Source organism: Neopsephotus bourkii, unplaced genomic scaffold (genome assembly GCF_033783945.1).
Source record: "Neopsephotus bourkii isolate Nb327-2 ecotype Australia unplaced genomic scaffold, CSIRO-AGI_Nbou_v1 NB_1589, whole genome shotgun sequence".
Classification (NCBI taxonomy): Eukaryota; Metazoa; Chordata; class Aves; order Psittaciformes; family Psittacidae; genus Neopsephotus; species Neopsephotus bourkii.
This window is the reverse complement of record NW_026902065.1, coordinates 7,669,928-7,733,090: the sequence shown is the minus strand read 5'-3', so window position 1 is coordinate 7,733,090 and position 63,163 is coordinate 7,669,928. Positions and strand designations below refer to the sequence as shown.

General features: G+C 39.4%; 1 protein-coding gene across 1 annotated transcript; it reads right to left on the bottom strand.

Moving 5' to 3' along the window:
• Window positions 1–5,092: 5,092 nt before the first annotated feature.
• PKP2 (plakophilin 2) lies at window positions 5,093–48,766 on the bottom strand. The gene is given in 14 exon segments (XM_061372015.1): window positions 5,093–7,650; window positions 9,216–9,303; window positions 10,295–10,484; window positions 11,386–11,539; window positions 12,072–12,245; window positions 13,046–13,207; window positions 14,635–14,752; window positions 22,616–22,793; window positions 27,920–28,127; window positions 30,599–30,737; window positions 38,091–38,785; window positions 40,733–40,845; window positions 48,315–48,631; window positions 48,633–48,766. Coding segments are annotated over 14 exon segments (2,724 nt in total). The 5' UTR covers window positions 48,752–48,766; the 3' UTR covers window positions 5,093–7,581.
• Between the last annotated feature and the right edge of the window lie 14,397 nt (window positions 48,767–63,163).

The window sequence follows — 63,163 nt, the reverse complement described above, 5'->3', positions numbered from 1 at the left end:
CACATACAAATAGGGAAGGGAGTTGAATATAACCCTGCCAGGTTTGCAGTGAAGGTCTCCTGAGATCACTCAGTGGATAAAGAACTGGCTGGATGTCCACACACAAAAAGTTGTGGTCAATGGCTCAATGTCCGGCTGGAGACCAGTAACGAGTGGTGTCCCTCAGGGATCGCTGTTAGGACTGGTCTTGTTTAACATCTTCGTCGCTGACATGGACAGTGGGATTGAGTGTGCCCTCAGCAAGTTTGCTGATGACACCAAGCTGTGTGGTTCAGCTGATACTCTGGAGGGAAGGAATGCCATCCAGAGGGACCTTGACACGCTTGTGAGGTGGGCTGATGCCAACCTCATGAGGTTTAACCATGCCAAGTGCAAGGTCCTACCCCTGGGTCGGAGCAATCCCAGAAACAGCTACAGGTTGGGCAGAGAAGAGATTCAGAGCAGCCCTGCAGAGAAGGACTTGGGGGTGCTGGTCGATGAGAAAATGAACATGAGCCGGCTTCAGTGTGCGCTTGCAGCCCAGAAAGCCAACCATATCCTGGGCTGCATCAAAAGGAGTGTGGCCAGCAGGTCGAAGGAGGTGATCCTGCCCCTTTATTCTGCTCTCGTGAGACCTCACTTGGAGTATTGTGTGCAGTTCTGGTGTCCTCAACATAAAAAGGACATGGAACTGTTGGAACAAGTCCAGAGGAGGGCCATGAGAATGATCAGGGGACTGGAGCACCTCCTGTATGAAGATAGGCTGAGAAAGTTGGGGCTGTTCAGCCTGGAGAAGAGAAGGCTGCGTGGAGACCTCATAGCAGCCTTCCAGTATCTGAAGGGGGGCTATAGGGATGCTGGGGATGGACTCTTCATTAGGGACTGTAGTGATAGGACAAGGGGTAATGGGTTAAAACTTAAACAGGGGAAGTTTGGATATAAGGAAGAAATTCTTTACTGTTAGGGTGGTGAGGCACTGGAATGGTTTGCTCAGGGAGGTTGTGAATGCTCTATCCCTGGCAGTGTTCAAGACCAGGTTGGACAAATCCTTGTGTGACATGGTTTAGTGTGAGGTGTCCCTGCCCATGGCAGGGGGGCTGGAACTTGGTGGTTGTCTTTTCCAACCCTAACTATTCTATGATTCTGAGTCCTCTTTGCCGGATGCACTGGAAGACCATCTAGGTGGTCTTGCTTTCCGCCATGCATATTTCAGAGCTTCTGAAATTTCTCCTTTCTTTTCCACACGGCTTGCTTGGCCTTTTTGCCTTCCATAGTGTACCCAGGTCATACATTTTTTTTTGCCTGGGTAGTGTTTGCTGCTTGGCCCTGTTCAGTTACACTTCTCACTGGAGGTCTGTCATCCCTTACTCCTTACCAGAGAGAAGCCAGCTCCTTTCTCTCCTCCCTGTGTTCTGGCTTTCCTGCCCCCTCCTCAATGAACTGCTCTGGCACTCATACCTCTTTCAAATGGCTCTGCTCCAGTCTTTCACACCAGAAGACAAATTTTCCTCCATCTCCTTGTGCCATTTAATCTGTGAGAAAACTTTTGCAATAACACTTGCAGGAACATTACTGCAATCCAAAGCACCAGTTTTTCACTTCCAGTTTTTATGTATTTTCAGGTTGAGTAGCAGCATCCTTAAAAAAAAAAAACTAAAAACCCTACAACGTTTCTTGCAAATACTACTTTGTATATGTTCCTTTTTATCAGCATAGATATTATCAGGCCAGGCTTTCTCATCAGAGCCTCTCTTTATTTAAAAAACTCTAAGCTTTGTCCATATGCTTTTAAATCAACAAATATTATCCTATTAATAAATTCTTATTTCATGGCTATATGTATCATATGTTTAGAGCAGTTTTTTCCTAGCATCAGGAAAGAAGAAATTTCTTAAGAATCATTATTCCAGTTTTTTTAAAAGAGACTAAAATTCATGTAATCCCAGCTTTCATTTTAAAGAGGAGCTGCATAACACTCCTAAACCAACGTGCTAACAGAGAGAGCAGACAGTTTGCACGGCCACCCTGTCCCTCCTCAAGGCTAAAGGTTGTCTTTGAAAGCCTCCATTGTTCCATTGTTCTCTGCAGCACCCTATCTGTTACTGTGTTGTAACTGCAAATGCAAAGGTAACTACAGCACAAGTGCACCGAACAATCCACCCCGATGATGCAACATTTTTACTACAAAGGGGAAGTTTTATGATGAAAAAGCGTATTTCTCTTCTGTATTGTTTCCCCATTTTTAGCCAACAGCTTTCTTTTATACAGTCTGTTTTAATCTGTTACAGATCATTCATCCTGTATTCCACATCCAATGTTCTCCAGCCTTGGATGGAGTTGTGTGGGGCTTAGACTTGTGCACATTTTTTTAAATTGGGCTTTGCCCAATGTCCAGTGTTTTGAATTAAACTCAAGTGTGCTCATGTATCCTGAGGCACAGTGTGCTTTCCAAGCAGAGTTCAACACTGACACTACAACACTGATGATTTATTTTGTTGATATTCCAAGCCAAACATAGCTATTCTGGCTGGGGCCCATTATTTTATGACCTTCATGGGCTTCAGAAAGTTTCTGAACTTTCTGAAAGATATTTACCCTCTCAGGCAGCAGCTAGAAAAGCCCCTTTCGCTCTTAATTGTTTTTTGTGTTTGCCCAGTGGCTCAGGCTTGGCTATTCCAGTTCCTAGTGAACACAAAGTAAGGCATATTTGTGTAGGTCAAACAATGCCCTTAAATCTTTCCAGAGCTGAGACAGACCTGAAGTCTCTAATTTAAGTTACAGGGGCTCTTAGATGTCTAAATACTGGTGTATTTCTGAGCCCCAGAAAGCAAAAGCAGGCTGGAGACTTTTGAGGCCAACACCCTTCAAAGTGTGAGGGATGGCATCTTGGTTCATAGTTCTATAGCTGGTTAGAGCTTAGAGACTGCAAAAATGAAGGCATAGGTAAGAGAGGGTCTTGTGCAATTTTGGGAGGAATATGTGTTCAGCATGGAAAAAAAGAGCCTAATGACAAGCACTGTATTTGCAGCTCGTGCCCCTACTCCCTTTCACGGTCATGGTGATGCCTGCTCTGTGACCATGGGCATGCTCAGAAGACCCTGATACCTTGTGGGGATTTGGCTCAAAATATTGGCTCTAAACTGTAGCTGCTAAAGACATGTAAGGCAAATGCCTGCTTCCTTTTTTTTTTATTTTCTTTCTTTTTTTCTTTGTATGTATATGTGGATATTTAGGCTGGTCTGAAATGTCATTAAGAATTACAGGATACAAATAATGGGAATGGGAGTTTAGGTTGAATAACAGAAAAATTCATAGCAAATGTCAAGTTCCTAAACTTGAATTCTTTTCAGTCACACTGGACACCGCGCTGGAAGAAAGGATGCAAGCAAACTTTAATTTCTGATCCTGAGCTGACAATACCTCTAATATGTATGTTAAATGTTTTTGGCTCTTAAATGACATAAAATGGGTTTATTTCCTCATCATATGCAAACCTATTAAAATATGTAAAGTATGGCTGTAAAGAATTGCAAAATCCTGATCTATGTATGCTATCTGCAATAAAACCCTTTATGTCTTTCATATGTTTGTACAAATCTTCCTGCTGCATTTTCAATAGGTAGATGCCATACAACATCTAAAACAATATGCTAGGTGTAAACTCACATAGTTATATTAACAACCTGATTCTTCAAGCCTTGTCCTTGATGAATTGTGATGTTAAGCTCAAATGTGCATTTTCTCCAGTCTGATTTCTGCTGCTCTATCCAGATCTTTGTCTCATATTAGATGATGGTTTAAGGTCATATTATCTTCCTCGTGGGCTGGGTCTAGAGTATGAGTCATGAATGTAAACTGAGGTTTTAATCAGTGACAATTAAAGTAAAAGAATGGAAGAGCATCTGCTGGAGTTGAAAGAACTTGGGAAATACCAGTCTCGCAACTTTGCAAAGCTTGTGCGTGATTCACATTGTGACTGTGCTCCTTGGGCTATCTCATTAACCACCTCCCAAGAGGGGTGTGAGTGATACTGTTGGTCTTTTTGGTCCTGGACCCTAAAGACAAGAACACATAATGCTTCTGGCAAGATGGAGCCTAAGGGCTAAACATGGTAACAAGCAGACTGGCAGCCTGAGATACCCTCAGCTTTAATGAGTTGCCTTTTGAGGACCTACTGCCAGGCTAAGCAGTAACTAGTGAAAGGTCTGGATTCTTGTATTGTGGCTCATGATGGTGCCACTTCCTGTCACCTGCAGTTTTATATAGGCGCAGAAGGGAGGGTTGAACCTTTTTTAATGGACAGCATGTTCCTACTCAAAAGACAAACCCTACAAAAAAGCCAAGTAACCCAAACTCCATGTCAGTGCACAGTATAATGCAATATTTTACACAGATTAATTCTATTTAGCAAGGGAGTGAGAAGAAAAAGCACTAATATTTAGGAGCAATGACAGCAGAAGAAGGGCAGGAGATGAAATGAGGAAAGGAATGACTAATTCTCTGGCAATGAATTAATGTCTATGTTTACTGTTATCTACTACAACATTATCCATACTAATTAATAGTTTCTACTAAAACAGTTCAGTGAAAGCTAGTTGTACTGGGCTGTGGTTAGAACATTATCTGAAGACAAGAAGACCTGGGGTCAGTTCCTCGTTCAGCCAAAAACTTTCTGGACTCTATTGACTGTGTTTGAAGTCAAATCTCCTCTCTGTAAGTAAGAAGGTTATATTTCCCAAGTACAAGACTATGGTGCGGATGATTATGTTTGAAATCTCCAGTGGTAATATGGCCCATGGTAAAGTTTACTGGCAAACAGCAGTTTAAGAGAAGTGAAAGCTAAAGATCCGAGGTGCTTTGGTAGGTCAGTGACACTAGACAAAGAAAGCTTTAACAGATCTTGTAAATAAAAACAAGTTATTTACAGGAGGAGTCTGATGCCACAAGAGCATTACACAGCTTGCCTCCAGTAACACCCTCCTCTTTTAGAGAATTATAAGTCTCTCTATCTAGATTTAATTTTAAAATGAATTTGCCCTTTTAAAGGAAGGGCTCAGACTTGAAAATACATTTACTGCATCTCATGAATAACAACAAAGACCAAAGACAGATATTCTGCATTAGAGAAAACACTTTATTATTTCTCTGACTAACATTCTTTGCTTTCTTTGGAGTACTGCGAAATGTTTTTGATTACATACAAGTAGGAGATCAGTCATAATAAGGTGTGTCACTGTTCCTCATCTCTGTTTATGGCTTTCAGTTGTTGCCAGGTCTAATATACTCCTTTGTGACTTGATTTTAAAGGAACAGTATCATAGAATCATAGAATAATTTAGGTTGGAAAAGACCTTTAATATCATGGAATCAATAGAAACAGCCCCAAAAAAGTTTGCATCCCCTTCTTAGGGACACCATACAGGGCGATAGACATATTAAGTAGGACATTTAAAAATACCCAGCATTGGTGTTTTGTTTCACAGAATGAAACCATTTCTAAAAGTCCCTTTTCTGATCTTTAGTCTGCAGTTCTTCATTCCCATGCTACTCCATATTCAGGGTTACTTTTCATATATTAGTTTTGCCTACTGCTAGCTTTTGAGCAGTAAAAGTAGACTTGTCCAGGTTTTCTGGTGCTTATTCATTCACGGCATATGCAGTGTTACTTAGGTTAACAAGTTAGAAGAAAAAAAATTAGATTTTAATTGTCTGTTTTCTATTACATTTTAAAAAATTACAAAAACAATTTCCTCCACATGCGGTGCTGTAAGTTCCCTTCCTCTGTGTTGTTTTTGGACCTGGAGTATTTTGAAAACGACCTCCTAAAAAAAATTTAGTATTTTTAAAACCTCTTACTGGAATGCATTTGATTTGAGTTATTCAAAGCAAATGTGTAGGACTAACAGGCCTATGAAAATGATCTGTGATGGGAAAACAGGATTGTTTGCTTACCTCCCCAGGACATGTTCTGTTCTGTAGGCACGTGTGGGACTTCCTAGGAACCCTGTGAGAACTATGTGCATCTACCAGCAGAATTTAGCTCCCTGATATTCAAAATATGTTTGGACAGTGCAATGTCACAATTTGCAGTTGGTAAGTTTCTGAGCTAGACCTTTGGCCAGGAGTGTCAAAGTGAAGTGATGATCTCCCCAGTGAGGTCCCTACTTTAAGGATTATGCACCCCTTTCTAGATAAGAACAGCTGCAAAAGGTCCTGTGCCAGCAGTTCAACATGGGGGTACAGGACAGGCTCCATTCATGTGAGGAGGCTTGTAAATACATATGCCAAAGTGTTGTTGCCATGAATGTAGCTTATTTCCCTGATTTCAGAAGAGAAATGCCAGATCATGTCAGATGATAATCTAATCCACAGAGGTTTATATATTTATATATAAATTTCCTATTGGTACAACAGACAATTAAATTACTCATTTGTTAATATGAAACTTGCTTATGGAAGGTATCAAATGGTGTTTTTTAGTGCTTTTTTTCCCTCTCTGAGGGAAACAGACTTTAGGTGCTTTGGAATTTTTCTCCTCCTGTTACGTATTCCCACATGTGCAAACACAGTCCTTCAGTTATCACACTGCACATAATTGCTGTCGGGAGGATGATGAGTTCAAGTGAGAGAATGTGAAGCAGGATCAGATTAATTTCTTAAGCAGCATGAAGCCTAACCTCTTGTATGTGTGTATATATTACCTCAAAAATAAAGGCAAGAATTTACTTCCTTTACTGTATACAGATTATCAACAGAATTGTTTTGAAAATACAATTTTCTTAAAATAAGCACTTAACCACTGGCAAATAATGCTGCCACTAACTCGCCGAGAATGACAGTTCAAAGTTCAGCCCAAAGTGTCTGAAACAGCATTTGAAACACAGTGGTTCTAATCAAAAAACCCCTTCCTGGACACTGTTATTAAATCCAAGAGCCATGGTAAGGAGGATAAGAGAAGCAAGGAATAAGACCTATTTAAAATCAGTTTTGTTGCTGTTGCTAATGGAATCTCAAACGAAAGAGACGTAAGAACCAGTGAGCTCTTGAATACGAGCAATACAAAAATAATCATTTTAACTTCATAGGTGCTTTTATAATGCAAGCAGTGAAACAGCTCCTTGTGTATACTCACAGAATCTGGAGATTCTTATTCAGCAAGTGGGAAGAAACAAAAGAGTGAAAAACTGTTATCTCCTGAGCATTGCACTTGATGCTTATCTACTGTAGAAAACTATATGTATAAAACAGTCTGAAAAGAATTTGCTGTTAATCAGCATTTCAAACCTCTGTGTATACATGCCTGTTAGACTAAAGACAAAGGTCTGAAGCTCTGACTGAATGGTGATAAACCTGGATGAAATGTCACCTCAGGCATTCTGAAGAATCCATCTTTGGTTATACTTATATTGATATATACAGTGATAACAAGGTTATTAGGATTAAAAACACAAAACAGCTACCCTCTGGTCACTCCAGTCTTATATAAAATCAGCCTCTTTTTTTTCTCCGAGATACTTCCTGGTTCGTGGTGGCAACACTGTGAAGATAGTCATGTTAACTGATGTATGATCTCACTTGTCTTCAGTGGTGTTATGCTCTGATTCAATCTTTTAGTGAGTTGTAGGCTTTTGTGGTCCGGGTATTGATGAAATCTGCCTTCTTAAAGTCAGCCTTTGGAATGAAAGAAACAGAATAATTCATTATCTTCAGTACCAATTCTGCAAGGGAAGGTGGGTTCAGCTGCCTAAAAGCTATATATGGAGCCATGGTGGGGGGGTCTAGGCAGAGTCCTTTGCAATCAGCAGAGACAGAACAGGAATCTCTCAGGAGGGATTCCATTCAGTCTAAGATAGGAGAGACGATGAATCACTGGATTTGCTTAACTCTCTCCACTGACTGTACCAGGAGCCTATTCTTCTCCGTCAGTTCTACAGACTCGTAACTCTTAGGTGACTAATGTCAGCTGAGATTAACGTTATCTGAAGAAAGACTACAGGGCAATGCCAAAATGACTCAGTATTTTATCAGTCTCGTTTGATCAAGTGATTTCTGTTGCTTATTAGACTGACTTTTCAAAAACATCTAGCCATTTGGTTGGCCTGCGGTTTTTAGTGCCATACCTGGTATCTCTAAAGGGACCCAATTTGCACAAGAACAGCAAGTAATCAGTGTTTTTTGAAACTCAGATCTGACAAATGTGTCTTACAGGCATACCCACTGTATGCACCTGTGACTTCAAAAAATTGGTGTCATTAGGGATATTGCTGTACATTAAAGTCAGAAATATAGTTGCAAACAAGCAGAGACAACAAAATCAAGTTAGAGATTATATAGGTAGAGCACCCGTTTTCCTGAATGCAGCTTTCTGGCTTGTGGGGCAGTGTACTTGCTGTGTGATGCAAGACTCTTAAAGGATACTACACTAAGTAACTTTTTCTGAGCAATTTTTAACAAAAAATCTACAAGAAGAAATAAGCTGAGTAATAAATGCTAAAGCCTAGAGTTTTTAAAAATTTAATAAGTTTAGGTAATAGGGAATTTTAGGTGTCAGAAATACTGAACAGCAAGAGAACAAGGAATGAAAACAATTTGAAATGCAGGGTTGAAGGTAGGTAGGTTGAAATTAACCCAGCTGTGTGTTGAAAAAAGCAGTCTTAGAACTTCAACAGGAAAGACACAAACTGGTTTGTTGGATGATTCATGTCGGTCATTTTTTGTTTGATTTTGACTGTGGCAGTGAACATTTGCCAACACCTTTGCCAGGCGGTAGCTTTTTATTTGAATATAACTAACACCTGGGCTCCCAGGCCATACAAACAACAAGACTGCTCTGGTTTTACAGCAGGAAGCTGCCTCGCCCTTCTTTTGGTTTTCTGGCACCTTAGCCCTGTGTGTCAGGTTGGTCCAGTCAGCGGTGGATGGACACCTACTGCGCATCACTTCTCACCATCGGACACTTCTGGCAGGCAGAAGCAACATTTTTCAGAAACTTTGCCAGTGGATACAAAACCACAGAAGGAAAGAATATGAACAAAGATGAGTAAAAATCAAGGGCATGCATTACTTGTGCAGCATTATGTACAAGTAACAGGAACACCAAATTCAGAGACCACATGAAACCCTGTCATAGGCTGTTTCTTAACAGTGCAGAAGTGCTAAGGGCCCCAGAGGACAAATGAGAGGGTTCTAGGTCCGAAAGAACAGATTACATATCTTTGTTCCAACCCAGATCTTACCTTTTTGTAAGCGCTGTGAAGATCAGTATGTGACCACAAGGAGTAGAGGAGGACTGAAGCAGCCCTACTAGCCTTGCTGAACACGTTACTGCAATTTTGCAAAAAGAATGATAAAATATCTGAAATTCCCATGTCATAATCACAGTGCATATTCAGACTTCAGCAAATGTAACCTTGTAGCATTTTTCTGCCTCTTTCCTCCTACGTGCTGGTTTACTGCTTTTCAGGCATTCTAGCACGTTTCATGCTGTCCTGACTACTGAAGAAAAAAGGAAACATGACTCCCTACTTGACTAATTCTTCAACATTTGGGAGAAATTAACTACTTTATAGCCTTCATCTTAGAGCAGCTATCATACTAGAAATTTTCAGTTGAGGAAAATACTCCTCAGCATAACAACCATTTGAAAGGATCTTTCTATCAGGTAAAATCTCGGGTTAGTTAGATGGGATTTAAAGTATTTAGGACTTCGTGAGGGCTTCCTTTGCTGAGATGAATTTCCTCTACCCTTTTGTAAAAAGGGAGGAAGGCAAACAGAATAATTATTCATATTCATAAATACATTAATACATCTGAGTAAATATTGGTTGCATGTATTGACATGTTGAAGAATAATTACAGGAATTTCAAATCTATTCTCTAAAATGCCACTTTATAAACATCTTTTAAAGTACAGTTCAGTAGGTTCTGTAAAATGTATCCCTGCACTTTACTGATAAAGATTATCAGGACTATGTTACAAGGAACATGAAAGATAGAAATTTTCTGGGGACAGATAAGATCTGCTGGTCAGTCACTGTATATATCAGAATATAGATAATGTTGTGCAGTTATCTTCCGAAGAGTTATTTAAAATGCTGTAACATGGCAAATTTAGCTGTGGACGGAACAGTTGCTATAAGAGGTTTTTTCCGTATTTCCAAACACGTGCAATTTTACTCACATCACAGTCACTTGCTTAAGCTGTCCTGTACCTTGTGATGCAGTGTTTTTATCCTCCAAGTGGCAGAGGATGCAGTTTCTTTTTTTCTCCCAGGGAAAGCAGAACGGAGAGGAGAAGGTGTCTCAACCATCTTACCTGTCATTCATGCTGATGGTAATAATCTTCGGTAGGCCGTCAGCACTCAGGAGAAGCCGTGCATTGTGTGAACTGCTCTGTGTCAGATTGTACAAGGTGTAGCAGATGGATGCCGTGGTTTCACAGACAATATCAGACCCCGGGACTGTCTCAGGAAGTATCGAGACCAAATCAGGCAAAACTTCTTTAGCTGTAAGTTAGAACAGAAACAAAATTCATACTTTTACTGGTGGATTCACCACTTGTAATTTTTAACACCATATGGATTATCCCTTTGAAATCAACCCAACAACATGTTACAGTATTTGCATTAACAGGGAATGTTCTCCAAGGATTAAACATTGCCCAGGAGACTGTTCTGCAGAATTCTGGAGGCTAATGTCCCCATTAGCCAGCTGTGTGCCTGTAATTTCCACATCTCCTCCCCTTTGGTGGGAACAAAGTAAAACAAATAATGTGCCTTGATTTTATCCCATAAGCAGAAAAAAATTCAAATATACATTAAATTTAGATGAGACTACTCAGAATAGAAATGGCTTCTGATGTGAAAATAATAATAATATTTTGGAAATAAGGTCCCCTAAAAAGCCTGAGCTATCTTTCCTGTACCACCTTCTAGCTTCCATTCTCAAAAAACTTCTGTATAAAACCTTTGTAAACTTCAAGATTACAAAGCTTTCTGTCTAAAAGAAGAAAATACAATGTTTGCTTGAAGAATTATAGATGCTGTATGATTCCTTGCAAAGGATTACATAGCTGTGACAATACAGAACTCAGGACTCACTCTCTTTTACCTATTTTAAGCAGAAGAAAAACTCCCTCTCCAAATCTGTATAGATTTTACTTCCATTATGTATTTTTGAAAGTAATATCAATGAAAGTCTCTGACGAGGAACACTAGTGAAAACTTGAGGTTAGAGTCTTTCTTAGTCAGAACTGTTATTTTCAGCCCTGTGTAGTGACTTCAAGTGTCTGCCCTAAAAAACTACTAAACTCATGCATCAGCTTTTTGCACATTTCTTTTTTTAGAAAAGGAAACTTTAAGGCAAAGAGAGCTGAGGAAGCCCAAGAGACAATGAGTCTTTGCTCACCTATATCACTTTGAAGAGAGGTGTTGCGGGACAAGTTCCTGAGCAGTGAGACTGCTGTCTTCTTTACTGTCGGGTGGCTTACATGCAGCATAGTTCGAATACTTGGAAGGCCATTCGCCTTCTGAACAACAGTTCGGGCCACTGAAAACGGCATCTGTTATACAGCATGCAGCAATAGTGTGTCATTACCGTGAATGCATAGCCTCATAAAAACCCTACATCAATTCAAGCAGGTGATATAAAAGAAGTTTCAAGCCCTCTTTCTCCCATGTCCTCTTTGGCCAGTTCACCAGACAAAAGTCATTAGTTTCCTCACCACAAAAGTGATCTATGGTTGTGTCAAAGCTTTCTTCTCCCCATGGGACTGATTATATTCCATGAAATCACTTTTGTGGTGCCTTTAACATGTATCTACTCATCCCTTGTTGTGCAATGAATTAGCAAATTCCACATATGGAGGAGTACACAGGGTGAGAAGCATCAGTATTTGCCAAGCAAGAAATAGCTTCACTGCTGGTTATGACTTTCCCTTCAATATTCTTTGATTTCCTTGATCATGTCTGCTAGCTTGTGACTCATCAGTGGCCATTTGAGCTCAGTGCAGTGAGCATGTTGCACTGCAGCCCTGAACAATATACATTCACATTAAGAATTAGAAAACAAGAAGAAGAAAAAAGCTGACTTACTGGTCCAGTGCCAGCTGTGAGGTTCTGAAGAGCTCCCAAGGATGCTTCCTGGGTATAGTTTCTGGTACTTTTTGCTATTAAGGAGAGATATATCCTAATCAGTGTGGAATGCCAGAGTGATTCAACACCTCTGGGATTGCTCTTTTCCTCAGGTAGCGGTGTGTCCTGCTGCTTCTAAACATGCAAACAGATCAAGCCTTTAGAAACACTGACATTATATGACTTACTGCATCACAAACTAAACTAGCCATTTTGTACCTCTCTATGAGCAGGTTATACACAGATTTTCACATTGTGAGCTCAGATGACAACATGTAAAATTTCAATATTTAACTATACTGGCCTCTCCATCCAGAAAGAGGAGATAGGTGCAGGGGAAGCTGCTTCTCATCTCTCGGCAACTGACCCTAGGGGCTGAGACCAAGGAGAAACAGAAATGGCCAGCTACAATTGTACTGTGGATGGAACAGAAGAAGGCAAAATACACTCCAGCAAAACCAATAGGTGGGGAAAGGTCATAAATCCTTTTATTTCACTTCTACCTTCCGTTAGTACCTGCTTTCCTCCAACAATGCCCTGTCACCAGAATATTTGTACCACATGGCATCAAAAGAAGAGGTCCTGAAGTAGCCCAAATGCTAGCAACTCACGGAAGTGGCAAGTCACCTTGTGCTGGTTTTACTGGTGAAACTGTCACAACACCCACTTTTTGGCGGGGCACTTGCACAATTTCCGTGCACAGTACAGGTACCACTTAGAACCATCAGAGGTGATGAAACTGAGTGGCAGTATTCCTCATCTAATGAAACAATGAATTACTATGGGTGTTATTATAAATTTGCATTTTGGGGGCAAATAAGTGTCACATTACTAGATAACATCAATAACAGATTGCTAAGCAGATTACATCTTTATTCTCCAGAAGCTGCTACAGCTGATTGACAAGATGAGATGTAACTAAACATATGCTTTACCTCTTTTACTTTTCTGCTTCGTGTTCCAAAACAGCCCGGTGTTTTATCACTGCTAGAAGTATTTCTTCTTTGCATATATATGCTCTGGGCATAGCTCTCAGGGAGCTCTGTCTCTAGCTGGTAGGAAAGATTGTGAAGAGTGCACACACAGTTCTCTGTGGCCTAAAACAACAAAAGAATAGAAATCTTGAAAGCTTTGGCATATGATGAAGGGACATGCATAGGCTCGAGAAGAGCTTTCATTTTTGAACCTTCAGCAACAAACTTCAGCTTCTAATGTCTTGCAGAAGACATTCTTTGTGCCAGTGATCCACAAGACTGCATTTACACTCATGAATTAAACATGCCCTAGGATGTTCCTGAGCACAGAAGCCAATTGGCACACATGGCTTGTATTCAGAGCAGGGTGCATGCCTGTTGGAAATGGTCCTGGGACATTATAATTCCTGAATTGTGCCTGGGAATTGTTTGGGCGAGTGCTATTTGGCACAGAGCAGAAGTGTGCCGAGGACTGTTTAAGAGCTTAACAGTAAAGGTAATCACGTACACAACACACCGTAGCATCAGCAAAAGGGAAATTTTGTATCTTTCCTAAAGAATAAGCTAGAATGCTTTTTTTTAATTATAGGTGCCTTTCTCGGCACAGCTAAGGTTGGGTCTACAATTTCTGAGTGATGAGTCTAGTGGCAAATAGCTTTATTACCAGTCCCTCCTTATTTGAAAGTAAAAGGAATGAGTAGTTTTAAGACAAAATGCAGCAGGGATTTACTGGCACAAATGTAATGTGCTGTATTCTCCCTGAAGCTAATGGCACTGAATACAGGGAGATGGAGAAGCTCAAGTAACTAATCCTAGAATAGAGCTATAAATGTGCAGTAATTGCCACTACACAGCACAAGTCATAGCAGGAACACTAGAAGTGCCTCACTTGCTGAGGCTAAGCTTCTTGTGAGTGACGGCTGATCTTCTCACCCAACTTCACCCAGCTTTAAGACAGGCACCTTGTTTAAGCAACGTTCTGGGTTTATCTGCAGGCAATGATGGGAGGACGAAAATGAAAGCAACTGGCTTCTGGAGGTGTCTATGTCCTTGTAGTTACTAGCTTACGCAGCAAGTATAACTATACCTTAGAAAAATGAATCCCATTCAAAATGATTCAAACTCCTTAATTACACTGCCAACCAAAGCGATTTATGTTCTTCATTTCCTAAGGGGTATATAGCACTAAGTATATACAGGAGAGTAACCAGATTAATTTTTTAAGCTTCTAGCTTAGCTACCTCCCTGAGACAGCTAAACTGATAGTACTGATTCTCTAGGTGTTTTCTCTGAAAGCTGTGATTTTATGTAACTTTTAAAAAGAAAGAGAAGTTTCTAGCTCTCTCTGGTGTTTCTGAAAATGTTTTCCCAATGCTAAGGTATGTTATTTTTTTAGATTGCAGGATATAAATACTTCAGAAAGCTTCTTCCTGGACTTACATCTTAGGTAGCAGTTCTAAAAGCTCTGGAAATAAGTTTGGCAATTACATCACAACTGTTTCTGAACACTGGTTTTCCCCTAGGACAAGACCTTTCATCTCAAAGAATACCTTGTCATTAGGCTCGTGGTCTGCAATAGCTCCTTGAATATAATACACAAGAGAATCAATTAAGCCGTCACATTCTCTCATCTTTTTCCTTCCTTCTGGGCCAGCAGAGCTCATATTTCTGTACAGAAAGGAATACGTTGATAAGCAAAGATTCAGTCAAAGACTTTTCTCCTCTGACAATCTTTCCTAGCTAAATTTTAAAGATACTAAAGTTAACGTTGACTGCTTCCTTTCTTCAGAGCTGTCACGAGAATCTGAGCCTTGGCTAGGTAAAACTTTCACTTTAGTGCATTCCCAGACAAAACCAAATACTCCAGAAAAACAAACTGTTGTGTTTGGATGGATAATGGAAGACCTGAGTCACATCTTTATCTCAGAGTTGAATTAATCCTTTTTAAACAGTAAACCAAACTGGATTTTTTTAATGTGTGTGTGTATTTTATTCAATTTTTAATTATATTTTTAATATTTAAGACAGTAGCTATGTCAAAATATCAGAGGAATGTTACCTGTAAAAATACCCGTAACACACAAATGTTCTTTATCATTTACCTACATCAAATCAGCTTGCCATCCAAGATGCCCCATCAAGAGACAACACATTCTGAGAGCTCTAGCAACATTTTGAAATTAACATATCAAGACAATTGAAGTCAGTTATGGGGCTAAATTTACATGTGTTTGTGGAAATGCTCCGAGGAGTGCTAGTGGGCAAGAAGGGAAGGCAATCAGCTGAGCCAGTAGGTCAGAGCAGCAGCCTGGCCCCACTGCTGGGTGAGAGGCTGAGGAGGTGAATCACAATGTGCCTGCCATCACTGCTAGGCCAGCAGTGTGAGATAAGGAAGAGTTAAAAATACACTGTGCTCAGCTGATTCCCAGCTTCCCAGAGAAGCTGCTGGCATCTAAGCAGAAAAATGCTGAAGCCACTAGAAGCTGCTCAGTCAGAGAGGGAAATGCCAGATGCCTTCTGCAGATGCCTTCTGCTGTTCTACCACAGTGGCTCAGACATAGCTCTGCATGCTTCCTGCTTCCTTCAGACCCAAAGGAAGCCACTACTTGCCTGGCTTTCAAGTAACATTTCCTGTGCTTTGCGGTAACCCAGGTATGACTTGAAAATGAATTATGAAAATGATTTTAAAACTCTTGAAAAGCCAAACACATACTTGCTCCTTCAATTTTGGCTCTAAATAAGCTACTGATTACCAAGAAGGTAACAACACTTACAATTTTGGGGTGTAATTATTTTTACAACTGAACAAACTCTGAATTATGGAATGCTGGAATTATAAACCTAGGCCTCATTATTTCAGACTCCCACAGCTTTCCTGGCCAAAAGGCTGCATGCAGTATCACATTCCAGCTTCTTTATTTGAAGTAACATTAAATATAACCCAATCTTAGCATCCATCACAAACAGAGAGGGACATGTTCCTTTAGGTAGTTTCAGGGTGTTTATTTTGCATGCTTACTTTACCCACTAGAAATTGTAATGGTTTAAAATTTTATTAATGACCAAGCCTGTAAGTAACAGCATTAAACTTTCCTGTGGCTTGTGATTGTAAAATGGGTGTAGTGGTTTACATACTGGCAACGTGTTTCTGTTTTTATTTTCCCCTGGGAAGTGCACATTCAAATTAAATACTAATTCATCGTAACTGTAGTTTTACTTTAGGTCGTGCTCTTCACAATATCTCTATTTATGAGTTCTTTTATTCTTCCATGGAATTATGTATCACAGAATCAATATTCAGATTCCTCAATACGGTCTGCTATAATCACATTGGAATTTAATTTTACCTTTTCTGTGTCACATTCGAGGCATGTCACACTTTCATATGTTTATGGTTCTGGTGACAGAAATGTACATGCTACAGCCCTTCTAGTCCATAGCAAAAATAGCTTCTAAAGCACAAGGACTAAAAATACTATTAAAAGATAAGTGTGGAATTTCTCTTGCCAAAGACACTTCAGCTGATCCAGTATTTCATTCTGTCACAGTACATTATTCTAAAAAATCCCTGAATTTATGACAACTACGATCATACTGAGTGGCTGTGCAAGGACAGGCCATCGCCTGGCCTTGCTGTCTTGCATGAATTTGGTGGGGCACCTGAGGACTATCACAGAAATTTTTTTGGGTTTTTTTTTAAGGTGGTGTGTTTTTTTTTTTTTTTTTTTTCTTCTTTTTTTTTTTTTTGTAGCAGTGGCAACATTTTGCTTAGAAACTTGCAAAACTGACTACTAAATCTTGGCTTCCTAAGATCTGAGGCTCTTGACAATTGGAATGCCCCCCTCTGAGCTCAGGAGTTGGACTCTTGTAGTGAAGCTCCTGGAGGCCTTTAAAATCTCAGTGCTTGGGCAATGGCCATGGTTGAGCTGGCTCAGTAATGTGGGTTGTGGCAAATCTCATGGTGAGACTTCATGGCTACCTAGGAAACATCAAGCCTGCTGTGCAAGTTTGTTTTGCTTGTATTCCATCAGAAGTACACTGGGAAAAGTAGATAAGCTGGAGTCAAAATCAAGATTTTTATCACAGAAGAATTCTTTTGCTACCCAATTTCTGATACCTCTACCCTGTATTGGTACTAAATGGTTGGGAGAATGCAGCATGGGAAGACCACAGCCTTAGGGAGTTTGCTGCTTATAGAGATGTTCTCCTTTGAATGACTCAGAACTTAAAATTTGGTGTCATCTAACTATTACAAATCTCAGATTTCCAGCATGCTTATATATAGTAATCTTGGTGATGTGCCAAACTATATCACTTGCTAATATGGATGCACCGTATCTATCTACATGCATCATTTATCTCATCCCATGTTTGCTGCTTCTGTTCTTGCTTGTGCACATGCACAGTGTAAATGTATCTGTAACTAAAACAGCTGTTTGTCCATGTTCCTGTGACATTTGTGGAGGATCATCTAATTTCCTATTGGGAAATGTTGTTTTGATCCAGAGATGTGAGGTAAATACAAAGAAATGTAACACTGTAAAATCACGTGTGATTTTGAAAGAAACAATGCTAATGTATGTTCAGTTAGACTGCAAATGGCACCAAATGAAAGGGGTACTCCCTTTAAGCCAGCACTGGGTTACATACTAGCTGACTACTTTGGGAAAGGTTTTTGCAATGTTGTGAATGATCCATGTGACTAATAGGAAGGGGGCTCTTGCCCCTGAGACTCACTCTGCTAAAACTAGTAATTTGAACTTAATTATGTGGTAACAATTTCTTGAAGTAGTTTGGGAAATCCTGTTCCCTTCATACCTCACATAGTTCAAAAATGTGACAAGGAGGGAAAGGTATTTGGGATCTATTTAGTAACTACAGGCTCCAGGCTGAAAGCTGCTTGCTGGAAATAAAATTCCTTTCAGGAACTGCGGGAGCAGATAAACTGAAGAGGAGGCAAGAAAAGATAAGAATAGATGGAAATAAACTTAAAGGAATGGCAGTGCTACTCAAGAGGCCTTGGTTCAAAGACTTCTTATCATCAGTCATTTGTTTTATGTTCTTAGTAGTTTCCATTATGAAACTGAGCTGCCATTACGCTTTTCATATGCTCTCACCAACATATGATGGCTTTACTTCTCTCCAGAACAAATGGGAGTTTATGTTTATGCAGCCTTCTGGTCTGAGATGCAATACTATTGCTTACTTCAATTAAATCTTTTCACTGTCCTTGTGGGTCACTGTGTAATTCACAAAGACCTTAGAAGGGAACTGGGACAGACAAAGCATGGCAATAATGATGAAAAGGAAGTGTTACTACTATTTTACCAGCTGGGGAACCAGGAACAGAGGTATCTCTAGAGATAGGTGTCTACAGAGTTTTGAAGAATTAGGATACATAGGGCCACAGGATGCTCCGGTTACAGAGCAGTTAAAAGGAGCACTCTAATGAAACACAGCAGTTGTGATTACTAGCTCCAACACTTAAATGCAATACTTTGCAGGAGGAAATGTGACCACTAAACATAAATTTTGAAAAGTTCGTTATTGCAGAACTTTGGATACAGGTATTTACAGGTAAAAATGAAACAAGATCATCATCAGTTTTCAAGGTACAGACAGGCTTCTACAATGACTTCCCTTTAATCAAAGGAAGAGTCATGTCAGAAATTCACTTATGTACAAAAACGATATTCAAACCCATATATTCTGCATACTGTTGGCATCTTACCCTTTCAGACTCAGAGAAGGCATATGGAGGAGGAAGCTAAGTATCTTCAAGATTTCTACCCATTTTTATTGGAACTGGAGACAGAACTGTTATGTGTAGGTCTTTCAAGACAAGAAAAAGTGCCTTTGCCTTTAAAATCCAACAAGACTTGTCTGCAAAAGCCTGCAACACTTTTCTAGATACTTTAATACAGCAACTTTACTTGTTTGTCTTGTTTTCAAGCAATAAGTGAAGTCTTTTGATTTGGCTTACTCTTCCTGTTCAGGATGCAGTGCTTTTTATCACATTTCAGGACTGAAGAACACCATTACTTATTCTAACGGCTAATGCAGAATATGTGGTGTAAACAGCTTCTTTTTTATTATGTTATGTTTTGTGACCTCCAATTTCTGTAAATCCATCTCAGAAGCAAAGCTTTAAGACAAATTACAGACCTAGAGAACGGGATTAACAAATCCTTATAACATCAGCCTTTCTTATCAGTGACTGCGTACACAGGCTGCTGAGATTCAGGACTCCACAATACTTCTGGCAGTAACTGGTTAGCATAACGGGGAGTGTTCTGGTCATTCCCTCATTCCAGTGTTAGTATCTGCAATATTATCTGCCAGATGTGGATTCTCTTCTCCTCCTGAAATTCTGTAAGGAGGATGAAGAGAGCTTTAATTTATTAGTTGGTAGCTGTGTGGCACAGAGCAGATGCCTATGCCAGACGATAGTGTTAGATTTGAACAGTGGGTGTCCTTTTCAGTCAAATAGGTGTATGTAAATTTTTGAAAAGAAGTTTTGGCATTTTCCTATAAGTAAGTAATGTACTATGCATAATGTATTGCACTTCAAAGCACTATTTTTACCCTGTAATAGAAGCTGCAGGCTATAACTATATCAACATGCACAACAAACATGTTAGTATTACAAAAGGGAAGACTAATTACAGATTTATATTCTGGCAAAAATATATACCCTTTAAACGTCTTCATTAGTAACATCATTCCCCCAGTGCATAGTACTTTTTACTTTGTAGTGTAGCACACGTTGCTTTGTAGTGTGCTATTCTTTTAGTTTTCCACTTTTCTTTGTGCAGAGATTTTTTAATTATTTTTTTAATTAATACTTATGGAAGGAATACTTCTACTGACCTAATTTGGGAGGCATGTTAATTTCAAATAAAGAGACACAAACTGATTCATCTTAAAAAACTCAGATATTTGGTCTGTACAAATATGTTAAGCCTCACTAAAAACTATTCTCTGCTAGAAAGGATGTTGGCAATCCTGCAGATCAACCCTACCTGTGTATTTTCAAGCCCTTCTTGTTCTAATTATAATTTTCAGGGTCCAAGCTCTTAAAAATAATTACTAGAATATGGACATCATATTTTTAAAATAGGTAATGTAACCTTCAGCATCTAGGTAACTCACTTTCTGTACAGAGTAAGGTACATCCAGAATCTTTAATTTAAAACAACTTGGCTACTGTTACACCTTATTTGTCACATATAAAGTCATGTCAAGTTGCTCCATTAAGCTCAGAAAAAAATCATACCATGCTAAAACTGAGAATAATGCTGTGCCCTCTTTGGCTGACTCATAGAGAAGAGATGGTTCCAGATTTCAATTGTAGTGGGGGATCAAGTAATGCCACTGCAGAACGGCACACTTAACAGCCAGACTCGTTTCTTTACAAATGCAGCATGAACTAACTAATATGAAATAAGACAACCCACTTCATTTCATAGACAACGCCACTAGTGTTAGCTAGAGAGATTTTATTATGGGTAGTTAATGTTTCTCAATATTTACTTTTGACCCATCAGAGTAAATAATATTTCATTATTACTTAGAGATGAAGTTAACTAGTAGTTAGTGGGCTGATATGAGTTCCTGCAGAAAAAGGTGCTTCATTGCTGGGTATTGTTGGGCAGCTAGCAATTCATTTGTCTTCTGAAACCACATGACTCAGATTCAGAGCTGTTTACAGAGTCAAAATTCACTCAGTACAAATACAACTACACTGCTATAGGACATGTTAACGAAGCAAGTATGTGTAAGGCAACACTGGGCATCTTCCCAGCCTCTATATTTCAAACTTAATTCCTTATACTTTACTAAGAAGAGCTTAAAACTCAGGCTATGCCTTTGCACTTATGTATTACTCATTAATTATTTCAAACTATGTCCATTCATGCATTTTTTTAATGTGAAAACAAGACATGCATCTCTCACACATATTTGATTTTACTTAAGGTGCAATGACTTTGAACTCACAAAGGGCCACATTTTTATGTGTTATTAAAATAACACTGTTATTTTTAAAGGTGTTTTTATTAAAGATGCAATTTTTATACTTCAGCCAATTAGGGGTGTGTTTACTAAGGCCTTTGGTATTTCTTTATAGTAGCTGCTCTGTTCATGAGGCTATTAGCTGACTGCAAAAGTAAATACACATCTGTAATTCTTTTATTCCATCCATGGCTGCAAACTGTCCTCAATTCACTTGAATTTGTGCAAAAAGTTGGGCAGGACTTACTACGGAAATTGAAAATGCCTTTTTCCTAATTTAGGTAAAGTAATTTTCTAATCAGTTTAGCTATAGATTATGATACATCAAAGTAGGTATCTTTGGCAGCAGCTGAAAACTGCACTTCTATGTGCTTGTAGGTACCATGTCCCCTTTCCAAGTAATAAATCCAGACGAGAAGCAATTATGGTTTTCAACACAATCATAAATCTGTTAAGCCAATCAGAAGTATAGACACATACACAAGCTATGATTAAGAGTCTTAATTATTTTGAACTTGTAGAGTAGGCATATTTTTATGTGACTCCAATGGATAGTTGCGTCTTATGTTTCATAAATTCTAGAAATCAAAAGTAGGAACTGTTTATGAAAGTTATTAACAAAGGGGTTATAAGTGAGAATTATATGGGTCAAAGAACTTCACATCCTATGAAAGTGTCAATGTTGTATTTGTATCAGCAGATCATACAACTATAGATCTAGGCTTTAAATGTCACCATGCTATATTAGAGCACTGGTCTCCCCAACAAGCACACAAGACAGTTCATTGGGGTGCTGAAGGAAATATTTTTGTCCCATTAATTAATAAAATTCAAAAAGTAAACCAGTAATTATTTCATCTTTATAACATCCTTTTTAGTTTCTGTTTTTATGTATGTTTTCTAATGCACATAATATATTAGCACAGCAGTAACTGTATAAAACCTATAAATAAATAACTGTACATATACTGAGGGAGTGTTCACAAAAGCTTTTTATTGACAGGGGTGTATGATGAAAAAGGTTTGGACACCATGGCACTAGAGTCTTAAAATAACTTTCAAAGGCTCACATAGTCCTGAAGTTTCTGCTAGCTTTTCTCCAGTGCTACTTTATAATACCACTCCTACAACCGTTTATAAAAGCTTTGGTTTTGCTACTATCATTATCATTCAGGGGCTAGTACTATGCATCATACTAACAACTGTTATTCTGTGAAGGATCTCTTTGAATTCAATGCAACTATGCTCCAACCAGGCCTCTGATTACTATCGTCTGTTATGGGTCTTTTTAGTCTGTGGAGTACCCATCAAATTAACACATCAGAGCCTTATAAGGAAAGCTGTTTTCATTGCATTGAGCAGTAATTCTTCTGGGTCTGATACATGCGAGGCATTTCAAAATATGATCTTTGTGCAGACTTTTCTCTTGGAGCCATCAAAGTTCAAAGCAAGAAAGAAAGTATGCAGGCCTGTTTTATCATCACTATTGTTTTGAGTACCTGTAGACTGAGTGCTTACCTCAAGCATCCTGTGGCATTGTAGAAGATATCAGGGTCAGGTAAAACACTTGATTTTGGGTAATCTCTATCCGGCCAGCCCGAGTAAGGGATGAGAACAGCTTCTGTCAGTGTCTGAAGGGCTTCTCTAATCAACAGGTGCTTCAGCTGGTCATTGGAGGACAAATTCCACAACAAACCTGCAATATCCAAAATAAAATCAGAGTGGCAAAAAGACTCCCCCACAGTTTGAAAGACCTAATCTCAAACTCCTTGAAGTTAATGATTGAAGGACCTTGCCTGGCATTTCATATCCTGAAGAAGAGCAGAAGAAGGTGATAAGACTTTACCAGCCCTGATCTGAGGACAATGAAATGGGACAGAAAAAGGTGCACAATTATCTGTGTAATTAAAGCCAGATCTTTATATAGTCAGTCTAATGCCATCCCAAGCTGCGCAGTTGCCCATGGCTCTGCATGTTCATTGCCCATCTGTAGCAATCATCTGTTACTGAAATAACAAAAGTTAAACAGGGCTAACAACACTGTCACCAGTGATCATTCTCCACACTTCCAGGGAGGAATTCATCCTTTCTGAACACCTGGCAGAACTAGTTGCACTTCTAAGTACCAAGGAAAAACCAATGAGAGGGAGAATAAACTCGCATGCAAAGGGGATAGATGAGAGGGAGAATAAGCTCACATGCAAAGGGGATAGATGGGAGGTACAAAGAATGAGTTTATAGGTCTTTGGAAAACTGCTGGAAGACAGGAGATGAGAAGTTTCTCTAACACTTGGTAGCAAAATTCCTTATAGGGGGGAAAGATTTTGAAACAGTGGTTGGTCATTGCTGTCCAGACATTTGTCACTAAACAAATCATTAAGTAATAGTACACACCTTGCCTACTCACAATCTCCAAACACGAAAACAACTGATTAACTCTGATTATGTTCTATTCCAACAGATGGAAATTCCTTTTAAAGTACTCTTCCCCTGGAAAAAGACACGTATTCTTTTCACTACAAAGGCATTCATTGTTTTCCCCAACTTGCTGCTCTCAGTTTCACAGTCATCCTCCTCTGAACACTGGCAGAGTATTAGTGAACGTTCCTTTCATCAGTTCACAACAAAAAAATATTTCTTTTATATCTCCTTACACTTTGAGTTTAATTTCAGCTATTGTAAGCAATAGTAAAATGAAAACAAAAGCCAGCCAGAAGCTACCCATTCCTTCTTCTGGGATTGGCTCTTCAACCTCTGAATCAGGGGATAAAAGTATGTATTTTCCTGAAGGATAAATAAAGCTTACAGGAAATCACACATGCAGTCCAAAGGGCACTGCTAAGAGAAGCAGGTTAAGGCAGAATGGCGCAAAAGCAAGGGCACAAGGACAGAACATTATAGGAACAAGTGCCTTTTGAATTATCAACAGATATCTAGAACTGTCAGAAAAAATGAGATGTTGCTCACACTGTAAATTTCACACCAAAAATCGTTCCTTAACCCACAGGCACTGCCTCACTAGGCTCAGAAGGATTCTCTCCGTGGCATTCTGGGTGTGGATGAATTTGTTCACATTAGAAAATGTCTTTAGGAGCGGGCTCTTTCTTTGCAGCTATGCTATAATGTATTCATAGGGGTGTAGTTTTCCCTTAGATCGTTATTTGGGAAAATGGGTGTGGTGTCCTTTTAAATGTATATTCCTTTTGATGACACGTCAGTTTGTGCTGTAATCTTCCCTGCAGGAAAAAATTTCTTTCATTTCTTAGGTTTATGCTGCACGATAACAAGATCAAGAGGTTAGGTGCTCCTGGAGGCTCACCTGGCTTATCTTCAAAAGCTAATATTTTTTTGGTTTTGGTTGGGATTTTTTTTTTTTTTTTTTTTTTTTGCTACAGCCATTTTACTTTCCATTCCTAAGTATACTCTCCAAATACTACAGGATGCCATTCCTGTCTCGGCTCCTGCATAGTCTCCAAGTGACATCCTTTCCTGCTGTTTGGCAGTAAACTCATTTCTTTCCTAAGGGATTTGTAAGGAGTTTGTTTCTATGTCAAACAAAGAGCACAGCCTGTGGTTCCTTGACTATTAATGATTTTATGAAGCTAGCGAATTCAGCCAATGTGATCTTGAGATCTCATCCTCACTAAGAAGAGGTGAGATGAGCATGTAAATGGCAGAGAGAAACTGGGCAGCTATTTCTGCACAAAACTATTAGGTAAACTGGTCCATGGCAGCTTTCAAACCATCATCATATGCACAAAGCCATTTTGGTTGGGGTACTGGTTTTGTGCTTAGTGTGTGCTCTCCTAGGGTGCACAGACTGTGAGGCAGGACATGGCACTTGTTATCTCCATATACTTTTATTGTTTTCAGTCTTTTCATAGGATGATACAAAGCACTGTATGACTATGCTCAGACTGTTTTCCGCATCCTAGGTCTTGCAGAAAATAGAGGCCATCAAATTATTCTTTTTGAATGTATGATATGATATGGTTTAATATTAGGCAAGTGTTTGGATCAACACTACTGGTACTAATAAGCCTTAAAGATAAACTTCTAAGGCTGAGATGTACTTACACGAAAAAGTATTAGATCAGATTTCTGACAGGTAATGAAGTTACAATATGAGAAAGCTGTCTCAGAGTTTTAACTTCCTTCTCCCCACCACTTCCTTATCTTTGTGTATTTTGGTCAGGTGAAGTCTTTGGTACCATGCTTCCTACATTCCAGTACAAAGAACTTCCCTCTGCTGAGCTTAGACATCTTTTTAAGGAGCATCACATGCTTTCAATCCTTGGCCATGAGTCTTTCACCAGAGTTCAGTGTGGTATTATCAGGTATCACGACTATTCTAATCTCTTATGGGGGAAGATGTTCAGCTAATTATCATATTACACATTTGTAGGTCTCTAATTTCCATTCAAAGCAGGCAAGCAATAAGTATGATGTTGAAAGTCAGATGGGCTTTTCAGGTGGAAGTGCAAAGGTTCTGCATTAACCTTTTCTTGGAACTGTTACAACACTGCAGTGCGACTGCATGCATAGCTGTGGTATTTCAGTTGTCCTCGTAGGAAGCCGAAGGCAATGAAAGAGGAGAAACAAAACTTGTAGGTGAGCCATCAGTCAGATAGGAAAACTGTTGCTCAGCAGGGATTATCCATTTTCATAGAAAGGTACTCAAGAGGTTTGCAGTGTGCTTGGAAAAGCTTTGTGTTGCAGCCCGTCTTGGGCTCCACAGTCAATTGGTACAAATGACTGTGTAGCAATTCCAGTGTTCCCTAGATATCACTGTATACGCCAAGATCATCTGGAAGCACTGAACTTAGTAACGATATGCTGAACAGTGACCGTCTGCCTCCTGTCTGCAGCTCACTCCTTGCCTGCCTTTGAAGGTTGGCAAGTGGCCTGGGAAAGAATGAGGCTGGAAGGAAAGTTAATATTCTCTTGAAATGTATTCATTCAGGCTGCCCTTTGCCCTCTAGGTTACCTGCAACTTGCTAGGGAGCTGGAAGATTTCCTCAAGTGTCAACAAAAGTATGTCCTGGTGCCATATTCACCATGCGACCCTCCTGACTCACCATCAAGTGTTCTTCCTCCTCACTGCACATTTGGTCTTGAACAAAGCAAGAAATACTTTTCCCTTGGTGTAATTTTAAGGCCCTCCTTTGCAACTGATAAGCATGAAAGTATATAAAAATATTTTGCTCTGTGTAAAGTGCAACATTCTGCTCGATATTGCTTAAATATTTTGTCTTGCCTGTTTCATAAGTAAATCTGCATGTTCAATGACAGAAGTAATTGTAGAAAGAAGGAGGTCCTTCATCCTTTTTCACACTGGTGAAGGGGAAGACAGTAATATTCACAGTATCCATATGAGTTATTCTGACAAACAGTCAAAGCTTTTGTCAGAAATAATGAAATTGCTATCAAGACAACAGCATTAGCTTTCTGGCCCCTGTACCACCAATTTCACTACCTCCCTCACTGGTGTGTAACAGCACAGAGACAACACACTATTGAATAAGTTACTAAGTGACCCAATTTTGCATCTGATGAATCTGAAAAGCTTTAAAACATTTTAATGTTGCAAAGCAGTTCAACTGATCCAAACTAGCCAACAATACAAAGCTTTGTTCTCCAGCTTAGGGAGCACAGTATTTCAAATACTTGAAAGAATGCAGAATTACAGAAGGTCTCAACATGCCTTTGCTTCAAGGCAAGGCTGCTTGACACCTTCTGTATCTTTTCAAACACAGTTATCTTAATAGCTCATGTTTCTGGTATCTTTAAAGATCACTTGAAATAAATCCCCATTAATTTATTCACAGTGTTTTCTTCCATTTATGTCTGCTCTTCCTCTGCATGCTAATTAGAATGAATGTGGGTCACAAGCAGCTGAATTCCTAGAGACACATCATGGTCAAGCAGGGGTGCAGGGATGAATTGGTGGGAATTTCTTCACTGGCTGCTGCAAAGCTAACCAGGCAGTAGTCACACATCACTTTGTCAATAGGGGTGGATATTTCCTCTCACCATTCCTTCTGCTACATTGATGTAAACAAGAGGTGCAATATGGTATTTCTGATCCAAAGGGCTCCTTTTAAATTGCAATGGGCTCTACTGATTTTTAACAGTTCTTCCCCTGTTAGTGCATGGGAAATAGAAGGATGAGAATGTTAGCCCTGCAAAAACTGAATCCAGAATGCATGTCGGTCCACTGATGGTGCTATTTTGATCTTTACAGCCAAGTGGATGTCCTGCAGAAATCCTCTCCCCTGCATGCAGAAAGAAAGCATGCAAAGCTTTCTGCTTACCACTAAACTGAGAAGACAGGCTCAGGTGTAAATAGCTAGGCAGGAAGGAGCTCAGAGTAAAAATTTGAGTCAGTAGAGTTTGTGGGGAGTTGGGCAACCACATTCTATCCACAGCACCTGACAGTTCTGGGGGAGTGTCTTTGTCAAGGAGCCCCCAGTATGCACTGGCAGCATAGTGTTAAAAAGTGAGGACTGAGCTGCTGCCTGAGAAGCGGCATTAATTATGGTCCCATTATTGGGACTGCTCCAATCACTGCTCACTAAAAAGGTTTTACAGAATTTGCTATTTGGGCCTCACTTTCTTTTATGGGATATCTAGGACTTTGAGCTTCTTGCAAAGAGACAGACTGACGTCATTTCTGAAGAAGCTTTAAGAGGGGAAGTTGCAGTTCCTAGTCTCTTCTTACTGTCTTAAAGACTCGTCCTTGAAATTTCACCCTAAGAGAAAAGCTTAGAATAGGTGACAATGTTCTTGTATTTGGTCACTTGACTGCACAGAAAACATTACCTGTTATTTGCTTTTTAGTCTCTACATCCCTGGTGTTTCGGAGTAGGCGCAGCAAGAGTGGGATCCCTTTCTGCTCTGACACTTCCAGTTTGTTGTCATTGTCCTCAAACACCAAGTTTCTCAATGCACCACATGCTGCCCGCTGAACGTCCTCATTCTGAACATCAAGAAGCTGTAAAAGCTTGGGGATACCACCAAGTGAGAAAACCTGTGAGGAAAACAAAATACAGAAGGGAATAGTTAGATACTGTAAATTACAAACTCCACCTTCCTCCCAGCAAACCTTTAAATAGTCATAGGGACTTTTCTTCATTTGCTCCTGTTTGGAAGACTAGAAGCACAGATCGTTAATCATTTGGACATGACTGAACTTCTGGGCCTTCATATGAGTCATAGTTAAAATCCACAACTAAGGGAGGCATCATATTTTTATAGTTAATGTAAGAGAATGAAACTAAATCTCTTCCAGCTTTGCTAAAGATTTGTACTCTCTGACAAGGCATTTAATTGCTCTGTATTTTAACTTCCATGTTGGTGAAATGGATATTTGAGATTTAACTCTGGAACATTTATAAAGTGCTTTAAGATTTCTGGATGTGAAATGTTCCTGATGTGCCAAGTTTGGTTTGAGTTCTTTTTCTCTCAGCAGCTAGCCTGATGGAAAGACAGCATTTTAATCCTGTAAACTTCAGTGCATTTATCAAAAGTGTATTAAATAAATAACAATTGTACATAATGCTTCTTATCTGTATCATATTGAGAAAAAACTAATAAACTAGTAAACTTAAAAACACAGACCATTAAATATTCTAAACTAGTCAGCTACTGAGCCACCTACATTTAACAAACACTACTTTTCAGTGACTAATTCTTTAGAAAATGAGGTTTTGGCCCCAAATGCATAAAGAATTAAGAAGGTGTTATTTTCAGCAGCTGTGCGGAAACAAATAGTTTCCAAGTTCTACATGTTGTGGCAAATGATGAATCCATATGAGCTGTGATGTGGCATAAGCAAGCCTTGGCTCATTTAGGACTGAGTTTACTATGGAAAATACATTACATTCATGTACAAATGATGACGGTTTCTCCCAGCATCTCAGAATGCCATATGCTTTTGTGGACAAAATCATCCCTGTGTAGAAACAACAGCATGTGAAAGACTTAGGAGTCTGATACGACTGTTTTGAATAGTCCAGAGTTTAATGATAAAAAGAATTCAATACAGCTGACAGGTGCTGGCAACATGAAGAAATGAAATGGAACAAAGCCTTTTGCCCTTCATGCCCTGGCAAGCCACACTGCCTACCTTTGCTCTGATACACTTGTACAAAAGGCACAGTTTTTTGCTGCTGTACTGCTGACCTGATTTCCCCTGCATTCATTCAGCTATCATCTAGATGTTAGCAGAATGAAATACAGAAATATGTCTCTTGAGGTAAGCGGAGCATAGAGCATGCTGAAGGCACATCGACCTATTTTATTACAGTAGATAAGCCCTTTTGACACCAATACCATAGATGGTTGGTTTTTTTAAACATTTATGCAGCCTTTCTATTGGTAATTTTAAGGGATTTATAGCTCTTGTAAAAGAAGTGGTGCTATTTTGACCTAATGTGCAGAGGAGAACTTACAAAAGCTATTGAACCATCATTCTAAATTTTCATTGGTAGACAAAATTGACTAAAATACTGTAAGACCACAAGTTCACAGAAAAAGAAAAGCCACTAGACCCAAGGACTATCAAGTATTGTGAACAACACATCAGGAGACAAAGAAAAGAAACGCAGGATGAAAGGCTAAAAAGGAGAAAAAAGACTATGCCAATGTGAACAAGTTTGCTGGGCATCAAACAGAAAAACTCAGCTAGGATATGTGGGATAGACAGGAAAACAATTTGAACTCTTACTTATCCACTTGTTTTTCTAGGAAGCTGCCTGGAAGAAGTTTGAATAATAAGGCACCTTAAATAAATAAGCACCTTCAAACATTTGATTCTGAAGCTCTGTCCTCAGATCAGGTTGACTGATAATTGTATTGGTGTTTTTTACAAAACAGACTTTGATCTACCACGAAGCAAGCGAAAAGGACAGTGATGTCTGGCTGTCACTGAACTGGACTGCACCGAACTGGTTGAAATAAACAACCACCTTACAAATTAACGTACAGAACTGTTCAGCAAGAGAACCATAACAGTGTTTGAAATTATGTTTAAAAAAATGAAGAAGATAATAATTTTAATATACCCCTTAAAAAACTTAACAAACACTTAACAAATTCAAAGACTTAACAAATTTGGTTAATCCAAACAATGTATTAATACAGTCGTGCAGTCCCAGTAAACCCTGAACCTTGGGTAAGTTTGCACTGTACTCCCAGAGTTTTATTTTCTGAGAGCTGGTAAATAAAGATCTGTAGTTACATATAGTTTGGGTGAATCCTTACCCTACACTTCAATCACAAAATGCTGAAGACCAAATTTTTGCTAGTATAAACCAGTGCCATTCCACAAATTTTAAAGAATCTGCAGCAAAAAGCATCATCATATTTTAGGGAAAGTATTCATCATTATCTTACAAGGTTTCTTAGACTGTCCTTTTTCATGTTGGCACACAGTGGCCACACAGTATAGAAAGTTATTTGCTCTACCTGACTGCAACCAGCATAAAAATAATTACTTACTTTCCTTCTGGCATCTGCTTTCTGGAAGCATTCATGCTGTATGAAAGTAACTGCAGCAAGAATCCTAGGTGTGGACTGTGTATTTTCACTCTTCAGTATGCTCACTGCACGCTCCAGAGTCATCTCCCCTTCTGGGCTCCTTGAAAGCATAGACAGAGGATATATAGTGAAGCAAGACTGCAGAAAAATCACCATTTAACCTGTGAAATTTCTTGTAATGCCAGGATTTTCAAAAGTTTCAAGTAACTTTAGAATTAAACTTGGCTAGGGATGTTAAGGATAACGAGACGGAATTCTACAGGTACATAGCGAATAAAAGACAGACAAGGGACAACGTAGGCTGCCTCTGGAAGCTATCAGGAGAACTGGCTACCCTGGATTTGGAGAAGGCTGAGGTTCTGAATGACTTCTTTGCCTCGGTCTTCACTGGCAAAGGCTCTGCCCACACCACCCAAGTCTTGGAAGGCAGATGCAGGGACTGTGAGAATGAAGACCTTGGGCCCACTGTAGGAGAGGAACTAGTTCGAGACCATCTTAAGAACCTAAACATACACAAGTCCATGGGTCCTGATGAAATCCATCCACAGGTCCTGAAGGAGCTGGCAAATGAAGTTGCTAAGCCACTGGCCATCATATTTGAAAAATCATGGCAGACAGGTGAAGTTCCCGACAACTGGAAAAACGGAAATATAACCCCCATTTTTAAGAAGGGGAAAATGGATGACCCAGGGAACTACAGACCAGTCAGTCTCACCTCTGTGCCTGGCAAAATCTTGGAGCAGATTCTCCTGGAAGGCATGCTAAGGCACATGAAAAACAACAAGGTGCTTGGTGACAACCAACATGGCTTCACTAAGGGGAAATCCTGCCTGACCAATTTGGTGGCCTTCTATGATGGGGCTACCTGGACTTGTGCAAAACGTTCGACACTGTCTCACATGACATCCTTGTCTCTAAATTGGAGAGACATCAATTTGATAGGTGGACCACTCAGTGATTAAAGAACTGGCTGGATGTCCACACACAAAGAGTTGTAGTCAATGGCTCGATGTCCCGCTGGAGACCAGTAACAAGTGGTGTCCCTCAGGGATCGCTGTTGGGACTGGTCTTGTTTAACATCTTCGTCGCTGACATGGACAGTGGGATTGAGTGCACCCTCTGCAAGTTTGCCGATGACACCAAGCTGTGTGGTTCAGTTGATACGCTGGAGGCAAGGAATGCCATCCAGAGGGACCTTGACACGCTTGTGAGGTGGGCTGATGCCAACCTCATGAAGTTTAACCATGCCAAGTGCAAGGTCCTACACCTGGGTCAGAGCAATCCCAGGCACAGCTACAGGTTGGGCAGAGAAGAGATTCAGAGCAGCCCTGCAGAGAAGGACTTGGGGGTGTTGGTTGATGAGAAAATGAACATGAGCTGGCTTCAGTGTACACTTGCAGCCCAGAAAGCCAACCGTATCCTGGGCTGCATCAAAAGGAGTGTGACCAGCAGGTTGAAGGAGGTGATCCTGCCCCTCTACTCTGCTCTCGTGAGACCTCACTTGGAGTATTGTGTGCAGTTCTCGTGTCCTCAACACAAAAGGACATGGAACTGTTGGAACAAGTCCAGAGGAGGGCCACGAGGATGATCAGGGGACTGGAGCACCTCCTGTATGAAGGTAGACTGAGAAAGTTGGGGCTGTTCAGCCTGGAGAAGAGAAGGCTGCATGGAGACCTCATAGCAGCCTTCCAGTATCTGAAGGGGGGCTATAGACATCCTGGGGATGGACTCTTCATTAGGGACTGTAGTGATAGGACAAGGGGTAATAGGTTAAAACTTAAACAGGGGAAGTTTAGATTGGATATAAGGAAGAAATTCTTTACTATTAGGGTGGACAGGCACTGGAATGGTTTGCTCAGGGAGGTTGTGAATGCTGTATCCCTGGCAGTGTTCAAGTCCAGGTTGGACAAATCCTTGGGTGACATGGTTTAGTGTGAGGTGTCCCTGCCCATGGCAGGGGGGTTGGAACTAGATGATCTTAAGGTCCTTTCCAACCCTAACTATTCTATCATTCCATGATTCTTTATCTTTCTTTATCTTTTCTTAGAATTTTTTTCCCCTTTCAGTAGCAGAAAATACTATAAAAGCTTTAAGAGATACTAATATTGTGGGTGAAAAGAAAGTCCTAAATGGTAATGTTGCAACCATGAGAAGTTCTGCACAAAGCAAGTCATGCTTCAAATTATAAAACCAAAATGGAAACTTCAGAGGATGAAGGATTAAGATCCAGCAAAGGCCATAACAAATTAGAGTGCCTTTTACCCATCATGAAGATACCTGGTTTACTCAGTAGTGTGATTACTGCTTTTTTATATTTGTTTATATGCCTATGTTCAGTTTCTCAGTTCCCAGACTACATACATGCAGGGCTCAGTACCTGCTTTTTTCAAGCTTAACAAGTTGCTGTGGTTTGAAACAGATGGGCAAAACCATTTTTTCAGGTGGGACAAAATAAAAAACCACTCTTTAAATCAAGTATGCACATTGCCTGTGATAGGATTGAAAATACATATGGCTATTTCCCTTCAAAATTCCAGCATGTTTGTTAGAATGATGATTGTATTAGACAGCCATATAAAAAATTGGGGAGAAAGGTCAGCAGACCCATTTTTTCCCAATAAATGGAACATAATTCATGGCACAATCAGGTGCATTAGCTCTGGAACAGGTCGTTAAGCTCCCCAGCCTTTTTATTTACTTTTGGTTTTAAACACTCTCCATCTAGACAACAACAACAACAAAAAAAAAAAAAAATAGGGGGAGGGGAAGTGACCAAACCCATGAGTATTCTATTTTTTTTTTTTAACCAAAAAATTTTGTTGCAACAGGGATGAGGAGGCAGACTGTGAACAGCATTGTAACAAGTAGTTATTGGCAATTACTCCTTATTTCAGAGCTACCAGAATGAGACTGGTTCACTTGACAATCCTCTCAGTAAGCACATCTAAAATGAGAAATTTTAGCACAATTACCTTTCATGTTAAAATAGGTGCATGGGAAATAAAATGGTTTAAACTGATTTTTTTTTTTAGGTTTTTTTTACCTTCTTTTAATTAAGCAAAAAGATTAAATAATAAATGTTTAGAAACATGGTTTGATACTGAGAAGAAAAACGGATATTTTTTTTTTATTTTTTCCTGCCAGCTACACTGTAAATCAACATCTGCTGCTTGCTTTTGCTAAGACAAAAGACAGACAGTATGACTGCAAGGACAGCAAAGAGGTGAAGAACAATTCTGATGCACCTGTTTCAAATGAAATTATACTCCTGAGGTTTCTACCTGCTTTTGTATTTCCCTCTGGTATAAATCATGTTATTTCTTGTCTTCTCCCTCCTCTGAGTTAGTGTTTTGAGCAAATACACTACATCTATAGGTGTTGAGGCATGCTTGTACAAGATAAAGATGAAATGAGGAGGGAGTGGGTTGAGGAACTCAATGGAGTGTTTAAATAAAAGTGAAATCAGACAGAGTGATGGTTAGTATCTCTAGTCTCCTGGGCTTTGGTATGGCAATGCTTACAGCTTCCAGATTTTCAGAGTTTACTTCAGCCCAGGTTTAAAACAAGCAGTTACTAAGTCACTCTGAGTTGCAAGTCGGATGTACTGATCAAAAACTTATTTAAAGATCTTGAACAATGAGTGATGGAAAAAAGCCAGATCATGTTTCTTCTTTTTACTCTCTTTAAAATGGGAGAGAAAAACAGGCTTTTCAAGATCGGGTCATGTTTGTCAAATCAACAAGGGTTTTATGACCATGTTATATATGTGCACATGTGTGCACGCCTACCTGCCTGTTAGTCACTGAAATAAATTTGGAGCCCTTTGACCAAATTCAGTTGCCTTCTACAGAGTGGCAGGTATTCCCAATGTATTAATTTTTTAATCATTTCAGTGACTAACAGCAAAGAAGGACTCTCCCCATGCACTTCCCGAGATCAAGATTGCTGTATAAGCTGATCCCTCGTGGGACACTGGAGAATCTATGTGGGAACTCAGCCTCAGGATGCCAAAGATGTCCCTGAGCAGTAAAGGTCCATCAGCAGTCACTAGCACATGTAGAGCCAAAGCCCAAATTTCTGACTGTGTATTGAGACCATTCACCAGAGTTAGTTAGCTGTTCATGGCTGCTGCTTCTTCATGTGCAGAAGTCAAAATCTCTCTTTAATGTTCTGCACTGTCATACTATGATTGCTTTTTGTCAGATAAAAACAACATTTAGTGTTTTATCTTACAGTAATAAAGGATATAATATAATCCTTGATCTTCAGTGGTGTGGTTGCAGCACTGTAACTCCTGTCAAAATAGAATCTGATGCAATTGTTCCATCCTACCCTCAAAACATTTGCAGGCAATCTTAATAGCTACATAGGTGATTAGCATGCGTAGCGATAACAAACAGATGGGCATTTAGGCAATGGTGGTTAAACAGAACAATGACCTGACAAGTTCTGACTTCACCTTAATTGCCAGACTATAACATATTTGGGATATAAACATTGTTTTGTCTAATAATTGTGCGACAGCACTTTTAAAGGTCAGGTTCTGTAAGCACTTTTTTTTTCCAGACAGCTTCAGGTTGAATCTCTCTTTCCTAAGCCCTTGGTATGAGAATGCTTTTAACTGCTTCACTTTACCAGAAGATACTGAGATAGCATCTCTATATTCTGACTGTTCTACTTTGATTAGATAGCACGAGCTAATTTTTCTACAGAAAGTTTGAAAATGCTTTTATATATATTCCAAATACTATACACAGGTAGTCCACTGCTTCTCTTTTACCTTAAACAACTATTCTACATCTTCTTAACTAGCCTTGGAGACACCTAAATTGTGATCTGCATGAAAAAGGACAACTTTCTGGAAAAATCAACTTATTCAGGAAACCAAGGCTTATCTTTTCCCCTCTTTCCATTATTAAGGGAGCAACAGGTAAGTGAGCAATACCTCAGATAATGCAACCTTAAAATCAAAGAGAATGGGAAATAACAAGAAACTTAAAAGTCTTTACTAACTTCTTAAACTGAGAAGTCTTGTCAGAAGAGATTATTGTACTAGTGCTGAAATGAGGGACTTCAGTGAAATACTTCTGATTTGACAGCAGTGTATGCCACAAAGTAAAATGATGTCTCTTATGTTTTAAATAATTATATATTAAACTGTGCAGTAGCTAGATGTGGATGAATCAGAACGTACTACACCCAAAACAGGACTTCTGCATTCAGCCCTTCCAGTGGTGAGAATGACGAATTAAATGTGTATTTCAGATGTTTGAAAACAGTAATGATGTATGTGGGTACCATACACGTTATTACATAAGCATGTGAAACAGCTACTGTTTTCAGTCAACTAAAATGGCTACAGTTTCTTCCTCATCATTTAATAATCTAGTGGTGCAATTCTCCTTTAGAATTGTATCTTACATGAGTTTTTTTACCAGCCTCTTCACTACCATAAGCTATTATATTTTACAAAGAATTTATTTAAACTTCAGGTAGAACAAAGAGTCCTTGCTTCCCTCAAAACCTAGCTATGAAACTAAAGTAGAACCTAGGGCATTTGAAAATCTAAACAAATTATGTACAAGTAAATTAAGCAGAAGAACTGGGATAAAAGAAATCTGTAAACATCTGCAATACGAACTTTAGAGGCTTTCACAGCACTTCAAATCGTTTTCCTCTGTAATTTCCAGCAAAAGCTGAACTTAAAAACCAGCACTTAAGTTATTATGTTGTTAAAAATTTCCATTAGGTCACAAATCTTCCACCTGAGCTCAGCATGGTCTCAAGCAAGTCACTTGCACAATGGCTGAAGATAGATGTTTACATTTGCAGGCAGGAAAAACACTTTGGTTGATGTTTGTGCATGCAGGCATCCAGACTCCAGTGTCTGCACCTGCAAAAGAACCAAAATTGCTCCTACGCAGAATTACATATCAAAATTGCTGGTTGTGGCTCTGAAATGCACTCAGGAATGTGGTTGAAGTAGATTATTCAGTCAATGGGATATATGCCTGTCTGTAAATTGTCTTACTGAGAAACAAAGTCCTTTTTTCAACAGTACTACTTCCAAATCTTCTGCTGTTGTGAGCTCTCAGCTATTTTTTTCTGGACTCATTTGCTGTGAAGACTGAAAACTTAAGAGTCACATCACAAATATCAGGTATCTTAACTCCTCTATGACCCTGAGGTTAATGTTTCAATTCAGATGAGATGTGGCCAAAAGACTATATGTTTATAAATCTAGTCATAACACAAAACATGCAGCTCATGGCAGAAAATAGCTGATCTTTTGACAGCAGCAATATCAGATGATGCCTCATCTCACACGGTAGCAAAGTTAGCAAAAGGAGAAAGGTCGCCTTCAGAAAAATGAACTTAACAGCTACACAGTTATGGAAAAAGAAAGATTTCTTAATAACACGGTTGCAAATTACACCATTATTTACTTACATGAGAAACCCTGGGATCCTATTTGGATTATGAAAACACTGGAAACCACAGTAAACAGCTCAAGTAACCATCTACTGCTTCCTAAGTGGTTTATTTTGTCCATTGAACCTGGAGAGCTCTGGGAATATTCTAAATTATTCTAAAATTAAAAAACTAGTTCACTCCTGAGGGGAACTTCAGCACTGATAAATCTTCTCTTTTGAAAATGAAATTGATTGTAGACAGCCTGAAATCATCTCTGGAAGGGAATTTCAGGGGGAAAAAAGGTAATTTTGGAAGAAAAAAAAAGAAAAACAAGAAAGAAAAGAGAAAACAAAAGGAAGAAAAATTTTTGTAAAGTTTTAAACAATTTTCTTGAAATCTGGGGATAGCTTTGGGAATTTCTGCCATGGAGCTACCTGGGCTTCAAATTCAGATATTGTCCTCAGACGATGTAGAATCTCATGATAATAAGCAGCTCTGGGGTCCTGGTATTCAGAGCAGTTTACACTTGTTCTAGGGAATGATGGTGCTACAGAGTTAAGAGAAATTTCTGCCTGTGTTTTAACTGAAGTTAATCAAAACTAAAAAGTTTCCTTGAAACCATGAAGAAGTTTTTAACTGGAAATTGTCAATCTGCCTAAAGCTGCTTCACTGGTGGTTTTCTGACCTATTCTTGTGAGAACTAGTGCCAATACATTAGTGCAATTGTGATTTAGGCTGTAAATTACTCAGTGAATACTTCGTGTCTCCTTGTAAAATTGTTTAACTCTTGTCAAAAGGTAAACTCCAGCAAACCAGAGTAGGAGGCATGGACCCTGCAGTGTATGCTAATATTTTTTCCTCCCTTTCCCCTGTTGCACTGGAAGTTGATTTTTAAAAGCAAATCTTTCTGCATCAACATTTCATACACCGTTTTTGGCTGCTGAACCACAAACTGTCAGTTTACTTTCTCTTTTTAAACAAATACATTCCTTTCGGCTGTGACACCCCAAAACCAAAGCAGATACTGCATTGTGCTTACCCCAGCTGAGAGCCATTGATGGTGACTTGTTCACTCTGCAGGAAACCATTTCTCCCAGCTGCTGCCACAGCAGCTGTCAATGGCATCCTCTTCCCATCTGTTTCTGCAGCAACGCTGGCTATTGAAGCTGGCTGGGAAGCTTCCCTCCTGGTCTGTGTGCTTCTGAAAGTAGTTTGGTACCAGTTGGACCTTAAAGATTGCCTATTCTGAGATCCAAAACGCGAAGCAACTGGTGATCTCACTTGTCCCATTGCACTGCCTGAGGTCAGGTAGTTCTCTTTCTCCAAAAGGTTGGACATACTGCGACTGTTGCCTGCTTGATGGTACAGAGGTACAGTGGGGCTGGGGTAAACACCATCAAGGACTGCATCACTAACAGCCCCCATGTGGGAATGTCTCTTAAAAGAGCGTCCCCTGCTCACTGAATCACGAAGAGTGTAACCAACAATCTCAGACCGAGCATATCTTGGTGGAACAGTTCCGTTGGGTCTCCTGTTATCTCCATGCCTCATGGAGAATCCAGTTGAAATTCCTCCATCGTAGTGATAATCATTGGACACATATGCCAGTCTTTCAGGACTTTGCTGTGGTGAAACCTCTAGCCTCTTCAGCGGCTGCCTTTGAGCTCTCTCTTCCACTGTCTTGTAAGTAAAACTTGTCCCACAACCATTTGTGTAAGAGGATGGTGAGGCAACCTGTTCAAAGGTGCATAAAAGAACACAACAGGAGTCACAGTAAGATCACAGAATTAGGATTAATAGCAAAGAAACCAAACCAAAAAAGTAAACATGAAAATTCTGAGCTCTGCTGTCAGTACTAGAAAACAAAAAGTGGACTTCACCAAAATTGTGTACTGGGATTATGCAACACTTCTTTGTATCTGCCTAATGAAAGCAGGAAATAGTACAGTCTAAACATTAGCATACAAAGTCTAAGCATCTAAGCTTCTGTCATTGTAGGTGTTTAAGTCAATTATGCCTAGTAGTGAACAGTCTACTTATTAATATTTTAGTTTGAATTTGAAACTCCTTGGGCATTAACACCCACATCTGCTATTAAAAAAAAATCATCATGGCCCATTTTTTGTTTAAATCGGTAAGCACAGTGGCATCCAGCGATAAATCAAAGCCCCCTGTTTTCCATTCCCATGTTGTATTAAAGTTTTGTAATTCTAAAGGCAATTTTTAAAGTAAACTGAGAAGCTTACACGAGTTATTAATTGAAGAGTCATGCTTAACAGATAGCTGTCAGGCTGAAATCTTTCAGTTTAACTGTTGAGGAGTTACTGAGGGTGATATTCAACTCACAAAATGAATAAAGGTTGCTGAAACTAGAAGGCTGAGGCAAGCATCATTGGATATACCTGTTTGCTCTACAAAAGATATGCAAGGATATTTTGCATATCCTGGCTTTCACACAGGACAAATAGTCTTCCTCTTTCTCACATTTCTCCCCCCTGTTCCCTCCCTCCCCCCCCCCCCCCCTTAAAACTAGTGTTTTCTTGTGGTTCCTATGTCTCATCTAGTTTCCCTCATTTCTCTCTTCTAACAAAAAAAGGATTTCATGTCAAATATTACAGACTGGTGAGAACAGAGGCTAGAAGGACACAGAAGGAAATATACTGAAGGAAATGGCTCTAACTCTTCCCATAGGGAGATGCTTCATAAACTGGCCAGAAGCTTTAATGCCAATAAACCATTCTTGAGTAATCTGAAATCAAGAAAGAATTTCCCCTGTAATAAAGTTTTTTTACTAAATAAATATTTATGTTCTCAAGCTGAATTGCTTTCAGTTTACTAATGATCATGCAGCAGCGTAGCTACTGAACTATGTGCTGATTTCCAAGCCATACAGTTGCTCCCTAAAAAGGTTCATACCAGTTATAAGCTGTGTCACAAACCCTGCAGGAAGCCAATTATTTATCTTAGCATTCAGGCAATGAACCCAAGAAAAGCTGGTCAAAATAACAAGTGCATTTATGATTAGACTGTTTAGAAACACCATTGTATTGCAAGGACTGTACCGCTGAAGTTCTTGTAATGATAAAATATTTTACAACAGGATTATTTTAAATGATAAGGAACACTCTACCTGTCCTCATGAAAATAAAGCACTCTGTTTTCCCATGGTTTTGGATGTTTAATTCCCTAAGCTCGTTCACCACATTCCAAGCTCCTGCCCATGTAATTAGTTACCCTGCAGGATTGCTGGACTTCCTTTAGCAACCTCCGACTGTTTGGCCTCCAACAGCAGCCTCACCAGCTTCAAGCCACCAAAGTGCTGACTGACCTGCTGCTTGGTGGGATGGATAAAGATATGACTTGTCATAGCCTTTGCCTTAGTGGGGCATTAGCATGGTTTTTCGTTTTCTTCCCCAGTGCCAATTCTCACAAAACCAACAGGACTGCAACAATCCCATCTGTAAGACTGAGTTAAGTTAAATCACTGGGCTCAGAAATCACTGGAAAGGGGGAAAACATTAATAGATATCAGTTGTAAAAACCTCATTTTCAGGCTTTAAAAAGCTAACAAACAAGCAAGAAAACCTTGAAACATCATCTACATGCTATTATTTGTGGTAACAAACCCCACTATGTACGTGCTATTATATTTATTTCTATTCATTGCCTTGTTTTCCTCACCTGGTTTGACTGATAATAAGAGAAACCATAAGGAGTTCTTGGTGCAAAATCATTTTCAGTAATCCCCATGTTATAGACACGCTCTGGAACACTGGATGCACGGTGCAAACTTCCTGTAACCAAAACCTAATATTAGTCAGATTTTAACAAAACATGATAATGTTAAAAAAGACAATTTTCAGTAATTGGGAAATGTCACAGCTTGCACTGCCATTAATATGTATAAGCTGAAAATCAAGAAAGATGTTTGCATTTGGTGTGTCACATGCAAAACATGGCTGAACAAAGCTTTCTGGGGATACAAGTCATTTTTTCAATTTTGTATTTATTTTACTTAGGATGTATTTTTAACTATTAGAATTCTTGTTGTTCATGCAGCTATTTAATGAAAACTATTTTAACAAAGCAAGATATTTTAAATATCGCTGATAATGACAGATTGTTAAGTACTGATAAATGGTATGACTGAGCAGCTACTGAGAACATTTATTTTCCATGATAACCACTTTGAATACATATGAATGGTTTACATTAAAGGCTGATTGTAACATGCACAGTACACAAGAAATTAAAATATTGCAGCTGTAGATTATAGACTGTAGATGTGAAACATGGGTTGATGTGTATACCTCTTAATATGCACCCTAGAGGTGCAATTTTCACAATGTACCACTGCAAACAAATATCATACACTAGTATACACTTTATTTCATAGCTGTCTACCTCAACTGATCATGTTTCTTCTCCCTTACATGCTACTGCAACAACAATATATTGAAGCAAGTAATGCTTCACTACTCTTCTCAGAGCTTCACCGAAGAGCACAAAAAGTGCATGAATAAATTCTGTGCCACATGGAGGCAGGTGGCACATAATGCTGTAAAGTAGCATTGTTTAATGAAACTTCAAATCTGCACCTGAAAAATTCACTGGTCCTACAACTGATGTGGAAGATCCGTGGTGTATCTGCTCTGATTCTTTTTTTTCCCATGATTCAGCATTGAAAATAGAAGTGTTCTGTGATTATTTCTTTCATTAATACTGCATTCTTCTTTACTTAAAAAACAAACAAAACCATGAAAGAAGTGCTTTTATTTTCTTTTAAAGCAACAGACACTGCTGAAATACTTATTCATGAGATTCCTGTTCACTATGAGAATCTGCATATAGGAATATAAATAACAGGCTTAAAAAGGTGAAACAGAAGTTGAAGGCAAGATATACGCCAAATCAAAATTGTAAATGGGGACAGTGTATGCTGTAGAAGCTTATGCTCAAAAGATAACAGTGGTCAATCAAGAAGTTAATTGGCCGTGAATTTCAAAGTAGCAGATATTATCTAAGATACTATGGAAAAAAAGAACAAATCATTAACTCCGTCAAATTACTGAAGTCCCCACTTCAAAAAAATAGCAGGAGTCATATGTCCTTGCAAATCCAGGTGTCAGAAACATGCAGACAAGTGTCTGCTGGGATTTTTAAAAGCAACTGGTGTGCGTATGCCAAACAGCTGCGGCTTTTGGTTAATGTTCGGAATTAGACTCTGAGCTTCATTAAGTGTACATGGGTATTCCTAGGAACTTCAGTACACCTGTGTCTTTGATCCTTACTGACCACAGTTAGTAGAGGGCTTGACAAGGATGAAAATAAAGAAGAGACTCATGTAAGAAGAATAATTTATGAATGATTCTTACTAGCACAGAGCTACTTGGGTAAGACCAAATTTGTGTATAATATGGTATAATACAATACCACATAATAGCAGACTACAGTAATCTGAGGCCTAATTCAATCATACTTTGCAGTTATTTTGCTTATTTAATCATACTTTCAAATTCTGTCATTTTTGCCATATAAGACAGATTTAAACACGTATTAAGTGATTTGTTAAGACACATTCACAGCAACTTTGCGTCATCTGACTGGAATGATGCAGCTTGGTCAAACACATGATTTAGATTGCAATAATTCCTTCATGACATTACAAGGTTACCATAGCCCAAGGGTTACCCAAGTACATAAGAAAGCAGGAAAAGAAAACCATTGTTTTTTACTGCAAAACATCCCTGCCAGCATACACTGACATCCAAAATCTACAAATTCATATAAATCTCTCATTTGTATGATATAATCCCCACATCAGTGTATTATTTCAGGTGCCCAATATGACTTCATCTTAGGCTGTCGCTTGTGCCTGCTTTTTGAAGATTAACTTTGTTCATTTGTACATATTTAAGAACTTCCAAAAAATAAGTCTTTAGATAGAAATACATGTACATTTCTGTTTCTTCATAGTTAGCATTTTTTGTCTAGATTACCTGATGAGAAAATACTCTCAGTTATTTATCTACTTAGAGAATAAAGATCCTTTGAGCAAGTAATTTGTACATGCTTTTGACAACTCTAAACTCCCTGTCTTTACTAAACAAACTTAAAAATGACAAGGCCATCCATGAACTAGTTGAAGATAAGCCACATATCTAACAGTTTCCTCTTTTCAAAAGCAAAATACAGTCAATCAGTAAAGTTGTAACATGCAGTTATCTTCAAGTAGTCCTCTTTTTTTAACCTTCAATCTCCCTGTGAAAAAGGCAGAAAGCATTTTTGTATTTCAGAGAAAAACTGTACATGTTGGTTTACGGAATTTCATTTGAGTTTACAGTATCTCTTGCTTGTTTTTACCACGTCAGTGAGTTATTTTGCCAGCATTTTACCTGTAGATTTATTAGGCAGATATAAACTGTTAATCTTTTTACTGTGTGCTGTTCACTTGTGCCAAAAATCAGCGTGTTAAAGGAAAAAGGGATAACTGAAATGATGCATCTTTCCATTAGATATGAAGTACAGAATAGGTGAACGGATCAAAACTTGCCTCTGCCAGTAAGGCTTCCTTCAGCTTATTTCCACCATACTGCAAAACCATACATTTCTTTCCCACCATTCAGGTTTGCTCAATATAGCTAGAAACTTATGGCTGTGCTTATACACTCAGTGCACTGATTTAAACAAAAAAAAAAAAAGCAAAAGAAAAACCATGAACAATTAAATATATATACATATATGTATATATATATAATGGTTTCATTTACTGTTAGGATTACTATTTTCTAACTGTAAGACTCAGTGCTTTAAGTCTCATGAAAACTTTCTCTTCAGAAAACATGTGCGTGATTCAGTTACTCATCGATAGGGAACAAATGCAGAGGCCATAGGATATCACACTTGATTTCCAGCAGCCAGTCAAGAAAAGGATGGGTTTCCTGCAGGCCCTGTGTCATGTCTGTCAACCCATTAGGATATTTTGGAAAATGCAGGCATCTAGGACAGCAGCAGACACCCAAGTGTGGGCAATTGAGTGGAATCATTAATCATAGTCTCCCCTCTGCCCTGTCAGTATGACCTAAAGCAGCCCAGGAACATTTTGATTGTGGTCAGTGGAAGAGGAATACTAAACCCTTCACTCTTCTAAATGCCTACAAGAAAAGCTGTACAAAAATAACTTTGACATCACAATAGTTATGACAAAATTTTCAGACCTGAAAAAATATGCTATAAGGAGGGAGATTGTACAAACGACTGAGCAAAACTCTCATATGTCTTCACAGGTCAAACACCTCCAAAGACCTTGCAAGTTCCTCCTCATAAATCACTGCCCATGGCTGCAGACAGATCAATCTTCTGTTTGCTTGGCTTTCAAAAACAAGAGGCATCTCTAAGATATGTGATATATGAAAAAAGATAATTATCCTCCATTAAGGAATTAGGTATATCAAATTCCCCTTAAATCATGCACGGTGTTAACTATCAGTTGTGAGTCTTTTCCGGTGCTTTTGTATTTGAATGGTTACCATGAAAGACAAATTTTGGCTTTAAATCCCTCACCACAGGCATCAATGTAGCAGTAGCTTGTACGTAGAAGTCTGTTAAGGACTGTGATATTTTCATGCATCCTGAGTGCCCTCCTGCTGAGTACCCGTTGACCATTCTTGCTCAGGGGAAGTGGGTGTTTGTATCCTCAGCCAAGACTCCTCAGTGTTCCTAGACCATCATCTTTTAATCCTTTTTTGTACTCCACCACTCACAATGGACTGAGATGGTAACATTAAAGAATAGCATATAAAAAACTTCACTGAATCACTTCATCTAGACAGCAGAGAGCCTTCTTTTTGATCATGCTCCTTCATCACTCTGCCAGCACATGCCTGGTCCCAAAGAAGCTTTTCCAACAGTTTCACTTTGTGCTGGTCAGTACGTTTACACTAGTGCTCAAATTTAAGAAAGGATTTCTGCTGACTCAGGAAGCAGAGGTGAGGAATTTAATTAAACCAAAAAAGAGTGGAAGTCACCAACAAGGAATTTTTCTGCTTCCTTTTTCCACAGAGTTATAAACAGATAATCGCTACAAAGTAATTTTGCAAAATAGAAGGTTAAAGATTGAATACTCCCCCAAACTCCTAAAAGCAAGCTATTTTAATAAAAAAAGCTACTAAGTATTTTAGAAATGAAGAAACATAAAAAAATAAATAAGGCTCTGTAACCATCTTGCATCTGATCCTGTTGATTTGGAAATCACAGAAGTTTTAATTCTGTTTTTCCTAAACACACTGTTTATAAGTCTGTGTTAGAGAAAGAATCTTTAGACAGACAGCAGTTTATCAGGCCGCTTGGTTTTGTATGGTATATTACTCAATTCTGCCTTCATTTTTTACAATGAAATTGATAAGGATGTATAGAAAAGTAGGATTTGTAATCAAAATCAAATGAACAAGATCAGAGACAAATGGACTGATATATACAGCATAAGGTTTAACAGACTCCTAAAATGTGCATAAAATAATCAGTAGTATTGCGTCATATATATGCAAGCTGAAAAACACTAGTCATTAGAGTAATATGATTCTGAATGCCGTTTTTCTTTGATAAGGCTGAACTATCTTCCATACCATTTCCATCCTTAAATAGAATTCCAAAACTTGACACAGCTGCTGTAGTTGTTCAAAATTTTTTAGGGCAGCATAATCTTTAATTTATAAAGGTTCAGCAACTGCTGAACTGGAAAAGTTACAGCTGTTGTTAAACTACTGTTTGAAAACCTATTAACAACATTGGACTAAGTCTTGGAAAGAGTTGAAGCAGTACATAACTTCATTTGGCAGCAGGTACAATCCTCAAGTCATCTGAGCATGAGCCGAATTTCTTTATAAAAAAGAATAAATACACCCTCAAAAAAGGGGGGGGGGGGGGGAGGGCGTGAAACAGCAAACATGAGGGTAGGAGGCGAAAAGATGTTTTTCCATTTAAAGGTAATGCTGAAGGCTAAGCAGACACCTTTAATTTGAAACTCCAAGGAGATTTTATGCTGCCTGACAAAGTACTTCCTGCAGATTCAAAGCTCCCAGTACAGTCAGTGAAAAATGGGTGTGCACAGATGATACTGAGTAAGACCTTTACTACAACTGATTTTTCATACCCAGTGGTTATGTGCTTGGCTAAATTTAGGCATGTATGTGAATATGCTGGTTAGGTATGTGCTTAAGTACCTTGATGAATAGAGTCTGAAATACTCCTACAGATAGGACAGTTATATCACAAGGGCCTGCTTCTGCTCCTTCTAAATCTGTATCATCTTTCCTGCACTGCAAACAACATGGGACCCTTGGTAAACATATCTAGAAAACTGATATAAATCAGAGAAAGTGAGGTTTTTGCATGTAGAACTGCATATTTTTAAACGTACCCTGCATATAAGAATTCAAGTGTTTCCCAAAGCATAGTCAAAATTTGGGGAAATCTATATAGAAAGCATACTGAGACACATATATTTTTCAGGAAAGTCAAGTTGTTAAGCAAATGATAGACATTTGATTCACGTTATATATATTTAAGATACAGATAGATATACATATACATTATTATTTATGTATGTATGCATAAATAAATGGAATACAGTCAGTTTCAATTATTTTTTTTTTAAGTTTTGAACTGGGACTGAAAAATGTGTGGTGAGATGGGCACAATAACACATTTAAATGAAGAAAAAAATCATTTAATATATGAACAATACAGAACCATCTCATATGACACTCCTGATCCTGAAGCTTAAAAGTTTTGGTATCTCAGAAATGCAAAGGGCTCAGATACTTGACTTTAGAAAAACAAAGCAAACCAAGACAACTATCTCCAAATCCATCAGGCCTCTTAATGTATTCCAAAGAAGTTAAAGATGCATTAGGAGGCCAGGAACTTTGTCTTCATAGTGTTTTATGCATGATTTAGGGACATGATCTCAGGTTCAAGACACCATAGAATTTATTAACAATTGCTTAAAAAGCATTTCTCAGGCTCTCTATTGAGAGAAAAAAAATTGAGTTATTTGAAAAGTGTTTAGAAATCTCATTTGAGAGCAGCCAAGTTAAGGACTTGCATGTGTAGCTGCTCTTTGCGTAGCTGTGTGTAGCTGTTTATGTGATTTGTGTACCTGATTTTTCTGACCAGAGTGTGTCCATGTTCGCAGTGTAGGCATTTTTTAGATAGAAACCAGCTGAAGGTACAAAGAAACATTCCTCTGCCTGACAAGCCAGATGAGTGAAGTATACAAATATTACATTTACAAATAAAATTAACAAATAGAAATTTACAAATTTAAAGACATTTGGCTTGCAGCTTTTTGGGAATGAAATGTGACAGCTTCTTTAATGACAGCAAGAGGTTATACAGACTGTAGGTCAGTCATATCTTCCTATTTAAAAGCAAGATTAAAATTTTTATGATGAGGCTTTACTTTGATAACAACATATCTCTTCACCATTGCTAGTTAAGACGAAACCTCTTGAGCAGCTTGCCTTTAACCCTTGGCTCCTGACAAGGTCACCCTGTGTGTGTGCGTCTGTCACTGCAGTTGGACCCCGGATGGGGTGAAAGGCATGACTGCATGGACCTCACTGACGGGTCTCGCCCTCTGGCTACAGATCACAGAAGCAAGCATTGATTGACATCAATTTTTATGATGCACGTTAAGGAACAGGGTAAATAATACCTGGTAGTGTTATCAGTCCATGTTTCCCAGTCACGCCTTTCCTAAAGTTACTTTTGCAAACTTTCTTTTAGTTTTTTTTTTTTTTTTAATTATTATTATTTGGAGGTGAACAAGGACAAACATTTCCTATATTTCTTCCCATTTAATTTCGCAAAAAGGGCCAGCGGGTGAAGCTAAAGTACTAAAACAAGCCCAGTAACCGGTTGCATGATTTGGAGAGCTTCGGCTCGACTTTTCCCCCTGGCAGCGGTGAACTGGGAGCAGCCCCCGGCACTCACTCCAGTTACGGCGCTTGGCAAGGAGAAACTTCTGAATTACTTGGGTGGGAACAAAAGAAAGGGAAGAAGAGACAGCGCCAACGTTTTCTGCCAAACCCGGCAAAGGCCAGTGTGCAGTACCGCAGCTGCCCCAAACTTCCTCCCGGGGCCGGGAAAGCCGCGGACACGGCTGCGCCCACCCATGGCCGGCTCGGGTCTCACCTCTGGGCCCTTTCCCGTGCTCCCGCCACCTCCACACAGCACAGAGGGGTCGGGGACAGGCACTCACCGTTGTACAGCGAGCCCCGGCTCTTCCTGGCCAGCGTCTGCTGGACCTGCCGCTGGATGCGCAGCGCCTTCTCCTCCCCGGCACGGCCGCCCGAGAGCTTGAGCCTAGCCTCGGAGGGCAGCGCCAGGCTGGAGCTGTCCAGCTCCCCCAGGATCTGCTGGCCCAGCACCGTGCGGATGTAGCCCTGCTCGGCGGCGAGGCCGCGGCCGGCCATGGGCACCGCTGGGACTCGCTCCGCTCCGCGCCGATAACCTGTTGCGCCGCCGCAGCTGCCGCCTCCCGAACTCAGGGGCTCAGCCGCTGAAGGCCGGGCCGGGCCCAGCACCCAGCACCGCCCCGGGCTCTGCCCCGCCCGCCGCGCAGGTGCCAGGCACTGCCCGCACCCTCCGCTCCGCCCGCCGCAGCCTCCCGGGACAGGGCAGGAGAGGCCCGCGCATTCCTCTCCGTTTCCCCGTCCCCTCCCTGCTCTTTCTCTTTCCTTCCCTTTCCGCCGGGGTGAAGGGTCCGGCGCAGCGGCCCTGCCCTGCCCTGCCCGGCTCTCGTCAGCCGCAGGCTCCGGCTGTGCCGCCTTGTCCCGCACCCGCCGGGAGACCGGGTTCTTGTGGCACCGCACCCCCCACGGGAACAAACAGGCGCACACGTTTTAAACGCAAAAATATATACTGTCCTCATGTATCCTCCCCATAGGTACTTTGCATTATGTTACATATTTAAGATACTTTGCTATTTCACAGAGCTGCATTTTGTACATGTGTACAGAAGCTTCAACCTAGAAATATAAGATGCGAAGCTGCTTTTATTGGTCCCTGCTGTGAAGGTTAAACTTTCAGGCAGGACTGTGTGCAGGGGGTAGTGTTGCTGGTTTGTGGGGCTTCCCAGCTCTCTGGAGGTTTTTATCCATGCTATCCTGAGGATTTGCAGAGAGATGAACCGAAGCCTCCTTCTCCTTGTTCGTTGTAAAGTGATAGTGAGGGATTTGAGCAACTAGAAGTTGAAAAAAACCCGACCAGCTCTACTCCACAAAGGTCTGTGCCTGCCTGCGTTGCCACAAGTGGCTTCTTACACACCCAGCTACAGTACAGTGTCTGAGCCAGAGGAAGGCTGAAGTTCCCACACCATGTCTGGACACAGCTTCGAGCTACTGTTTAAGCACTCTACTCAACGGTGGGTTGAAAGGAGGAGGGAAAAGGGACATGCAATGGCTGGGGAAAAGGAGAGTGCAGGTTTAAAAAAAAGAAGTTCACGATCCAGGGTTACAGGATTAAAAGTAAAAAAAAATCACCCCCCCCACCCCCCCACCCCCCCCCGTAGGTGCAAACGGGAAATTGATGTTTCTTAAAAACTTAACGTGGCTTTTAGTTTCATGTGTTGCTATTTCAGAGGCACTCAGGGGCTCAAACAGAGCTGCTGTAGATTGTTTTTTTCACCAGAACTTTAAGCAGCATTGAGGATACAGTGTCGCTGGGGAAAAACTGGGATAATCCTTGTATTTGGGTATACTGTACTGTAAGAAACTGGGGCACCTTCCTTATTCTGAAAACACTCGGGATGGGGAGGAGGAACTGGCTCCATGCTGAGGAGTCCGCAATCCTTTTCCCCTCATTTACTCTTTGTCTCTCTTCCATTTTTTTCTTTAAGAGGGGGAGGGAGCTCTAGCCTTTCTCATCACTTGGTCTGGCTAATGTCATCCCCTTTTGTTCTAACATGGCGTATCACAGGAGAGGTCAGGTTAACGATATGTGAGAATACTTTCACTGGTTAAGAGAAATGGAGTGACATGCTCTTTCCCTGTAAATGGGAAAGGTTATGTACAGAAGCAGGAAGGTTGGAGATAAGCTGTGGGGGTACCAGCTGGAGAAGAGGAGTGGGAATTTGTGGGAAGAAAGAAGTTGGAGGTATGTGGCAGTACTTCCAATGGACAGGGGAAAAATGTAGCAGAAAAATGTAAGGATAAAAACAAAAAAACCCAAGCCAACCAACCAAGAAAACAAAAAAAGAATGGGCAGGATAAGGCAGGAAAAACAATGGGGAAGACACATCACAGCTAGGAAGGAATGTAAACTATGTTAGAAACTATGCTAGACCCTTATGCTGACATACAGACAGTCACAAAAGCAGTTCCAGTAAACAATAGATACTACATTCTCAGCACGTATGAGTGAGGGGTACTGAGAAGATTAGAAGATATTCTAAAAAATGTGAAACATTTCCTCCCCTCCTTTTCCCTGCCCTCTTCTCCATTCCTGAAATCCTGCACAAACTTGAATTCTGGATAGTTTTTATAGTTGAAACCAGTTTGGTTTCATGCACAAAATGCACCTGAAATGGACTCAGGATTTAGAAAATACCCCTGTAGAGGGTGTCCTGAGATGCCACTAACAAGGCTTGCAGTCTCTTGGCACATCAGCATTGCCTCTGTTGGAAGAACTGTTGAATTGTATTAACTTTATTTTGAAAGAACGTGCACTTTTGTGTTTGTGAGATCCATGGCAAAAAAAAAAAAAAAAAAAATCAGTTTTTCTCTGGGCTTTAAAGCCTTTAATGAGATTTCTGAGATACATTTCTCTCCTTGTAACTAGGAATGCTGACTGGAAAATTTGTGAGGGGGATGGGAAGGGAGAGAGAGGAGAGAGAAAGAATTTTGCCTTCACAGCAGTTCAGACAATGCTTAGCCAGGATCTGAAACAGAAATTAATTAAGGCTTTTCTTACCTGAAGAAAGTATCATGTAACTGATTGCCCCATCAATAGCAATTCCTTGAAGGTGATTTATGTTGGATTAACCCCTCTTCTCAACTGAATTATAAAAATGAAAAACCCAACCTTGAATCTTTTGAGAGGCAAATAGTTTGCCAGTGCTGTTTGCAGATGCAAAGCAATGTATGTGCGATTATCTCTGAAAGAACTGCAATTTGTAATAGATTGTTCATTAGATTTTTGAAAAAAGAGGTTGAATTATGATGCATATAGTGTCTAAGGGACAAGGAATCACATACAAAAACCTTTTGCTTTTTGTGCAGTGTTTGATGGAGTCCAGAAGATCAGAACACCAGGTATTTCTGTATAAGACTTAGTTCTTATTATATTTCTTATTATTGTATTCTTATTATATTTCTTATTCTGACTCCACCATGCAAACTTTCTTCATCAGAATTCCTTACAAATAATATTTATATTGAAATTGGTCCTTTCACTCATCTTTCCCTTCTCTTCATCCATCTCTCTGTGTTAGGACTCAAGGAACAAGGTGTGTTTGTACCTTGGAAACAGATTTGTTTCAACTACAGGAATCTTAGAGGAAAAGGATGTTAAGAGTGAACACTGAGGTGTTCAGTTTAAACGTACAACAGGTCAACAACAGGGGCTTCCTCTTACATGCACACAACTTTATTCCTAGGTATAGCTCTAGGACCACATGGAAAATGAAGTGCTGATCAATTTTTTTTAATTATTTTGTTGGTTGAGTTTTTGGTTGGGATCCCTCCCCCCCCTTTTTTTCCCCTTCCCTTCACTCCCCCTCCCCCCACTCCTTTTTTTTTAATCCTATGGTTGATATATGCAAGTGAAGCTTAGTCAGGACTGTTTCTACATCTGTCCACTTCCTTCTGGTTTCTTTTGAGTCATACCGCCGAGGGAAAGGGAATCAGTTCTTTTACGCCAATAAAAGCCCTGCGAAGAGCAATAGGCCACACTGCCACCGCCTGTTCCCTTGCTGGAAAGGCACGGCTAAACCCGCTCCCTGCCGCTCGCTGCTCCAGGGAAGGTAAAACTTGCAGAGTGGATTTGGAGGTTACCCCCGGAGGAGGTAATCCATGCTTGATAATATGAGATCGGTATTTTATTTTAATTTTGTCATAGGAGATAGAACTGAAGTTCAGTCCATCTGTATTTTGCACCAGTCACTGATAATCCTGCATTTTCTCACAGTAACCTATACATGTCCTTCATCCTGGCATAATTTTGAAAGGATGGAAGCAGAAGTTTATCTATTTTGTCCTTTTAAAGTAAAGATTTGTCACAGAGACAAAAGGAAAAGCGCTACTTTTGCACTGGTAAAATGTGTGTGATGGCAGTTGTCTGCTTAACAGAGAAGCGGCAATAAAAGCAGTAGGAGCTGTGACTGGGACTCTCTACCTGACACAGAGTTCAAGGGAGAGGCAAATTGCCTGAGAAAACACACACACACACACACACACACACACACAAGATGACAATGTTCTCACTGGAACACAGAATCATAGAATTGTAGAATAGTTATGGTTGGAAAGGACCTTAAGATCATCAAGTTCCAACCCCCTGCCATGGGCAGGGACACCTCACACTAAACCATCTCACCCAAGGCTTTATCCAACCTGAACTTGAGCACTGCCAGGGATGGAGCATTCACAACCTCCCTGAGCAACCCATTCCAGTGCCTCACCACCCTAACAGAAAAGAATTTCCTCCTTATATCCAATCTAAACTTCCCCTGTTTAAGTTTTAACCCTTTACCCCTTGTCCTATCACTACAGTCGCTAATGAAGAGGCCCTCCCCAGCATCCCTATAGACACCCTTCAGATACTGGAAGGCTGCTATGAGGTCTCCATGCAGCCTTCACTTCTCCAGGCTGAACAGCCCCAACTTTCTCAGCCTATCTTCATACATTAATTCATTTTGAAGAGGTGAGCGTGCAACCACTGGTTTTGGAAATCCAGGCCATAGCGTAGAGCTGATTACATGTCATGACTTGAAAAATATCATATTAAAACTGCCGTATGGCCATGAACATTGCTTTATGTCTCAAGAGAGCTATAGGGTTCACAGGAATTCAGTATGGTCCTGAAGCTACAGATAACAGTGGCTCCACAGGTATATGTTTTTATTTTGTTGTGTAATAGGGCAGGACTAATTTGCATCCTGGCCTGTGTGATAAAGCAATGTTAATTTCATCAGTCTTGCCTCAATCTGTTTCTTCCTGCAGCTGGAGGAGTTGATTATCTAGCTCACCTATACCAGGGTGCAGCTGGTGTTGGTCAATGTTGTAACCCTTGGGTAAAATCTCTGCTTGAGCCACAGACTGTTGAGCAGTTTTGCATGCTGTTACTGCCACACAGACCTTGATCTGATGGGAATAGGATGCTATCACTAGAGATCTGCTGATGATTTACATTGGGGTGCATTCAACCAGGGGATATTTTTGTATGCTGTGCACAGCACAAGTTGTAGGGTCAGATCATACTCTGTGTCACATGAAGCAGGTAGAACAGTCTCCAAGAGAAAGGGGTATGTGTATATGTGTGTGTCTGCCCTTGTGTACAATGACATCTGTCCTTTGTGGTAGTACTGTTTGTGTCATTACTGTGCTGTAAAAAGGTTTTGACGCAGTGGATGAGACAGCAGGAACAGAGAGAACTGAGATAAGGTTTTTAACAGGCCCGAATATGAATCACCTCTGTCGAGATTCCCCAGACATCCAGGTCTGTTTTACTTGTTAGTGGGTTCCTCTTCACACTGTGGGTAGGGAAGATCCTGGTTGCACAACTCCATTGGTAAGACCTTTTTTTTAGTGAGGAGGCGCAGAGGACACAGGGTTATTGTAGATTCTCCATCTCCCTGCAGATCCTCTGTGTTTCACAGGTCCAGCTGCACACTATGAACCACAGGCAGAGGGGCAAAAGTTCTGGGGGAAGGTGGTTAAGCCCATTCTGTCGTAGTCAATATTTTGTGGATAACAATCCCTTCACTGCTCCCTTGTTCATACAGTTTATCACAACTGACTCAAGTCTTGCTAGCAAAGCAGGCAAAACTGAACAGCATGGAAGCATGGGCAATTTTGGTAATGCTGCATTTAAGCAATGGTAAAGTAGTAGCATGGCCTATCCATGTATTGGACTGTTTGCTGCCTGAGTACTTGCTGCCTTTGGCAATTGCCTGTGCCTAAAAGCTTGCTCTCCTGACCTCATCTCCTTTCTTTCCAGGTTCCTGTGCTCTGTTTTATCCTACCATTCCTAGGTTCTTCCTTTAGTAAACAAGTGTAATTCTTTAAAAGTGTGATTTCCACCTTCCCTCCCCCCCCCCCCCTTCTTTTTAGACTCAGAGATGCACGTTGATAGTTACTGGAACAAAGGTTGTGCTCTGCATCCATCAGTTCTTGAGTCATCTAGGCACTGCAGAGACAGCCAGGAAAGATCTAGGAAGAAACATTCAAATCATCTTATCAGGTGCTATGCTAAAAAGAGCAACAATGAAATGTGACTTGTTTCAAAGTTTGGAATGAAAGGAATGAAACAGAGTTAATTTTGGTAAGCTGCAATCACTGCTTTGAGTAACATGCTTATTCAGCTGTTTCAGGGGTAGTTGTTTTTCCATGCATTAGTATTTTGGTCACTGTAGTAAAAGAACATCTTGTATGTGTAGGTAGAGGTACATATATTCTTAAACTGTTGACAGGGGAGCACAACACCACTGTCAATTGGAGACGGTTTTTCTTGCAGTACCATCTAGAGGCTCTGAATTTTATCAGGGCACTCTTTTGTTAAGGGCTGCATGTCAGAGATTTTTGTCTTCACTTTATGGAACAAGAATAATTCCAAATGACTGATCTCTCATCTTTATATACAAGTCAGGGATGGAAGAATTGCAGTGCTATTCCTGAAGAAAGATGGTAACCTAGAAATTGAAAACCATTTATTACTTTTTGGTTCCTAAGATTCAGATATATGAGATGTAGTTATTAAGGACAATGGTAAAGCAACATTTTTAACCACTCTTTTTTTCTAGTGTTATTAGAAAGAGTTTTGTTGGTCATATTTCCATATCAAAGCATTCTTTGAGGTAAAACTAACATTTTGTGATTTTTTAATTTTCTTTTTTAATAAGAGGAGTCAACACTCCTTCCCTAGCGAAAATAAAATAATGAGTTTCATGAAAATATCCTAATTTTTTTGCTATGATATTTAGTGAACTTGTAGAAAACACAGCTAAAGGGACTAGAGGATGACATCTGTTAATTTCCTGCTGTAAAGTAGGATTAACTATATCTAAAATATCACAGCTATCTATCTAATATGATTTTAATATGCTAGCCAATGCATGATGGTAGGCTATTTCTTTATCACACTGTTTTTCCACAACCGGAGGATGCACACTTGAAAGATCTGTTATAATAGGCACTAATTCACATAACACCAGATTAATGCATCCAAATTAGTCACCATGAGAAAATGACAGAATGCACTAAAACATACAGGGGGATTAAGTTGGAAGGAAACCAAAGTGTACATGCATATTCATTTTGGGTTGGATCCTCAACGCTTCTTTAGCAGCTTTGTGCACAAAGCAGTTACAAAGCTGGCTGGCTTGTTTCCTTGGGAAAACAATATCTCAAATAGGCTCCAGTTGCCAGAATAGTTTATAAGCAATCTGTGTGTAAGGCCATCGGGTCCAGCTGGCCAACAAGAACTGCTGTCGAGCTGCCCTATGAACACAGTGATTTCCCAATGGACTTTTTCTTTTTTCTCTTATGCACACCCTGCTACCCCCCCCCCCCTTTTTTTTTTTTTTTCAGGGGTTAAGTCAGACTGATTAACTTTTTATGGGCATATTTTTTGTAGTGAATTGCCATGAGTAAGCCAGGTCAAGAGAAGTGCAAACCCAACCTGATCCTGCCTCAAAATAAATGAAACTAGTTCTGCAGTATGTATAGCTGCTTTGGTTCTTATACTTTTTGATTTTTATAACTTTCTCTTTTTTAGGTTTTGTTATTAGCATACACAGTATAATACAATGAAAAAGTTCATATTCCAGGCATTTCCAATACTGTTTAGGGAGTAATGCAAGAACAGAACAATGTCTGTCTTGGGTCAGACCAAAGATCTCTGTAGCCTACTATATTGTCATGGTGGCCAACAGTGGTTGTCCAGTATAAAAACAATGCGAAGGTGGAATAGAACTTCTTTGGTGTGCTTCTGCAGCTTACAAAAATGTGCAGCTCAGGGAGATCTTCAGTCAGAGGCAGATTTAATTGTTTTTAATGATTTTTCCCCATGAATTTGAATGTCCTTTCCCATCACTATTACCCTTTTGTAACAGGTTTTTCAGCCTAATTATAGCCTATGAGAAGATATAATCCCTTTTCTGTTTTTTGAATATGCTAGATGGCAATTTCACTTGATGTCACCTATATTAGTATCATTAAAAAAAAAAAAATAAGAGTTTCTTATTCATCCTCTCTGTGCTACTGCTTATACAGTTTACTATTTTGTTCCTCTGCAATTGGTTTTCCAGGCTGAAAAGTCCTAACCTTTTAACCACTATTGACATGCAAGTTGTTTCAGACTGTAGATCATATTTTCTAGCTCAGCTGTACCATTTTTAAGATGGGATGCCAGAACTGCACACAGTATTTAAGGTGCTGAGACACCTTGGGTTTATACCCAAGTGATATGTTCATTATTTCCTCTTTTATTCCTTATTCTATACCTAATAATTCCTATGGCAGCTTTTTGTGACAGCTTCTAAATTGACGTTTTGAAGTCAAACATTAATGCAGAGGACTCCTTAGCCTTTCCAGTTTCTGCAAGGATGTTGAACACAAACACGTTTGAGTTACTGTTACAGAGTTAGTCATTGCTAGTAATATTGTAACACAAGCCAAAAATACCATTGGGAAAAAGAGTTGAAACCAGACTCTCCCCTTTGAGTTGCTTGACTAGCTTACCCATGCAACATTCCTGTACAGTGTCTAAAAATACCCCAGCGTGACATTTAAATCTACATAAGAGTATCTAAATTCACCTATTATTATGGTATTTCTAGTCCTGGCAGACTTCCTGAATCTGATTTTACCCTAGCTTGTTAACTATTGTTAGCTGGCCTTCTCTTGACCTGATTGGTGGTAATGTATATACTTTGCCTTGAAAGCTGCTTTTAAATATTTTGCTTGACATTTCTGCATGAGATCTGAGATTTGCAATTGGATATCCAACCACTGCTGTAGTTTTAGTGGTCTCACAAGGTATCCAAGGTGTTATAGAATACACATCAGCTTTAATGAAGAAGGTCTAGTGTGTAAACATACACACAAGCAGAGAATTTTAATTGGTGGAGAAGAGCCATAAGTCAAAAGGAACTAAACCAAAATATTAAAGAGAAACACAGTCCTTATCTGTAGAGAGTAAATAATGGAAAAAATCCAAAGTTGAATTGCTTGTCTTGTTCCAAAGACTGCAAAAATGTTTTACATATATTCATGACCTATACTTGACAACATCACCAAAACAGAATATTTGGCAACTAGTTCCCTACCTACAGGCATCTGCAAAACAAAATGAAACTTTGGGGATTTTTCTACAAATGTGCTCTAGCTGTGCCTTGATCAATGTACTCAAGCACTTTTATATCCTCCCTACCCTTTGCTCCTTTGTTGCATGTATATTTACCAGTAGCACAGCATCTGTCATCTGTTAATCCAGGTGCTAAATCTAAACAAGAGAATGTCCCTGTGCCAATGGAGTATTCCTTGCTATATGCTATGCCTCTGAAGTTGAGTGTCATTTTAATGTTAGCGGGAGATTTGGATGTTGTTTCTTCCTTTGCCAGTTTGTGGAATATTTCAGATAAATTATAAAAATGCATGTAATCCCATTTTGGTCTCTGTAGTATCCCATTTCATTTTTAGCTTAATAAAAATTGTAACTATAGGATTTTCCTTCTCTTGTACACTTTGGATTACCCTGGTATACTATGCCAGCAGCCACTGGACTTCACTCCTCTTTGTCAACTCCAGACAATAACTCCTAATGGGATAATAGTTAAAGGGCTTCCTGAAAATCTGAAGTAATTCAGCCAAATATCTCCATGGTGTGCAAAAGTCACTGGCAGTAACGTAAATACAGAAAGAATGAATATTGCCTTGGCATCCACTGAATCTGTTTCATTTGGTGTTGGTAATATGTTTCTGATATTTTTTTTAAAGTGAATCTGTCAGTCTCTCCATAATCTGAATCCAGGCTGGCTATTCTTATTCAAGTTGTACTTTTTCCAATACTAATGAAATTTAATTGATCTCTAGACAGGCTGTTGATGATAACTTATTTCCTGCTGCTATAAAAAGCCCATATCTCAATAGGCAATTTAAATTGGAATGTTCAGCTGAAAAGCAGTCTAAACAGACAAGGACATTTTTTGTCTAGATCTTAAGTGGAAGGAGAGACTGAACAAAATGCAGTGGTCAGTAATTTAAGTGACAAAATAATTGTGGGAATCTTCTGTTACTGAAAGGCTTCCTGCAGAACTCTCTAAAAGCCCTACTGAAAATTTTCCTTGCTAGGCCTGGAATCATGTGCAGCCAACGAATGGAATTTCTTCTCCAAACTCTACTTTTTTAACATGGAAAGGACAGCAAAGGGTTTCAGTTTTCAAATCAATGTTTCATTTAAAATATTAAATAATAAATCAGGGCATGACAATTTTTTAAGTAATTTTTAGGGTAAAACCAGATGAAATTAACGAATTTTCTTGCTGCCTATTCTGATGCTTGCAGGTCTGGCTGTTTCCACTTGTCCATCAACTGTCATTGAAGAAACCCATGCAGCCTCTTCTGGGTTTCTAATGAAGTGTCTGTCTCAGGATACTCTTTCAAGCCACCTCTCGCATGAGTTGCCACATGAGCTGAAATGTTCTGACTTCTTCGCTCACATTTTCAGTTAAATGCTTCTGTTTTTTCTTTTGTGTTGGGTGTAGCAGTAGTTAGCCCACAGGGTAAGAATGCTTACCTTGCTGCTGCTGAAAAACTAGAACTTTCTTTTTTATTGGGTTAGTATTCTGTAAGATAGGCAGATGAAGGAGCAGGATCAAATGTTCTGGCAGTAGCAGGCAGGTAACTGAAACTGCACAGGTATGGGTCTGCTTCCTCTTGCAGGCTGTCCTCCACTTATCTTGGGAGTCTCTCAGTTCCTATTGCTGCTTCATGCTTTTCTCCCTCTCTCTAAAGAGTTGAGTATAACTCAGATTGCAGCAGTCCAGATGAGATGGACCTTTGCCTCTTGCGAAATGCCAGACTTCAGAGCATGCACAGTATTGGAAAGAAATAAAGTAGTTTCATCAAAAGTATATAGATATATATATATGTAAAATGCCTACATGTCTTTGTATGCATTTTAGATGAAAAGATTATGAAAATTAGTGTCTGTGTAGAAACTGCAGACTGTTGGAAAACATGCATGAATTACTTTCCATTAGGTTTTCTCTTACTACTGGGATTGATCAGCAACAGCTTGTTTATTCCCCCTAGTCCTGAGCAATTTAGCTTCTCTTTTCTCCATCATAGGGAGATGTGTGAAAAAATGGCTCTATCTTCACAAAATATAGGCCATATTCCACAGCTTTGAAGCAAGCAAGCTGACAAAAGTTCAGCTCAAGAAAGTTGAATCCTGTTTATGTAGATCTCTGGTGCTGTATCAGCTTTCTAGGAATTTTTTTTTTATTTCTGTTTCCTCTCCTTCCCCATTTTGTAAGCTGCTCTGGACTTTTTGAACTACTCTTCAGTGCTGAACTGTATTCTGCTGTGAGGTATGGTGGTATGTTAGTAATGGGTGATATCACTCTTCTGTTTTGTGTATGAGCACACACAGGTATGCACAGACAAGCACAGGCTAATGCTCTCATTTTTCCATCCAGGGGAGTTCACTGGAGAGGAAGAAACTCTGGATTTTTTGACTTCTCATAGCTATGGAGCAGGACCGCAAATAGTTTTCCAGAGATATCAAGCTTTTAATCATTTGCAATACTCTATGGACAAAAAGGCCAAAGAAGAATAACTTAGGAGGTGAAAAGCATAGGTTTATGCACTCATTGGTACTATATGGGACCAAGGAATGCATGTGTTATCCAAACCAGCATAGAAGCTTTATCCTTTTTTATTAACATATTCCTAAAACTATAGCAGCATAGAGCTTATTCATATAACTTCTCATGGATTGCTGTTTGCACTGGGGGTGGGAAATGAAAATATGTTGGGCTGCTGCTATTGTCCTCATCATTTGATAGGGAATTTGGCCACAGAATAACATGTCTGCACAGTATAATATTTAGCTTTGTGTGGCCACATTTCCTTTCTCTGAAAGCCAAGGTATGAATTGCATTGCACCCTTGTACAAGCTGAGATTTAGTGAGGGCACAGTCTGTGTCTGCCTCAGAAACACTCTGAATTGCTTGAGTTCAGAAATGGCCACAATAATTCAGTCCAGCAGACAGGGCTGTGAAATGCTCTATGACAACTCTGAGCTTGCCATTAGAAAGTGGAGAGAATAGGAATCTCTAGGAAATCTACTTTACTTTGTCTAAAGTCATACAGGTCTTGAATCCTGAGCTTTAGGCCAAGATTTTAACCCTTCTGTTGGCAAGTGGTTTGCTCTAATTATTAATTTCTTTGTTTCTTTGAGCTATTTCTGTTACATTTATCAAATGGCTCCTTATCTTGTAGCAATAATGCTGTTCAGCTAGGTAAGAGAAACTTCTCTCCCTATTTTTGGCTCTTAGAAGATAGATAATATCTTCTATTTTATAAAGGATAGATGTATAGATTATTACAGGTGTCAGTGTTAAATGAATGTGGTTAAGAAAATGAAAGAATCTATGCATCAGACACTGACTATTTTGCTTAAACAAAACTACAATTGTTAAACAGAAGTTTTTGTATGTGTTCTTGTTCAAAAACTGGTTTACAATTGCTGACATAATTTATTGATTGTTACTGTGCATGGAAGAAAAGTGTGACTGCACTTGTCAGCCACTTTTCCTACACATTGATATTATTTTTCAGAAATGATAAAACTTGCAGCCTACTGAGAAGTAAATTAAAAAGCACTAAAATTTATTCCCTGAATTGAATCTCCAATTAACATTACAGTTGCTCAAAGTATTTTTTATTTTCCTCTTGCAAACTTGGAAAAAGCCTACTCAGAATATGGCTAATGGTATTTTTGATGTAGTTCCAAGAAAATGTAAATATATAATACTTGACTTCAAAATCATATGGAAACATTGAAATTAAGTTCTGTGAGTCTGGCTACACTCTTTGGATAATTATGTTTCTTTATATGCAGATTAGAGACCTTATTCTCCTTCCCCACTCATATATAATTCCACTCAGGCATTTGAAGCTGCAATAATACTGTTGTCAAAAGAAACAGCAGCAAAACGCAAGCGTAGACTGAATACCTGGTGAAGTTTCTACTGATGTCAAAGCAGAATTCTGCTAGAAGGACACCAGCAGAAACAATCACCAGACATTGCAGAAACAGAACTGACTTCTAGTTTGCTATGTTTATTCTTTGTATCAACAGTAGCTGTCATGCTCTTGAGATAGAAGACCAGATTAAGAAATGCACATCAGAGGGTTAATAAATCAGTCAATAGGAATTTATTGCCTTGCTGGGAGGAGTTATGTTTCATGACATCTGAATCCAGCTGAAGTAAATGTAGGAGGTGGTACAGGTGTAGGAGGTGCTACAGGGCTACCAGAATAAGAGTAACATAAGCACAAGGTATAGCGTTCAAATTACTGGGTGGAATCCACATGGAAATAACTGATTGAAACAAAGAAAGGTTCTGCATACTTAAGGATGACCACTGAAAACTAAAATCAAGAGCTATTGAGGTAGTGCTCAGAAAAGAAGAAAAAAAGATTTTGCAAAGAAAAGGTTTTGCAGTTGCTTGTCTTCTGGAAGGGGACAGTTTGATATTCTGTTTTTAGCGGAGAAGCATGTCAGCTCCTTGACTTCAAACAGGCAGCGGTTTTTAGGCAGGACCAAAGACTTTGAAGTCAGGAGAAAAGGAACTAAGGCTTACCTTGAATAAGGTGAAATCTGCTTCCAGCTACAGATGGTGAAAGAGTGACATTTTTCATTGTCATCAAGAGGAAAGAAGCTGGGAAAGAAAGAAGAATAAAAAGAGATGGAAAGAGAAATTTGTTTTTATTCACAGTGACAATCACAGAATCAGAGAATGCTTTGGGTTGGAAAGAACATTAAGATCATGTAGTTCCAACCCTTCTTCCATGGGAAGGGACACCTCCCACTAGACCAGGTGGCTCAAAGCCCTGTTCAGCTTGTCATTGGACACTTCCAGGGATGGGACATAAAATAGAATCTTCAGGTACTGTGCAATAATAGCAAGAAAATATTTTAACTTAGGGTTGAGTCAATCTGCTGCAAACTTTAATGAACTTTGAATTGTGCCTCTGTGTTGTTAGTGCCTCCTTAATGGGAAAAAAAATAAATATTAGAAACAAAGGCAAGTCAAGTTACATGTTACAATAAGCATAATAATGGGACTATAATTATACTAAACTGTTGTAATAAAGATAAATCTGAAAATTTAAAATAAATTTCTGAGAGCAGAAATGTGTTGGGATATCATAAAATGTCTCATTAAAAATTTGGATACTTTATTTTTTAGATTTCTACTTCTATACTTTTTTAATGAGACAAATAATAATAAAAAAATGAAAATTTCTGGTTGGTCTCCAAGGCCAGTAAAAGTTTTAAGGAAGTTGTTTTATATAAGAAAAAATAGTGGGTTGAAACTTTCACACTATAAACAGAAATGGAGATTCATAATGTACCAATGAATTTGCGTGTTTCATATTCACTGTAATATATTCTCCAGAAACAGGAGGTTATATTGTGGGGTCTTCCCCCCTGCTGAGATCAAACTGATACGATTTCCTTAAGGAATTGTAAGTTCACCTGTTGATATGTCCTATGTGGTTGGGGCCTGAAAAGCATACGGATTGCAGTATCATTTCAATGTGACATGGAAATGAAAAAAAGCAATTAAAGTCAGGGGTATTATGAGCCATGCAGAAA